Below are 69,111 nucleotides of genomic sequence, written 5' to 3'. Positions count from 1 at the left end.
CCCAAATATCATTTATTCAATCCCTGTAGTGATTTATTGATTCATCATGATTAGTATCAAGGATTTGCTGAAATTGTTCTTCTCTTGCCGAAATAAGGCTGTTTTGGCCACATGCAGTCATGTTTAACACTGTAAGACCCAAATGTCATTTTGATTCTTTTCTTGTGATTTCAGCTCATTTTCAGCAGGAAACATGCGTTTTGACTCATATTCAATCCCTGTAGTGATTTATTGATTCATCATCATTAGTATCAAGGATTTGCTGAAATTGTTCTTCTCTTGCCGAAATAAGGCTGTTTTGGCCACACGCAGTCATGTTTAACACTGTAAGACCCAAATGTCATTTTGATTCTTTTCTTGTGATTTCAGCTCATTTTCAGCAGGAAACATGCGTTTTGACTCATATTCAATCCCTGTAGTGATTTATTGATTCATCATCATTAGTATCAAGGATTTGCTGAAATTGTTCTTCTCTTGCCGAAATAAGGCTGTTTTGGCCACACGCAGTCATGTTTAACACTGTAAGACCCAGATGTCATGTTGATTCTTTTCTTGTGATTTCAGCTCATTTTCAGCAGGAAACATGCGTTTTGACTCATATTCAATCCCTGTAGTGATTTATTGTTTCATCATGATTAGTATCAAGGATTTGCTGAAATTGTTCTATTCTCGCCGAAATAAGGCTGTTTTGGCCACACGCAGTCATGTTTAACACTGTAAGACCCAAATGTAATTTTGATTCTTTTCTTGTGATTTCAGCTCATTTTCAGCAGGAAACATGCGTTTTGACTCATATTCAATCCCTGTAGTGATTTATTGATTCATCATCATTAGTATCAAGGATTTGCTGAAATTGTTCTTCTCTTGCCGAAATAAGGCTGTTTTGGCCACACGCAGTCATGTTTAACACTGTAAGACCCAAATGTCATTTTGATTCTTTTCTTGTGATTTCAGCTCATTTTCAGCAGGAAACATGCGTTTTGACTCATATTCAATCCCTGTAGTGATTTATTGATTCATCATCATTAGTATCAAGGATTTGCTGAAATTGTTCCTTTCTCGCCGAAATAAGGCTGTTTTTGCCACCAGCAGTCATGTTTTAACACTGTAAGACCCAAATATAATTTTGACTCTTTTCTTGTGATTTCAGCTCATTTTCAGCAGGAAACATGCGTTTTGACTCATATTCAATCCCTGTAGTGATTTATTGATTCATCATGATTAGTATCAAGGATTTGCTGAAATTGTTCTTCTCTTGCCGAAATAAGGCTGTTTTGGCCACACGCAGTCATGTTTAACACTGTAAGACCCAAATGTCATTTTGATTCTTTTCTTGTGATTTCAGCTCATTTTCAGCAGGAAACATGCGTTTTGACTCATATTCAATCCCTGTAGTGATTTATTGATTCATCATCATTAGTATCAAGGATTTGCTGAAATTGTTCTTCTCTTGCCGAAATAAGGCTGTTTTGGCCACACGCAGTCATGTTTAACACTGTAAGACCCAAATGCTGAAATTGTTCTTTTCTCGCCGAAATAAGGCTGTTTTGGCCACCAGCAGTCATGTTTAACACTGTAAGACCCAAATGTCATTTTGATTCTTTTCTTGTGATTTCAGCTCATTTTCAGCAGGAAACATGCGTTTTGACTCATATTCAATCCCTGTAGTGATTTATTGATTCATCATGATTAGTATCAAGGATTTGCTGAAATTGTTCTTCTCTTGCCGAAATAAGGCTGTTTTGGCCACACGCAGTCATGTTTAACACTGTAAGACCCAAATGTCATTTTGATTCTTTTCTTGTGATTTCAGCTCATTTTCAGCAGGAAACATGCGTTTTGACTCATATTCAATCCCTGTAGTGATTTATTGATTCATCATGATTAGTATCAAGGATTTGCTGAAATTGTTCTTCTCTTGCCGAAATAAGGCTGTTTTGGCCACACGCAGTCATGTTTAACACTGTAAGACCCAAATGTCATTTTGATTCTTTTCTTGTGATTTCAGCTCATTTTCAGCAGGAAACATGCGTTTTGACTCATATTCAATCCCTGTAGTGATTTATTGATTCATCATGATTAGTATCAAGGATTTGCTGAAATTGTTCTTCTCTTGCCGAAATCAGGCTGTTTTGGCCACACGCAGTCATGTTTAACACTGTAAGACCCAAATTCTGAAATTGTTCTTTTCTCGCCGAAATAAGGCTGTTTTGGCCACCAGCAGTCATGTTTAACACTGTAAGACCCAAATATCATTTATTCAATCCCTGTAGTGATTTATTGATTCATCATGATTAGTATCAAGGATTTGCTGAAATTGTTCTTCTCTTGCTGAAATAAGGCTGTTTTGGCCACACGCAGTCATGTTTAACACTGTAAGACCCAAATGTCATTTTGATTATTTTCTTGTGATTTCAGCTCATTTTCAGCAGGAAACATGCGTTTTGACTCATATTCAATCCCTGTAGTGATTTATTGATTCATCATCATTAGTATCAAGGATTTGCTGAAATTGTTCTTCTCTCGCCGAAATAAGGCTGTTTTGGCCACCAGCAGTCATGTTTAACACTGTAAGACCCAAATATCATTTTGATTCTTTTCTTGTGATTTCAGCTCATTTTCAGCAGGAAACATGCATTTTGATTCATATTCAATCCCTGTAGTGATTTATTGATTCATCATCATTAGTTTCAAGGATTGGCTGAAATTGTTCTTTTCTCGCCGAAATAAGGCTGTTTTGGCCACCAGCAGTAATGTTTAACACTGTAAGACCCAAATATCATTTTGATTCTTTTCTTGTGATTTCAGCTCATTTTCAGCAGGAAACATGCATTTTGATTCATATTCAATCCCTGTAGTGATTCATTGATTCATCATCATTAGTATCAAGGATTGGGTGAAATTGTTCTTCTCTCGCCGAAATAAGGCTGTTTTGCCCACAAGTAGTCATGTTTTAACACTGTAAGACCCTAATATCATTTTGATTATTTTCTTGTGATTTCAGCTCATTTTCAGCAGGAAACATGCGTTTTGACTGATATTCAATCCCTGTGGTGATTTATTGATTCATCATCATTAGTATCAAGGATTGGCTGAAATTGTTCTTTTCTCGCCGAAATAAGGCTGTTTTGGCCACCAGCAGTCATGTTTTAACACTGTAAGACCCAAATATAATTTTGACTCTTTTCTTGTGATTTCAGCTCATTTTCAGCAGGAAACATGCGTTTTGACTCATATTCAATCCCTGTAGTGATTTATTGATTCATCATCATTAGTATCAAGGATTTGCTGAAATTGTTCTTCTCTCGCCGAAATAAGGCTGTTTTGGCCACCAGCAGTCATGTTTAACACTGTAAGACCCAAATATCATTTTGATTCTTTTCTTGTGATTTCAGCTCATTTTCAGCAGGAAACATGCATTTTGATTCATATTCAATCCCTGTAGTGATTTATTGATTCATCATCATTAGTATCAAGGATTGGCTGAAATTGTTCTTTTCACGCCGAAATAAGGCTCTTTTGGCCACCAGCCAAAACAGCCAAATGTTTTAACACTGTAAGACCCAAATATAATTTTGACTCTTTTCTTGTGATTTCAGCTCATTTTCAGCAGGAAACATGCGTTTTGACTCATATTTAAACCCTGTGGTGATTTATTGATTCATCATCATTAGTATCAAGGATTGGCTGAAATTGTTCTTTTCTCGCCGAAATAAGGCTGTTTTGGCCACCAGCAGTCATGTTTAACACTGTAAGACCCAAATATCATTTTGATTCTTTTCTTGTGATTTCAGCTCATTTTCAGCAGGAAACATGTGTTTTGACTCATATTCAAACCCTGTGGTGATTTATTGATTCATCATCATTAGTATCAAGGATTGGCTGAAATTGTTCTTCTCTCGCCGAAATAAGGCTGTTTTGGCCACCAGCAGTCATGTTTAACACTGTAAGACCCAAATATCATTTTGATTCTTTTCTTGTGATTTCAGCTCATTTTCAGCAGGAAACATGCGTTTTGACTCATATTCAATCCCTGTAGTGATTTATTGATTCATCATCATTAGTATCAAGGATTTGCTGAAATTGTTCTTCTCTCGCCGAAATAAGGCTGTTTTGGCCACCAGCAGTCATGTTTAACACTGTAAGACCCAAATATCATTTTGATTCTTTTCTTGTGATTTCAGCTCATTTTCAGCAGGAAACATGCATTTTGATTCATATTCAATCCCTGTAGTGATTTATTGATTCATCATCATTAGTATCAAGGATTGGCTGAAATTGTTCTTTTCACGCCGAAATAAGGCTCTTTTGGCCACCAGCCAAAACAGCCAAATGTTTTAACACTGTAAGACCCAAATATAATTTTGACTCTTTTCTTGTGATTTCAGCTCATTTTCAGCAGGAAACATGCGTTTTGACTCATATTTAAACCCTGTGGTGATTTATTGATTCATCATCATTAGTATCAAGGATTGGCTGAAATTGTTCTTTTCTCGCCGAAATAAGGCTGTTTTGGCCACCAGCAGTCATGTTTAACACTGTAAGACCCAAATATCATTTTGATTCTTTTCTTGTGATTTCAGCTCATTTTCAGCAGGAAACATGTGTTTTGACTCATATTCAAACCCTGTGGTGATTTATTGATTCATCATCATTAGTATCAAGGATTGGCTGAAATTGTTCTTCTCTCGCCGAAATAAGGCTGTTTTGGCCACCAGCAGTCATGTTTAACACTGTAAGACCCAAATATCATTTTGATTCTTTTCTTGTGATTTCAGCTCATTTTCAGCAGGAAACATGCGTTTTGACTCATATTCAATCCCTGAAGTGATTTATTGATTCATCATCATTAGTATCAAAGATTGGCTGAAATTGTTCTTCTCTCGCCGAAATAAGGCTGTTTTGCCCACAAGCAGTCTTGTTTTAACACTGTAAGACCCTAATATCATTTTGATTCTTTTCTTGTGATTTCAGCTCATTTTCAGCAGGAAACATGCGTTTTGACTCATATTCAATCCCTGTAGTTATTTATTGATTCATCATCATTAGTGTCAAGGATTGGCTGAAATTGTTCTTCTCTCGCCGAAATAAGGCTGTTTTGGCCACCAGCAGTAATGTTTAACACTGTAAGACCCAAATATCATTTTGATTCTTTTCTTGTGATTTCAGCTCATTTTCAGCAGGAAACATGCATTTTGATTCATATTCAATCCCTGTAGTGATTCATTGATTCATCATCATTAGTATCAAGGATTGGGTGAAATTGTTCTTCTCTCGCCGAAATAAGGCTGTTTTGCCCACAAGTAGTCATGTTTTAACACTGTAAGACCCTAATATCATTTTGATTATTTTCTTGTGATTTCAGCTCATTTTCAGCAGGAAACATGCGTTTTGACTGATATTCAATCCCTGTGGTGATTTATTGATTCATCATCATTAGTATCAAGGATTGGCTGAAATTGTTCTTTTCTCGCCGAAATAAGGCTGTTTTGGCCACCAGCAGTCATGTTTTAACACTGTAAGACCCAAATATAATTTTGACTCTTTTCTTGTGATTTCAGCTCATTTTCAGCAGGAAACATGCGTTTTGACTCATATTCAATCCCTGTAGTGATTTATTGATTCATCATCATTAGTATCAAGGATTTGCTGAAATTGTTCTTCTCTCGCCGAAATAAGGCTGTTTTGGCCACCAGCAGTCATGTTTAACACTGTAAGACCCAAATATCATTTTGATTCTTTTCTTGTGATTTCAGCTCATTTTCAGCAGGAAACATGCATTTTGATTCATATTCAATCCCTGTAGTGATTTATTGATTCATCATCATTAGTATCAAGGATTGGCTGAAATTGTTCTTTTCACGCCGAAATAAGGCTCTTTTGGCCACCAGCCAAAACAGCCAAATGTTTTAACACTGTAAGACCCAAATATAATTTTGACTCTTTTCTTGTGATTTCAGCTCATTTTCAGCAGGAAACATGCGTTTTGACTCATATTTAAACCCTGTGGTGATTTATTGATTCATCATCATTAGTATCAAGGATTGGCTGAAATTGTTCTTTTCTCGCCGAAATAAGGCTGTTTTGGCCACCAGCAGTCATGTTTAACACTGTAAGACCCAAATATCATTTTGATTCTTTTCTTGTGATTTCAGCTCATTTTCAGCAGGAAACATGTGTTTTGACTCATATTCAAACCCTGTGGTGATTTATTGATTCATCATCATTAGTATCAAGGATTGGCTGAAATTGTTCTTCTCTCGCCGAAATAAGGCTGTTTTGGCCACCAGCAGTCATGTTTAACACTGTAAGACCCAAATATCATTTTGATTCTTTTCTTGTGATTTCAGCTCATTTTCAGCAGGAAACATGCGTTTTGACTCATATTCAATCCCTGAAGTGATTTATTGATTCATCATCATTAGTATCAAAGATTGGCTGAAATTGTTCTTCTCTCGCCGAAATAAGGCTGTTTTGCCCACAAGCAGTCTTGTTTTAACACTGTAAGACCCTAATATCATTTTGATTCTTTTCTTGTGATTTCAGCTCATTTTCAGCAGTAAACATGCATTTTGATTCATATTCAATCCCTGTAGTGATTTATTGATTCATCATCATTAGTATCAAGGATTTGCTGAAATTGTTCTTCTCTCGCCGAAATAAGGCTGTTTTGGCCACCAGCAGTCACGTTTTAACACGGTAAGACCCAAATATCATTTTGACTCTTTTCTTGTGATTTCAGCTCATTTTCAGCAGGAAACATGCATTTTGATTCATATTCAATCCCTGTAGTGATGAAAAGAGTCAAAATGATATTTGGGTCTTACAGTGTTAAAACATGACTGCTGGTGGCCAAAACAGCCTTATTTCGGCGAGAGAAGAACAATTTCAGCCAATCCTTGATACTAATGATGATGAATCAATAAATCACTAGGCTATTTGACAGAACTTAACATTTACGTTTTTATAGAAAGTACTATTGATAGGTAATTACCATTGTATTTTCCTATTTAAAGTCGACTCCTTAAAGTTACATTTTTGCGTCATGAAAACTAGCTATAGATAGCTAGTTGGGATAGCGCTAACGTCTTCCCTACCTCAGGGACAAGGGGTCGACATTTAGCTGATGTAAATTTCACCTCAGCAGGTTCCTTTTTTATGGCAGGAGGAGGTATTTCTCTTTCCTTACTCTTAGATGAACTCAGGCAGGAGATTCATTTTGCCATCTTTTCAAAATATCTGCATTTGCCATCTTTTCAAAACAGGTTCATTTGTCATTTTCCAAAAAGGTCCTTTCTAATATATTTAATATATTGTGCATTAATGTTTCTTGGTTAATGAGAATGTTAAGGTATTAATCTGAAAGGTAAAACCAGCGTAATTTAACCAAACGGCCTTTATGCCCTGTCATGTGGCCTTTGTGCCCTTAAAATAAGTGTGAACAGGAAGGCCAAATGGCCTTGTCCCTAAAATGACGAAATTCCAAGCCTGGTGGGGGCAATTGCTCTGTCACTAGTTTGGAGTTTAAAACTGTGTTAAAGTCCAAACTTGTGACAGAGCAGAGTGGATGATACACACATAGCAGCCAATAAAATCTATTGTTATTAGGCCTATCTGACTGCTTGTATTGCCTCATGACTGACGAAAAATGTCCCTTGTTGTGTGCAGTATAATTGTGATGCATCGCAATGCATCTTAGAATCGAATTGAATCGAATCGTTTCCTGGTGAATCGTAATCGTAATCGAATCAAATTGTGAGGGCAGTGCCAAATGCACACCCCGGCGTGTGACTATGAGCTAAGAAAACCAAGATAAAACATATCTATTTGATCAAATAATGATTCCTTGACCCACCAAATCTATATTTTATTATTTGACACCAAGATTGACCTTCTGAGTGGCTTGGAAGATATATTGGTTCTCATAGATTTTATATGGTTGCCATCTCCGATCCGCAATCTTGGTGAAGTGGCTCCTACCAAAAATTGAAACCTATAGTGATAGTGAGCATGTGGAAAAAATTTGGTGCTTTTGTCTGGCATGTCCCCTTTATTTAGCTCAGCCTCTGACTATTTGTATGCATGTTTCTAAAGTATCTTCCAGCTTAGTCTCAAGAGAAGTAACTAGTATGAAAAATAAAAATGTTTCATCATTAAGTGAAAATCATATTTATTTGCGGGTAGATGTGGCAAATGAATACAAGGTCTTTTAAAATAAAAAAAAACAAGCAAATAAGCACTAAAGCAAGCAATGCAGTATGGTATGTTTCCATGTATACAAAAATAGACATATCAAAACACATTTACACAAATGGGTAGTATGTACAGAGCACAAAAACAACACAAGATGACACAAGACTAATCATGAGTTGTGATTTCAGCCTGACACTCTTTAGCTTTACGAGCATGTTGTTCAAGCACATCAGGAGAGTGGAACTACAGAAGGACATGCAGCAGAGTGTGAGCATCCACAGGTCAAATCTCTGATCTGAGCGGGAAAACTGGGACTCACAAGTCGGGTGCCCTGTTTCATTGTAACATTGTGCTGAAATTGTCTTCCCTAAACAAATGATCATTATGAAGAGAATCCGTAATTACGTTGTGGTGTCTTGGTTAAGATTTTTGCAACAATTCAGTTTTTGAATTTTGTAAGCCTACACCGTAAAACTTTTCAGTGTAAACTTACAGTAATCATCTGGCAGCAGCTTTGCCTGCAGTAATGTATTTTTATTTTACAGAAATACATTTTCAGTTTATTACTATACTCGGTAACACTTTAAAATAACCATCATTTATAAATGGTAAACAGATAGTTTATTAATGTTTAACCATCATTTATAAACCGTATATAGGCCATTTAGAATACATAATTTATTAATGTTTAATTACCTACATCATTTAGAAATGGCAAATAGGTGGTATTTTAATGTAAGTGCCTAGTTAATTTACCATTAACAAACAATTAAATTATAATTAATAGTTTATTAAAAGTTTTAGTTGCACTCATTAAAATTTTTAACACCATATTATTTATGTTAATGATTTTAAAATGATTCATATACCTTTATGAAATTGGTTGAAAACCTTTAACGATTAAATATGTATAGTACTTTGTAAATGGTTAATAATTGGTTTATAAACCATCTATAAGCATTACTTAGTATTGTGTTGTAAATTTACAAGAATATAGGGTAACACTTTACAATAACAACTGTTTACAGTTTTGTCAGTAAATTACTTAATATTTACTGTACATTGTAAAACATTTCAGTGTAAATTTACAGTAAATTCCTGTAAATAATGGCATTGTCTTGCTGTAATCACATAATTTCTCCAAGACTGCATTGCAATATACAGTACGAGAATGTATGGCATCAATACAGGAGAAAGCTGTTCAGATTTCACTGTAAATTTACATCTAAGGTTTGCAGTGTACATTTGTGCTTTATCATTTTTGAAAGGTATATAAAAAATTTAAAAGGTTTACCCATGTAAACCTGTGAACAGATTTCAGTACCGGAAAGTTGTGGTTATTTTTGGTATTTTGCATGTTTTAATACTTTTAAAAATCTAAAAAGGTTATATGAAAAGTCTGAATTGTAAAGTGCTCACATTGTAAAGAATATTGTTTATAGCCCATCTTTTATATGTGTGGTATTTTGTCCATTTCAATATGTTCTTATACATGATGCTTTTATGGTTATGTTCTGCTAAATGTTTTCTTATGATGGTTATAGCTGGATATGTTTGCAGCCTTGGCAAACATATCTTCTTTGAGTGCAAATAAATCTATATATTAAGCCAGACAGTGACTATGAAGTGCTGAGTGTTAAAGGAAAATACTGACAGAAAATAAACATCCTGACATAACATATTAGTGGCACATTCTTCTCTACAACACATTATTTCAGCAGAAACAGATACACCAAACATCAGCAGCAGCAAAGTTCAAGTCAATCACAGGAACAAGCAAAACACACTATAGTGAACAGAACAAAAACATGCATATACATCCTCTGTGTAAGACCTTAAGATTTGGCATAGTATTTATTCACATCAAATAATAATAATATTAAATACTATTACAGGACCTATATATATCAGCCCACAGGGGGGAATTAGAGCGCACCCGAGTAGTAAAGCTATTTATTCAATCTAAATATCTTCAAGAATTTGCATATATTTGAATATCACCACGCAAATCACATGATCAGAGATAACATGTTTTGCCACTATTAGCTAGCTGACACAAAAATGGATCAAGATAACTTACAGGAATTATTACAGAAATTTACTGTAAATTTACAATGAAAACTTTTACAGTGTTCTGTAAATATTCAGTAATTTACTGACTGAACTGTGTAGTATTGTTTATTTATTAAATACAAGACTACAGTAATATACTCTAAATTTACTTTGAGTATTACACTGTATTTCTAAAATACAAGCTTACCAGCAAATACAAGCATTACATCCAGCATTAATATTATATTATTTCTAAAATACAGTAAGTTGTAAAAAAAAAAAAAAAAAATACAGCAATTTGCAGGTAAAGCAGATTGAGAGTCTTGTTCTACAGGAAAGAGTGACTCCACTTCTAAATAAAAACGAAATATTATGTTCTGTCAGATACCTCCGGTGTATGAGGAAGGCGAAGGTTTATTCAAGCTCTGTGATCCTGATGTGTACGAATAAAGAGGCAGGAGGTATACTGGTTCCATCTCTGGACAACAGGTGAATGTGACGATAGCCTGAGAAAAAACAACCAAAGCAGAGGGATTAAAAAAAAAACAATTTATGTTTCCATTAAAGTCAAAGCGAATTTGAAGCGAAATTTTGAAAGGTCGCATTTAAAAAAAAAAGTGAATTAGGGACTTTTCCATCAATCAGGTAAGAGCAAATAAATAAAGCTGCATGAACGTACTTTGGTCAGAAGATGCTGTAGGCTAATCCGTCAGTACAATGTCATTTAGCAGACGCTTTTATCCAAAGCGTCGTACAAATGAGAGTTAATACAACACAAGCAAGGATGAACTCAAGAAACATAGCAAGAGTGGTGTGGGTTAAGTTTGAGTTCAGTGCTTTTAGGTCGTGCGAGCGGCCAGTGCGATACTTATCGTAGTCATCTGTGTAGATCAAGAGCAAAGGTGTTCAGTAAAGAGTTGGTCTTCAGTCTCTTCTTAAGACGGGAGGGTTTGTGGACCTGAACAAAGGAGTTCAGATAAGCAGGGGCTGTGCCCATTGCTATTTTGTAGGCAAGAGACCAGGCTTTGACCGGGAGCCAGGGCAGAGAGATGAGTGACGTGTGCTCTCCTGGGCTGGTTGAAGACCAGACGTGCAGCTGCGTTCTGGATCATCTGCAGAGGCTTGGTGGTGCATGCAGGAAGACCTGCCAGAAGAGAGTTGCAGTAGTCTAAACGCGAAAACACAAGGGTTGGCACAAGTTGCATGGATCCAAGCTGAAGATAGGCTGATATAGGGTGGGACGGGGTAGGATGACGAGGAGCTCCATTTTTAAGAGGTTGAGCTGAAGATGATGTTCTGTCATCCATGTGGAGATGTCGACAAGACAAACAGAGATGCGGGCCGAGACTGTTGGGTCGTTTGGTGGGAAGGAAAGGAACAGCTTGGTATCATCAGCATAACAATGGCGTGAGAAGCCATGATTGTGCCAAGTGAGGTGGTGTAAATTGAGAAGAGAAGGGGGCCTAGCACTGATCCTTGAGGCACCCCAGTGGAAAGGTTTTGTAGTTTGGACACTCATGTCAGGAGTTAGGGTGAAAAGAGGAGGGGGTGGTGGATAGAGGACCAAGTTGAAAGCAAAGAAAAATTTTTCGAGCATCAGTGGCTTTGCCGATCTTGTCCTGATAATATATGGTTTCAACTGATTTGATGATAGGGGTGAAAGAAGTTAGGAGATATTGGTAGTTGCTGAGGTTAGAGGTGTTCCTGGATTTGCGCCATTTTCTTTCTGCCTCTCTGAGCCCTGCCCTATGTTCTCTGATGACTTCAGTGAGCCAAGGGCTGGGGGGGAGACACAAGCGGGTTTGGATGTTAAAGGACAGAGGTTGTTAAGAGATGAGGCAAGAGAGGAACAGAGAGTGTCTGTAGCCTCGTTAACAGCAAGTGATGAAAATTCCTTGTGCGGAGGCAGGCTGGTCAAGACCTCATTTGCTGAGCTGAGTTGATGTAAGGGTCCGAAGGTTTTGACGAAAAGAGACCAACTTTATAGGAACTTGAGTGTTCTCCAGCAGAGAGCGTGAATTGAATAAAGAAGTGGTCAGAAAGGTGTAGGGGTGTGACTGTTGTAACTACGCAACGGGGCGTCAACTATGTTGGGGTATCTGGTTACAGATACCAATTGCCTTCATCAAGGATCACCAAAAATTTTGGGAATTAAGGATGGCTCTTTTATGAATAAATGATGACCTTGCACAGGGCGTCAAATATATTAATAAAAGGGCCTTATCATAAATGCTATCCCTCCCATAAGGATACCAAATATGTAGGGATGAACCTGAGCAACACTTGTGTGGATCTCACGGTTCAAAAGTGTGGTTAGATGGCTATAAGAATTATTAATAATTATCATAAATAATTATTAATTATAAGAAATTATATGACTTGATTTTCTCTAAGTCATAGCTCGTAGGGGCACCACTCCGTAAAACAGAGAAAATATAGCCAATTCACCTAAATCAGTCTCATAAAGTTATTAAACTATCAATTTGGAACACTGATTATTAATTATGAATATAATTATAATCAAATTACCATATTAATATTATTAAATATTAATATGGTTGAAGGAATCGTGAATTCTTGACACAGCAGAGGCCAGCATATCGTTCATAATATACAACATTAAATAGACAGCATTTGTAATCAAAAGTTATTTATTTTAAACAAGTAAAGCAAATAGTAAAAAAAAAAGGACATTAGTAAGTGTGTGTGTGTGTGTGTGTGTGTGTGTGTGTGTGTGTGTGTGTGTGTGTGTGAGGGAGGGATTGAAGCTCCTCACACAATGAGTCGTAAAAATTCCAGGTGACTAGGCTTTGCCCTGGTCATGTGAACTGTTACAAACTGTGTTTAGTTCCAGTTAATTTAAAATATATCATGTGAAAATCAGTGTATGAGCAGGTCAAAGGTTAGTAAGTTTTGTAAGTTTCCTTGATGAGTTTAACTGGAGATGTAAACCTCACTGCACGGTGTTCAAAGAAAGAGATGTTGCTGAGCAGAGACAGCTTGGTGAATTTCCAGCTTTTGCAAATGAGGGCACCAGTGCCGCCTCTGCGTCTGACAGATCTTGGCGTGTGGGAGAAGCTTGAGTCAGCAGGGAGTGCTGCTGGAGTGGTAGTGTGTTCTGGGCGGATCCAGGTTTCAGTCAGAGCTAGCACTTGTAAGTTTGATAGAGCGCTTGGATGAATTTAGTCTTGTTTACAGCTGATTGGAAGTTCCATAAGCCGAAGGTGAAAGAAGAGTGAGTGGGTGAGGCTTTCCTGAGAGTGGAAAGGTTCTCAGGGCTGCGTCGTCTGCGACAGATTCTGTATTTCCGGTAGCCATGAATCTTGTCATAGCACATGTTGCTTGAGTGAGTAGGAAAGGAGGCGAAAGCGATTTACAGTCCATGTCCTCACTCAGTCTCCACACAATGAGGGCTGCCGCTTCCGCACGATACAGCGAAGCAGTGTCTACATATACCAGGGCGGTCCACTGCTGAACCCGCCCCTTTGCGTAACTCAATCGAGTAAGCCAATCGCTGACTAGCAAGCGCCTCATCACTTCCTTGCTACGCAATATCTACAATTTGCCCTTACGGCAACAAAACCTAGTCAAACTCGAACGAAAAAAAAAGGCCTTACTGACCTGTCTCTTACATTCAACACAGTGCTTGTTCTTCAGTAAACAGTAGAAGACGAAGAGATTGCACAAGAAGGAAACAACAACAAAAAAGAGGTTGCTAATTATACAACTTTGGCCACTAAAAAACAGCTTCTTCTTCTCTTTTTCTTCTTCTTTTGGGAGATGGATACATTTCACCCGATTTACTCCCGATGTAGGAAACATATCACTGACATGACTGATCAGCTGTTTCAGCTCTGAGATGAAAGAACAATTATAAGTTCCCCGATTGAATCCAAATCCTGAAAACAAGACATTTTCTCTCATGGGTGAGTTGTCCATTGTCGATTCCATCTATTTATTGTTTTTTCTCTCTAGTCCCTTCCCCTGTTTACAGACGGATTAGCCTACAGCAATACATTACACTGCCATCAAATGACCAAAGTACGTTTATGCAGCTTAATTTTCATTTTCTTTAATGCGACATTTCAAAATTCCGCTTCAAAATTCGAGACTTTAATGGAAAAACAGCTTGTGTCTGCCGTTTAACAAGCAAAGTTAGAGACTAGACTAGACTAATTTTCTCATGATCAAATTTCATTATTTTGTCTTCTAAATACACTAAATGCAGGTGTAGAATGCAACAGGTTTATATAAAACTAAGATATTAAACTGATGTATAATATCAACCATACCTTGCTGCAAGCAGCTCAGAGGTAGCGTATACTGCCCCACAAAGTCATTTTTAGTTGTCTTGTCATAGTCCTCCACTACAAAGCGCACCATTGCCAGCTCAGGGGTGTGGATGGTGAAGCGCAGAGTGTCATACCACACAGGGTTGAACCCTGTACAAAGGACAAATCATCCAGATGAGTTCTAATTCTGTGTGGAACTGAGCAAAATCTGACATATTAAAAGTCACCGTGAATCCATTCATTCCCTTCTACACTATATGGACAAAAGTACTCGGACGCCTGACCATTATACCAACAGGGACTGCAATGACATTGTATTCAAATACATAAACATTAATATGGAGTTTGTCCTCCTTTTGCACCTATGACAGCCACCCATCCAATCTTCCTGGAAGGCTTTCCACAAGATATCAGAGTGTTTCTCTGGGGATGTGTGCCCATTCATTCTGTAGAGCAGTTATGAGGTAATGGCAACAATGTTGGACAAGAAGGCCTGGCTCACATACTCCGTTCCAGTTCATCCCAAAGGTGCTTGATGGGGTTGAGGTCAGGGCTCTGTGCGGGCCAATTAAGTTCTTCATCACCGAACTCATCAAACCATGCCTTTATGGACTTTGCTTTGTGTGTTAGGGCACATTCATGTTGGAACAGAATAGGGCCTTCCCCAAACAAAGTTGGAAGCATAGCATTGTCCAAAATGTCTTGTTTTGCCAACATAGCCCTTCACTGGAGAAAAGGGGCCTTGCGCAAACCATGAAAAACAGCCCCATAGCATTATCCCTCCTCCACCAAACCTCACAGTTGGCACATAGCAGTCAGGCAGGTAATGTTCTCCCAGCATCCATCAAACCCAGACTCGACCATCTGAATGCCAAACAGAGAAGCATGATTCGTCACTCCACAGAACTTCAACTTCTTCACAATGACAATGACCATCACAACTGTCCACTCCATCCTGCGCTTGTCATTGGACTTGGTGATGTAAAGATTGCATGCAGCTGCTTGGCCATGGAAAACCCTTGCATGAAGCTACCGCCACACAGTTTTTGTGCTTACATTAATGCCAGGGGAAGTTCCGAACTGCTCAGCTATGGAATCAGCAGATCGTTATTGACTTTTACGCACCATGAGCCTAAAGTCTGATTTCCACCAGGTGCGTAGAGGCCGCGCCATTTGAGCCATTGCTAAACCTCGTAAATCTCAACAGAGCAGATCACACCAGACAGGACATCCGACTCAGAATCAACGTAATACACTTCCGCCCCTGTTGTTTTTTACTTTATACACACAGTTTATCACGGGATCTGGCGGTCTCCCTTATGTTCAGGATTATCGCGTGTTCTTGTTATCTCACAGCTGGCTCGCTACACTGCCGTTCCACGCCCGGTGTTAATTGACGCCGGGTAGAAGACGGAGCAAAACCACAACGGAGCCGTTCCGCGCCCGATGGAAATCCCCAGTTAGCAGTCGTTAATCCTGCTCTGTGATTTTACATGGTCTTCTGCTTCATGGCTGAGATGCTTTTGTTCCTTAACGCTTCCACTTTCTAATAATATCACTTACAGTTGACCGTGGAATATCCAGCAGGGATGAAATTTCCAAAAACGTCTTATTGCAGAGGTAGCATCCTATCACACTACCAACCTCGAAGTCACTGAGCTCTACAGAACGACCCATTTTGCATCACAAATGTTTGCAAATGGAGACTACATGGCTAAGTGACTGACTTTATACACCTGTGGCAAAGGGTCTGATTGAAACAACTGAATTCAGTAATTAACAGGTGTGGCCAAATACTTTTGTCCATATAGAGTAAGAGCGTACCATTGTTCTCTATGTATCTGGTTTCCTGCTTGGCCTGGTCCAGAGGAACACCATGGATCTCCACTCTGACCAGAGGATCCACTATAGAATGCTCTTTGATGTTGACTTTGGGCAGCTGCTGACCACTGATCACCTTCAACAAATAAAACACAGTTCTCAATAAAGCAAAGATTATAACAGCTAATTAAACTGTAGGGATCCATGTCTTCTTCTTGTTTTGATGGTTTGTACCTGTATGGTGAGGACCACAGGCTGGTAGTCATCTTGTTTTTGGGGTGTCTCAGGGTCAAATCTTTTCCCAGCCTCTCTCATGAAGCTGGGCTTTAGGATATAGCCACAGCTGCCATTCTGACTGAACAGTCCGTCGTTCAGATCCATCCCCTCCCCCGCAGTCTGGAAATTCAATGCAACTGTATGAAAAGGAAAAGAAAGATGGATTTGTTGAAAATGTTATGAAAGCTGCACAGGGAAATTTTACACACTGTCAATTCAGATTTGAACTTCAGTAAAAACATGACTTTTTCAGTTGTTCTTGGGTTGTACACCCGACAATACAGAGTGGAAAAGGGACATGAAAGATGAATTTGGCTTTTATCCAGAGTGACTAAGAGTAAATGAATTTGAGCCACTTTGAAGCAAGAGCAAGACATCATCCAAAACTAGCAGTGTATCCCTTTACAAACAACTCATAAAAGCATGTTCAATGCTCCACTAGAGTTTAAAAGAATTACTTAGCGTTTTATAGAGGATTGGGGGTTGTGGGAGTGGATTTTTAGTGGGAGATAGCACGGAGACAATGAATGTCTTTTCGACCAAGCCAATTCCTGGCCAGTGCCCAATCGCAAACTCGTTCTTTGCTTTTCGACTGACAAAGGAACGGCTCTCGGTCAGGAAAATTGGTTCCATAGCAGCACCAACTATTTACAGGTCTAAAACTGCGAACCGCTTATGTCAGGGTTTGGGGGCGGGGTTATCGTGACCAACAAGACCAACTTGTGCTGTTAAGAGAGACCAACTAAAACGTGTATCATTCATTTGATTTGTTTAACTGCAATGTGATTAATACGCGCTGGCGGGCTAGCAATAGCTTACAACAAAGTCCAACATTAACATCTTATGTTCAGTGTTATGAATGTAATTGCTGTCCATAGCAAGGTGAGCAGCACAAATGTTGTACATGTCGTGTTTGGATGCCAATGTGGAAATGGGCAGAGAGAAACGAATTTGGCTGTCTCAGCTGAGTACACTAACAGCTCATACAAGCTATGACAGTCAGTAAAGCTTTTAATAACTTCAGATCCCAAAGGCCTTCTCATGGTACTGACCAACTTTGAAGTCAATCAAGTTAAATCTGTAAGAGGAGTTTGTGAAAGTAGGCAATGTGGTCAGTTTATGAAAATATGGCCCCGCCCTTATTCTTTATAGCATAAGGGCGGGGCCATATAAAATATTGCTCTGGAGACGTGTTCAGGGCGGGCTTAAAGCATGAGAAGTTTGGACCAGATCGGACAAAGTATGGCAAATTTATAACAATCCTGCTTTTATGCTGAAACTCCATAATTTGCCGCTATGCCACGCCCACATATTGTGATGGCCTGCAAAGCTTTTAATTACTTTTGATCCCAAAGGCCTTATAATGGTACTCACCAAGTTTGAAGTCGATCGGGATAAATCTGTGGGAGGAGTTAGTTAAAATATGTGACGTGGAAATGGCGAAAACCAGAAGAAAACGCCATTTTCAAATCAAGATGGCCTACTTCCTGTTTGTTTTCGGGCATGGCTTCTTGTGACTTTTTGGTGCATCTTCCCATTATACACGTACGTACCAAATCATGAGTTTTGGACATGCCTGTGTGAGGGGTCCAATTTTCTTGACTTTTTAGGGGGCGCTAGTGAGTCATTTTGCCATGCCCATTCCCGGCGGCAGATTGATGAATATTGCAAGTTTGGTGAGTTTTGGAATATGATAAAGCCTCCAAATTAGCAGTCGATTACGGAGAAAAATAGTAATAAAAGACGGACCAATTTCAATAGGGTCCTTACACCATCGGTGCTTGGCCCCTAATAATAATCTGTTTTTCAGTTGTAATCACCAATTTGGCACCCAGCATTCCACATTTCCTGAGGATTGAAATTGGAGGAGTCCGTTCGGAAGCCACTGGGGTAAACCCTGGTCAGCTGCCGTGAGTTATGGTGCACAAACTCAGCCCCTGCAATGTAAATAATGTCATAAGTTTAGTCAATGTCGACATGTAGGGTGAGACTGTAACCCTTCATACATGTTATTGTGTGTTGATCATAAACACAGCATGTACCATGAACCTTAGATTTAAATTTACAGTGAAATCTGAAATGTGGACAGTGTGAGAATGACTTATTTTTCTTTTAATTTGAAATTTTCAAATTCTTTACTTTATCCAAAATATATTACAGCTGCTAATGTGTAAAGCAGCGAGGAACAATGAGGCGGGACTCACCAGCCTCTCTCAGGTGTTTGCGGGCCTTGGACTCTGTGAAAGACGCCACCTCGTAGAACTTGGAGTGGATGCGAGAGTGTTTGAAGTTACTGAAGTGGACACTTTTGCAGTAAACCACACAGTCTGACAGCTCCTTGGACAGACGCTGCTTTGACTTCTATGGATACAGAAAGACATAAAAAAAGTTACACAGTGATAAAAAAAACAACTCAAATCGCTAGTTTCTATCATGCTATCAAGACCTTCATAAAAGGCCCGGTTATGATATGACTGGTTTTCTTTGGACTGAATCTTCTGCTCAAATCAAGATAAGACATCTGGTTTCACTTGCACCCCACCCACAGTGCTCCTCTCCATTTTTACAACCGTTGGTGCTTTGTCATCAAAACAACCACCACACGGCCTGCATTGATGGCGTACTTTCCTTTTAAGTCCTTGTCGGGGATGCATCAGCATTTACACTACAAACTACATATGGTCAAATGCGTTATAGACCACCTCAGCGGTTGTGTGTTTGAGTGATCCAATCACAATGTGTCAACGTGTCCTGAGGCCCCCTTGATACAATCTTATCCTGATACTTGAGTCACAATACATTATTGTGATTTTAAGCATTTTGCGAATCAATATATTGCGATTTAACTATTTAACTGCATTCTGTCTCCACAAAATTAAATTCAACAATTGTTTTGTCAAATAAGAGAAAATTTGCACTCTATTCAACTCACTTCAGTCTTTTTATTTCTCCACAATGAGAGTCAAACCCACATACTGACCAACAAATTATTCAGTAAAATGGAACTCAATTGATATCAAACTTGTATGGACAACAACAATTGCAGCATTTCCTCAAACTTTAAGCTTCACTGCTCTGAAAAAGCTTTGCAGTGTTATTTCTACATCTTCCCGACATATTATCGTGACCCACAGTGCCTATATATTCCTTATATCTTCTAGTTTCATGTAATACCAGTGTCTCCAGTATATTCCTTAAAGTGAGCCCGCTATGCACTCCGGAAAAAAACAAAAACGAAAATACTGATGCTAAATAAACACTAAATATCGTTACTTGGCGGCCATGAATCAATATAATATTCCCACACAAAATATCGTAACCCCCATCTCTAGTTTACACTTGTAATTGTGTAGTAATTAGTATTGGCCACTTGTGATCTGATCGTCCAAGGTGCAATCTAAAACCAAGTGTAAACGGGATCAAAAGTTATTTAATTTAGTAATTTAAACATGTTTGGGTCATTAACCCTCTGGGGTCTGAGCCTATTTTTTTGCCCTTCATGTACCACATAAAAAAATGTTTACTATTTCGTATCCAATTTTCTCACTTTAACCTACTTTATCAACATATTGAGTTGAAAAAGTATACTATTTACTACAATAAAAAATATAGACGTATAAAAAAGTAAAATTTAAATGTAATAAAACTATATACAAAAAAAGTCCCATAAAAACATGTATACTTATAGGCTTTTTTTCCCTTGTTAGCTGTGCAAAATTACACCTACGCTAAAATATATCATATCATATCTTTGGTTTTACATTACCTAGGAATGTCAAACAAAAATTGGGAGAAAGTTTCAAGTCTGTACTTTGGAATTACGTTGATAGCAGCGCTCCATGTGACCTAGTTTTTTTGGTAAACGTCACGTGATCTGATCATTATGGCACAATCATAGACCCCAGAGAGTTAACACATTGAATTCACATGTGGATCCATGAGGTCTCCCATGAACTAGTAACTCTGTGTTACCGTCTCTAGCATGTGATTGGGTGAACCCCTTGTGATACTAAGGAAGCCCCGGGCACATGGAATCTTTAGACACCCCCCTCTTGAATTTTGTAAGCGATACTCGACCAAGATGCCAAGTAAAAGCAGGTGTGCTGCCAGGGACTCTTCCATCACTGTGGACAGTAAAGGTGTGGCAGGCCCAAACAGCACAATGACTGTAACCTGCATGCACGCCTGCCTGCTTCCACTTGAAAGCCGATCTTGCTGGTCTACCCCACGCCCACCACCACCTTCACCCGTCTGCCAGACAGCAAGACAGCCATCCCTTCAGACACCTACACCATCAGCAGGGGCACCGCTGAGCTCACATCTCTACCAAACTTGCTGCTGGCCTCACCTCTGGTGACCGTAATGACAGAAGCCCCAGTGTGGCGTTTCATGCTTCTCGGATGCTTATCAATAAACATGACTAAGTGCCCAATGATGCCTTTTGTTTACTTTGTTTGCTGGGGAAGAACATTCAACATAGGGGTGTGCCATATCATATCGTTAACGATTATAGCGGTATAATTTTTTTATGAGTGAAAAAATGCATATCATGATATTTGCAACATTCCCTATTTCTTGCTGTAGTGGTGTAGGGGTTTCCTATTAATTACCTAGACCGTGGCGGCCCGCCAGAGTCTCATGTGCTGCGCTAACGTCACATTTCAAGCTACTGAAGGTATATTTACATTTATTTATTTATAGATGGTTTTTATTTATTTATTATTTGCTACTACTCAAGAGTCAATAGTATTATTTTTAGTTTAATTTATTTATACAGACTAAAAAATCATATTTTCTTTATATTTTCCAGTATTTTTTAATATCGTCAATAATATCGTTATCGCAAAAATACCCTGAAATATCATGAAAATCTTTCAGGGCCAAATCACCCACCCCTAATTCAACACCAAACAGTGTACTCTGTTGTTGCATGTGCACCCTGCTACAACATAAAATTCATCAAAGCGTGCAATGCCTGTTGGGGCAGGTGCAACGTGCAGTTTTGTGCAAGAGTGCTCAGCCAAACCACTTCACGTGTGACATTGTGCATCCTTGGGCCTTGAACAATACACCTGCCATGACATACACTGCAAAAACCAACTGACAAAAAAAATAAATAAATAGAATTAAGCAAATACATACTTGAAACAAGTAAAATTATCTGCCAGTGCAGTAAGTAAAATTTTCTTTGTAAGAATTATTTAAAAAAGGAAAAATATCTCTGCACTGGAAAACCAATGATGTCTTGAAATAAATCCAAATATTCTTATTTTGAGCAATCGTGGCTTGACTGTAGTAACATTAAAATAAACCAACAATACTTGAAACGAGCACGTTTTGGTGGTAAAAAATGCTTTTGAAATAGCGTTCAAACTACATGCAACTAAAAATCTCAACTGGAACCAATCATCATATTCAACAGTTGAATAGCTTGAAAAGCAGGAAAAAGCGCACAACTTCATCCTTAAAAGAAGTCTTTCAACAATAAGATAAGTACATAATAATAATAATGATAATAATAATAATTATTATTATTATTATAAAATAAGCACATAAAGCTATGATCAGTAGATAAATTATACTCAAAACAAGATAATTAAGATTTACTATTGCTATTTACTATTGATAGATATAAGAAGAAAATACTTGTTAAGCTAAATGTTTTTTGAGTGTAGTTGTCTCTTCTTGGACTCCTTCCTATAGTTGTTGTCCATTAAATGGTAGCAACGTTTGTCTGAACGCGTTAGCATCTTCTATCTGCACTCGAGAACTTCACTTATGAATCTTAAATATGTTTCACTGTACAGTACATTAGGCACACAGAGTTCACATGAATGCAGCATAATCTCGGAGAAAAAATATGTGCATACTGCACTTTAAAAGAATGCTATTATTCACAGGAATTCTTTTAGGAAACACTGTTTAAACTGGGTTGCCCAATGATTAATATATGCAACAGTTGATACTTGATATTACATTCTCGCTCTTCTAAGAGACTCTACATCTCAGTATTTAGCAACAGAGGTGATTACTGACTGCAGTCAGCGCTGTTCAGACTATCAAATGTCCCATTTTAGAGGACACCGTCCAACCTTCACCTTGCCGAACTTAGCCTGGTTTGGCCTAGTCTGGCACGACACAGCTTAGTCTGGTTTGACATGACAGAAGCGGACAGCTACATCCTTGTCCTTTGTATTTATCTGTATATGTGACATGCACAGTGGTGGAATATGTGGAAGAGCTGATGTGTTTCGAAGTGAGTTGGATACAGTTCACTTGAGACCTGGAAGGGTGCAGTGTCATGAGTGCTTGACAGTGTTTCTCCCTGTCCCTGCATGCCTTTGTGTCTTTCTCTGCTATCACAGTGTAAACAGATCACCTTATCTAACACCCAGTGTCTGCTCCCTGCCCTTCAATCCTTTCTATTTTTCATGAGGGATGACAGAAGTTTATGCAATCCTTTTCCGCTGGATGAATAGGTGACAGATGTCTGGGCCTGTCCGAGTGGCTAACTATCAAACACAGCAAACACACCAAGGAAGGACATCTCTTTGTCTTCTAGTTCACTCTAATGTGATGTACTACAAACAAAGGGCCTCATTCACCAATATTTTCTCAAGAATCTTCTTAGATTCTTTCTTAAGTCCTTCTTAAGAAGATTTCTAAGAAGACACTACGTCAGATTCATCAACATGTTCTTAACCTGCTGAATTGTTCGCAGCCGTGTTCTTAAATTGATGAATGCCATCTCCTCGTAAATTGAGCTAATTGAGTCTAATTCACATAGGATTAGCATAGGTAACCGACCATTAATGCCCATAAAAGGGCCCATAAAAAGGACTGCAGGGCCGTGTGTAGACGCCACACAGAGGAAACAGCAACAGAATGCCTAAAGCAAAGCAAAGCGTAAATCCGTTGGAGCACAGGTAAAAAGAAAAAAAAACTTTAGCAATTCAGAACTAGAAGTTCTTCTGCAGGAGGAAGAAGAAAATTATATTTAGCAGCCTTAGTGCAGGTTGCACCAACACAAAAAAAAGGAGGCCTGGGAGGCAGTTAAGCGTGCAGTGGATGCATTAAAATGAACAAGAAATTGAAGAAAACAATGTTCTAATTTTTTCCATGACTGTATATACACTGCTCAAATAAATCAAGGGGACACTTAAACAACACAATGTACAGTAACTCCAAGTCAGTCACACTTCTGTGAAATCAAACTGTCCTTGAATGTGTGGTATCACTAATTGACGGCATGATTTCTAATTTACTTGATTCATGTTAAATCGTTGGCACATTTAATTTACCGTACTTTCCGCACTATAAGGCGCACCGGAGTATAAGCCGCAGCAGCTTAATTGAATGATGTGTACATATATAAGCCGCACTGGACTATAAGTTGCAGGTGTTTTAATGTTTAATTACCATATGTAAGGGTTCGTGCACAGAGGGGATTGTCGGGAAAGAGATGGCTGCTTGAGGAAGCTTCTTTTACAGCCAGATTGACTGTCTTTAACTTAAAAGCTGCATCATATGCATTTCTACGTTTGTTTTCCATAATGACGGTTTGTGCATGAAAACTTCCTTTGCACAAACTATCTCTCTCTCGTTATGTCGGTCTTGCTCTCGTTCTGTCTCGTTCTGTCTCTCGTACCACGCTCGGTTTCACTTTTACTTTTGCGCGCTACCTGTTTCACTCTTTTCCGGCACCCTGCCAGATTGGCTCGGGGTCCTTCGTCTGCCGCTGATTACGGAACGGCGACTCCGACAAACTAAGTAGCTTTCGACACAAATACACACAGACAAGTGAAAAATAGCTTAAAAGTATATGAAGGACCCTGAGCCGATCTGGTACGTACACCTGCCTCCAGCTTTTCCTGCTGGAGCCCGTCGCTCCTCGCGGACCGGTCATAGAGCCCATAGAGTTAAAGTTGGTGGACTGTAACCTGTAAAATCCATAGATTTAGGAGGTAACCTAGTGGCCGTTAGCTGTAAAAATCCATAGATTAGCCGCACCGTTATATAAGCCGCAGAATCGAAAAATGGGGAAAAAGGCACGGCTTATAGTTCGAAAATTACGGTAATTAAAATTAAAATTGAAAAAAAAAAAGGAAATGAATAAATAAATCTTCGTAAAATCTTCGTAAGTAGGACTTACAAACAAATTTGTTCTTAAGAACGGTTCGTGAATGAGGCCCATTGTCTTGGAGTATTGTATAATATAACAACTTAATACAAAAGTAAAGGCAACTGGTTGTATGTTAACAGCTCAAAAGTTCAAAGAACCTGACTGAGAACACATATTGGAGAAACCTAGGAAAACCTGAACAACATGAGATACACACAAGACTCAGCTGTCACCAAGCTTGTTTGTTTCAATTATGGTACAAAAAGAATAAACTGTGTTGAGTGTGGATAAGTTAATTCCAATCATGAAATTGAACCATGATCGTGTTTCCATTAAAGTCAAAGCTAAGGAAGAGGAAAGTCATTAATGTCTTTACTTTGATGGCCTCAGAATGCTTGAGGTTTCAAACAGGCAACCTACCAACACACAACTACCAACTGCAATTAACAAGATGCATTTAATCAAAAGGAGAGCCTTCATTTTGGGTTTATCAGCTTAATCTATTAAGTGCTTTATTCATACATTAAAATGTGCCAGGCTGTATCAGGCTGGATCATCAGACTGTGTATAATATGCTTTCAGGATCTCAGGCCAAAAAGGTGAACCACTGCGTACTTAACATCCTGGCCTACCTTGATCCTGTGACGGACACTCTCGCGGTGGTGGTTATCTTCATCCATTTCAGGCACCTCGTCCTCATCACTGACCTCGCCGGTCTGAGAGTCCTCCGCTATCCCATTGAAACTCTCCTCCAGACCACCAATTTTCTTCGCCTTCAGCAGAATCTTCCCCTTAAGATCCTGGCAGGAAGTTGAAATAAAACCTGATTCATATTTGAAATAAGTTCAGATGGTAGAACTCTTAAAACTGAAATGCCTGGTGGACCATTTGAAAGGGAAAAAATATTTTATTGTCCAACACTGCAAGAGGGGAAACATATTGTGGTACTAAATAATTGATGATGCCAGTGTTGCATGTAGACTCAGATCATATGGCTCAGAAGGCTCTGACAGGCTTTGGAGTGAAAGTGAAGGTGCCCTCTATATCCCTGTGAGGGATCAGGCTGCTGAACCAGCAGAAGGAAGAATCAATAACTACTATTTTATAAGTTGCTCAACATAAGGGGACAAAAGTGGATACAGACGTTTACAGACATCAGCAGGAAGAAAATTGTGACTGAGTAAATAATGCCTAACGTTACGTAAGCAGCACATGTTGCCACTATGTCAAACGTCCAAATGTAACTTTCAGGTAGGGCTGCACGATTATGGCCAAAAGGTTAGGAATCGGGCTTGTAACTGGAGAGTCGCCGGAATCCCAGTACTAACAGGTCAAGGACTGAAGTGCCCTTGAGCAAACAATAGGAACAGTTTTTAGGGTGTGCGGTGCTTGTTGTAAACAAACAGAGATCACTTAGTGAACACCTGCAGCTGCAGCACATACACACTATACTGCTACAGAGCTAACTGTTAGCCTGTAAGCAATTTGCAGGCTGGACGCTAAGGGGTTAACATCCCCGAGCCAATAACATAGACTTGTTCTTAACGAGCCCCAGCGGCCACCGTGATCACGATTAAAATTCGATTAATTGTGCAGCCCTACTTTCAGGATAACTATATTTCTCTAATTTAAGTTAAAGCAGTGGGGCGGGACCACTGGGGGGGCTCAGAGTTATTAAAAGGGGGCATGGAAAGGCTAAATAAAAGTCATGCATAGTTCTGCACTGCTAGCAAAAGAAGTTTATACAAATATTTCTGTTAAATTTTGGGGTCTTTGTTTTTATCCTTGTGGTATCGAAAATGGTATTGAGTTGAAAATTTAGTATCGTGACAACCCTAGATGCTGTGTTCCCAATTCCCAATGGTGGCAGGAGGCAGCATTTAGGGGAGCCTCTGCCACCAGTATGAATGTGTGTGCAAATGGGTGAATGAGCAGTTTGTACTCTGAAGTGTGAAGTGCTTTGAGTGGTCGCAAAGCAACTATAAAAGTGCTACATAAGTGCAGGTCCATTTACCTTTTCCACCAAGGCAACTCTACGGCCGGTTTGGAGCCGGTGCCTAATCTTGAACTAGATCTTAGCGTTTCAACAGCCAAAGAACCTCTGAGCCAGGGAAACTGGTTCCAGAGCGGCTCCAACTATTTGCTGCTCTCAAACCACGAACTGCTTACGTCAGGGGCTGGGGGTGGGATTATTGTGACCAACAAGACCAACTATAACGTGTATCATTCCCTTCCATTTGATTTGTTTAACTGCAATGTGATGATGGTTAGGGGCTAGCGTTAGTTTACAACAAAGGCTAACATTAACTCTAACTAAACTAGAAAGTAATTGCCATCCATAGCATTCAAGTCTAGCAGCACAAATGTGTTGTACCAGTCGTGTTTGGATGCTCGCAAAGCCTACATTGGCACACCCTTATTTTCTCCTCTAGTAGGCGTGTTTTCTGAGTATGGCGCTCTGCCTCTAGGCTAGTGTGCTGACAATAGGACAGTGATTGTTAGTGGACAACATAATATGCTAAACTAGGTTACAAGTTAATGTTATGTAATGAACCAAATTTTGACTTTTGAAAAAAAAAGGATATGTTCCAATTAAAGAAGAGAAATTAACTGCATTTTAATTAGAAGACTCTGTACAGCCACAGTGTTTTGTATTAGGTTAGTATTAGGACTACAGTCTGCACTGCTCACCTCGGGAGACGGCAGCCCGATGGGGGCCCTGCCATCTAATGTGCTTTTCAGCAGCTTGTCACCCAGGATGTGGTTGAGGTGTTGGGCCATGACTTTCTGTTGCTCAACACTGCAGTGGTTCTCGATGGACAGGATGACTGGATATTCCGATACCTAGATGGGGGCGAGGAGGAGGTGGAAGGATGAAGCGAGTGAGTTTGTAATTTAACACTGGAGAGCATTATCATAGGGGAAAGATAATATGCCTGTGGGTTGTGGCTGGCTGGTTGAGAGACAAGCAGAGGCCACAATATTCAGTTGTGGACAGATGTTTATACATAACAGGCTGTGTCATGCAGGTGAAGCTGGATGCTGTTCACCCTGGCAGATCCCTGGCTAGCTGACTTTGTAGGGCTTTCAGATTATGTATTGGATATCATTGCACAGTTGTTCTCCCTGATAAATGTGCAATTAGTTACTGAAGGATTTGTTGATACAGCTTTAGTCGACAATATAGGCAAAAACTATTGTAATGTCAGCATGAGGGGATTACAGAACATATTGAAAAACGCATTTGGACTGATGGGGTCATCTCTACAATCAGGATGAGAGTGTACAACCTGGAGGGGAGAACTTCCTGACCACTTTTGGTCAAAAATGAAAAAAATAGAAGTAGAAGTGCTGTATGGTCACATTTCGCTTATGAAGCAGACGTCCAGATAAGCCTATTTGCAAGGAATGCTACAAAGTGGTGGCAACCAATTGTACTAGCACAAGAAACTTGGCTAAATACTTGAAAGACAGACACCCTGGTCATTATGGGGAATTTCGAGAGGTCAGTAAAGTTTACATTTCAACAACAGTATTAGGCCCCATTTACACGAGGTCGCTTGCGGGTAAAAACGACAAAGTATTTTATCAGAAGTGCCTTTCGTTTAGACGTTGACATCGTTTTTGGGGCTTAAAAACGCAAAAATCTGAAACCACCCTCGAGAGTGGAATACTTGAATACGCTCTGCCGTAGCATGTCGATGCTCACATCGCGTCTGTGTTTACGTCACATACATGCGCCAGTACAGGGAAATAAACAAACATGTTTGAACTACCTCAGAGTCAGACAGCCTTTTTATTTTTTTTCACTACCTTATTATACATATTTATATATTTTTGTTTTACCATTCAGTAATGTTACTGTCTTTTCTTTACCATGACTATGTTGTCACTGATGTTATTCTAATGTTTATTTTAAAATTTCCTGCAGTATGGAAATTTTATCAAGTATTTTCTTGGGTATCAGTATTGAGCTTGAAATACTAGTATCGTAACAACTTAGTGAAACGTTAAAAAAAATAAAAAAGTCCTTAACCCAACAGTCCTCAGACAGAAGAATGATTAAGTTTAACACATGATCAACTGAAGTAAATCAAAATGCCTCCAAACTAAATAATTATGGGTCTTTCTTTTTGAATTACTAAGCTCACAGCGTCACCGTAAAACTTTTAGTGTAAGATTGAACTGCAGTATACAGTCTAACACTGTATGACAAAAATACAAAATTATACTGTTCAGATTTCACTGTAAATTTACGTCTATGGTTTACGGTGTAGATGTCTTGTAGATTCAAGGGATTGTTTTGCATTAATTTCTGCACTGGCAGCAATGAATAATAATAATAACTAGAAAATTTCCCCTGGGGAAATTCTGAAAGGGCCACGGGGGCTACTGCTGGTGTGTGTACACTATGATGATATTCTTCAGAGATTTCAAACTATGCCCTTTAACCTCAAAATGTGTGTCTGTGTGTGTGTGTGTGTGTGTGTGTGTGTGTGTGTGTGTAATTAAAATCGCATAAAGTTACCTGTGTGTGTGTGTGTGTGTGTGTGTGTGTATCTGTAACTGTAATCACATCAAAGATCAAAGGCAATCAGATCAAAGCAATCAACAGAATTAACTGGCACCTGTTCCGGCATGGTGACAGCAGAGGTGGACAGACTGAAACTTCTGGCCTCGAACAGAAAGCATTTTTGGCAAAACCATAATACCTATTATTGATCCGACTTCACTTTGAGCGTCCTGAGTTCTTCCTGAACGTCTACATATGTTTTTTTTTTAAGAAAAATGAAAAAATAGCTTTGTTAGAGCGATCTACAAATACTGTTAAATGTCCCTTTTTCTGAAATCTTCCTGCGTTTTTAATATTGGAGCCAATGAGGCTGTCGGTGCGTGTTGGTGGCGCATCTGTGCGTCCTACGCCCAAACTATAACTCTGACAGCTTTACCAGAGGATTGTTAGTGAGAAGACAAATTTTCCTACGTTTCTATGTATAAATCATCTCTGTAGAGTGAAATTTGCGGCCTGGAGGGCAGTTTTCAAATTTATTTTTTGACAATTTTTTCTCTCCCTCTACACTCTGCCGATGATGTCACACACTGTGACACGAACATTCCGTGCAATACACACCCATTATAATCTCAGAATTTCTCCAAAAATTATCATGGTCATTGAACAGGGATTGATAAAAAACTATATGACCTATCGAAACGTGGATTAATACACCGATACACAAGACTTGTGTCTACTGTTTAAAGTTTAAATGGAGTCTCTAGATGAAATTATGCCGGAGCAGTAGACGTTTAAAAATCTCCAATTATTGTTCTTTTTCGCTAATTTTTTTTCGGCCGTCCCATTCATTTCAATGCCAAATTTTGGGCAGTTTTTTGCGACTTACGTCGCGAAAAATTCATATTCTGTAGACAAAAGTAATAGCACACAATCCCGATCAAACCGCACGTTTTGATAAATAATTTGTCCTGCAACTCTTCAAGTTGTAAGACTAGTAGCGGGACGAAATTGCGTCCGGAAGAGGAAGAAGAAAAAATCCACAGTATAACAGTAGTGCTCGGGGCTTTGCCTGGTCCCTATAGCTATTGCTGTAGGGACCAGTGCTCGGTGCGATTGCCCCGAGGCCCTAATGAATAAAGTGATACAAGCAGAAAAGTGGTGCTACCTTGAAGGCATAGTTTCCCACTGCATTGACCACGTCTTTGAAGAGTATCTTGGAGGTGAAAGTGTGTCCATGATAGACGATGGGCTCTCCGTTGGCACCATCCCAGCAGTCCACTTCCACACAACGACAGCCTCGACTCAGAGCCCTGAACAGCACAACAAATTCAATCTTTCGTTCATTCATTAATGAGGGTACAACATTCACTAGCCATGTGTTCAAGTCATTGAATTAATCACTTCAAAATAATTTGACGTCAGTAATCCCAGGTAATTCTATGAATGAATTTTGTAAAACGAATGACTGGTGGAAGATTAATGCAGAGCCACAGTGAGGCTCAACACCAAACAATGGAGCACAGCAGAGAATACATTAGCAAAGGGATTTGTGCTGATGTAAATCCTGAACTCTATGTTTCAGAGAGATGATAAGCCTACTTTTTCTTTGTTTTTCCTGCAGATTTATGGCTGTTCATGTGTTTTTCGAGAACCAAAGATAGAACTATCTCTGTAAAGTGTACATCTGAGCATCTTATAAGAATGAGGTTTCCTTGTTTTGGTCATTTAAACATCACAAAGATATGTCCAGAAGAGCCAAATGATCACACCTGTCTAATCCTACAACAGAAAGGTCAGCCAGCAGCATTACCTGATATATCCCTCCACACTGCTATGTCCTCGAAGCTGGTCCTCCATCAGGTAGGTGTTGTGGGAAGAGGAGATGAAGTAATGGCACAGCGGCTGGCTCATGTCCTGGAAGATGCTCCGCCACTGTGGGTTGAAGATGGATCCCTCAGCTGAGCCGAGGTACATCAAGAAGCCATCAAATGTCATGGCATTCAGCATCTTGGCTGGAAACACAGCAGGATGGTGTCAGAACCTTCACACAAAGGGCTGGCAGCCAACCTTTAATGGTACAATATCCAGTGCCAAGAGGCACAGGGTAGGACTTTCCTACACCAAGTATCCAAGAGACAGTCCATGTACCTGTGTCAGAGGGCTCATAGCGCTCAATGAGCTGCTTGGCATACTGCTGGATGTCGCCCCCCTCCAGCTGCTCATCTCTCAGGAAGTCCTCCAAGTCGCTTTGGGATAATTTCTGCCCATCAACTGAGTACTCCTGAAAAACCCTCAGGACGTCCTCCCGCTGGGTCAACATCTTGTAGAAGAGCACAAATTCGTCATCCTCCAGTGTACCTGACTGGGACTTATCAGCCATCTAAGAAAAGACAAAGGAACATGCCAAAAATAGTATGTTGAATGCTAGAATCATCAAAATGTCCATAGATGAAGTCGTTAACTCGAATGCTCTCACTGTGAAGAGACGATGAGTGTGGTGCTCATTCATGTCCACATTCATCATCTTCAGTAAATCTTGAACTTCCTTAAAGTTCATCCGGCCGTCATTGTTCTTGTCTGCCTTCCTGAACCAGTCACCGATCCATCTGGGTACATCACTTAAAGAAAGTTGCACATTCAATAGTGACTAAAACGCTGAACTGTGCTCCTTAGACCTTTGGAAGAGACACTCGACAAGGACTAACAAGATGACTGGTCAGGTACACCGCAAGAGAAACTAAACTAACTAATGAGCCTCAAGTCAAACCAAAGAGAAATATCAAAAGAAAAAGCTTTTGATTTGTTAGACAGTTTGATAGGATACTGGTCAAGTCTCTCCCTCTCCCCCATGTTCTCCAGGTTCTCAATCAGCTTCTTCATGCCTCTGATCCAGGACTGTGCTTCCTCGGCTGACTCGGCAACCAGGTCCAGGTTGCCCCTGCGGCCGCGGAACACCAGTGTGAAGCATCGGTCAGCGGGGAACTCATCAGCGATGCTGAGCAGCACTTCAGACTGGTGGCCCTCTCGTATTGCCTCCACATCACCCACTGAAACTGGGCACAGAGGAAAAGCGATTACAGTAAAACACCCAAATGCACTGTAAACCTCAGATGTAAATTTACAGTGAAATCAGAATAGAAGGCATTGCATGCAATGCCTTCTATTCTATAGTGTATAGTGGGAATACAATTGGCAAGCACAGAACCTTGTGGAACACTATCCAAAATGCAGCTGCATCGATTGTTAAATGGTAAATGGGGTGCACTTATATAGTGCTTTTATCCGAAGCACTTTACACTACACTCTACGCTCATTCACCCATTCACACACACATACATACTGGTGGCCGAGGCTACCAGGGCACACTGGTACCACCTGCCACCATTGGGGAATTCATTCACACACTGATGAACGCAGCATCGGGAGCACTTTGGGGTTCAGTATCTTGCTCAAGGATACTTGGACATGTAGCTGCCACGGTCGGGGATCGAACCACCCTTCCGGTTGCTGGATGAAGTGTCTACCAACTGAGCCACAGTCTTCAATCTTCCCAAATTTTCACACACAACACCCCTCCTCCGTCCCCCTTCACTGGTTACCAGTGGCTGCGCAGATACACTTCAAGACTCTAGCTCTGGAATACTCAGCTGCTAATGTTCAGGTCCTACTTACATCCAGGACCTTGTCAAACCCTACACCCCTGCTCGCCCTCGCCGATCTGCATCAGCCAAACAGCTGGCAACCCCGTGGGTCAACTCTCCTCGAAACCACTTCCAGACTTTTCTCTGTCCTGGCACCCAAATGGTGGAACGATCTCCCCAACAACATCAGGACCTCAGACAGCCTGTACATCTTCCACCGCAGGCTGAAATCCTACCTCTTCCAACAATACCTCGGTTAAGTCATGGTCACCTAATATTGAAAAAAAAAAAATGCTTCTTCTTTTCTTCTTCAACGTAAAGCACTCCTGTAGTGATTACAGTTGGCTCTTAAAGTTCTGTACTTACTTGATTCCTGTGGTCTAAGTCTAGCATCCTCAGGTTGAATGAACTTATTCTAAGTCGCTTTGGACAAAATCGTCAGCTAAATGACATGTAATGTAATGCAACACCATGATGAACATTACCATACATTGTCTTACTATATATTTCAGTGCAATCTTTGAGAAATATGTGATCACAGGAGTACTGCATACACGTGAATATTTGTTACAAGAACTTCATATATTTGGTCAGGTCACATCAGTAAGTCTTGTGTTCTTACATGTAGAATGGGTGTTGCCCGCCTTTTTGGACTTGTACCAGATGGTCATGCAGTCATCCTGCAGTCTGAAGTAGCGCTGCTTCTTCCAGGAACGAGACTTGATTTTTCTCATGACCGTCCCCACCAGCATGGACTGGAGGTTGTCATCCCCCTGGATGCCTGGACGGACATGGACAGAGTGGATAGTGTGAGAGAGTATGATCACATGGTACTTCAGGGTTAGGGTTAGGATTTCCTCTAATATATGGAAATCAAACTGCAGAGATTGCATTTTGAATCTCTTTTTATTTTTAAGTTTGAAAAGAATTGCACATGCAATTTCCTTAAAACGTTGCCAGTGTTTTGGTTAAGAATACACTGTATATACAGTATATACTGTACAAATAGTGTAACAGGCTCTATAATTAGTGTACTATTATACATGATACAATGATTTAATTTAAGCTATGGATCTTACTTTCACCCAATATTTAAAAAAACAAGTGTATGCTATACCTACTACTTATTGTATTATATGTGCCTTACTGTGCTGTTCTGTATTGTTTATCAAATGAACAAAATCCATAATAAATTTTTTTTAATTAAATTTGCATGTTTTCATTTTTTCTAATGTCTCTGAAGACATGTGAGATTACTGACTAGAATAAATCTTAGTGTTAGCAACCTGGCCAGTATCATCTAGATATTGTTTTAATAGTAAAAGGAACATTGACAACACAGGCAGCCATTCCTTCTCAATTCAGTGAACTAGTTTATCATTCACACTTACGGAGACCACTCCCTGTGGAAGCCATTCGTTGTTGTCTCACACTTGTGCCATCTGAAGAAAAGAAGCAAATTAGTTAACAGTGCGGTTACAGACGTTGATGTCATCAGCATAACTAATTTTCAATAACTTGTATTCGACAGTCAACAATTGCAAAAACTCGCCATTTAACACAATGGAGGCCATCTGTTTATTTTTTAATTGCCATCCAGAATTAAGAAATTGAATTCACCTAATGATAAGCGTTTCTGTAAGATGTTCTGAATGATGTCCCCTGATTAGGGGGATTGGGTGCCATAGTATAATCCCTTTTTCTGTCCAAACGAAAATACGAAAAAACAAAAACAGTGCCACCTTTTCCTTTTTTTCGTTGTGAACCAAAAACGGAAAAACGGATTTTGCTATCAGCATCAAAAAACGAAATAACCAAAAAACCAAAATGAAATAACGGCCGTTATTTGGTTTTTGCAAATTCCTTTTTTCATTTTTTTGTTTCTTATTTATTGATATGACGTCAGACACATCGGAAGCGGGAAAATAAAAGTCTCGTCAAAATAAAAGTCCATTATCAAGCATCAAAAGAAAAAAAAAATATCATCATACACTAGTATAGGCTACTGTTCTCTGAACCATGCATGGTTCACATTTATTAACATAATTATTATTGATTATTAATTAATGCCGTAATGACGTTTTGGAAGGCTATCTGACCACATGTAATAACTGCGCCGGGTATCTCCGGTGCTGCTGTCCACTTCTGAAGTACTTTAACGTTGTTTATCTTATCACCATGGCAACGCGTGGTCACTGGCAACTTGTCAGCATAGTGACGAACGGGCAGCAGCTGCAGCGGCAACCTCACACACATTATAAACATAATAATCATTGAAAATAGGTGAAAATAGGCCATAGGCGGCTCACCCGCCGCCTATGGCTGTAATTAAACGATATGACAATGTTCTGAGTGTGCTATAGCCTATCTAATCAAAGGGAATCTTTTAATGTCCTACTTCATTTATCTTGGGAAAAAAAATGTTAAGTAAACTTAAACTCTTTCATAGCGAAAGCTTTCATTTATGGCGTTAGGCCTGGCATTAGTTATAATTATAATTAATAATCAATAATAATTATGTTAATAAATGTGAACCATGCATGGTTCAGAGAACAGTAGCCTATACTAGTGTATGATGATACTTTTTTAGGTGTGAATGAGAGCGTGATAGTCTGTCTGTCTGTGTCTGCCCTGCGATAGTCTGGCGACCTGTCCAGGGTATACTCGGATCATCTCTAGACTCCCGCGACCTGAGCTGAGCTGTTAAGGATAATGAATAAATAATTTCATATGAAATTGTACCTATGATGCTGGGTAATTTATGAATTTAATAAACCTTTATATAAACCCAACTATAATCCAAGCTAGACTCATGCTGGCTGACTGCCTAAAATCTAAATTACTGGTATTAGCTTAAACTATTCTACAACAACAACAACAACAGCAACAATAACAGCAGCAACTATCCATGCTGCCCCTGTTATCCGGCCCCGGATAAGCGGATGCAAATGGATGAATAGATGGATATTCTTAAACAGTGCAAGTTGTGCTCTTTTGAAAATAACTAGTGAATGTTTGTTTATTTATTCAGACAATTTTAGTTAACTTGTGACAGTTATAATTAGAGAGAAGAGAAAAAAATGCAAATAAACAATATGTCAAGGGCCCCCCTCCCCACTGGGTCTCTTTTTGCCCCACTATGACGCCCTGGTAGGAAGTAATGAATAGATCTCAATGAAACAATGTGGTGGATTTATACACCCACAATGTTATCACTGGGGATTTCCACCGGACGCGTTACAGCAGCAGCACGTCTCCACAGCGTTTTTGCTGCGTCTGTCAATTCACACCGGGCGCGTTACAGCAGCAGCACGTCAGCTTAGCGAGCCGGCCGTATACACGCGAGATAACGAGATCACGCGATAATCCTGACCATACGGGAGACCGCAAAATCCGTGATAAACTTTAAACTCTATTTATACAGTCTATGGATAAACTGTGTGTATAAAGTTAACAACAACACCAAAAACCAACTTACTTTGCTTCTCTGAGGTGAAAGATATGTTGATCTGACCACCTATCCTTATAAAAACAATATGTTATGTCATAAATGATTGTATGATGTACCACTTCAACAATCAGTCTCTTGTCGTCCGTGTCGCCGATCCTCTGAGACCCTTTCATTGATTGATTGCTGATCTGGTGCCCCGGTCATAACATAATGTTGATGTGAAGTAGTTTTAGGCTGCATGAACTGCGTATTGTGTTTTATTTTGAAAGGGGCGGAAGCGTTTTACGCTGATTCTGAGTCGGACTTCCTGTCTGGTGCGATCTGCTCTGTTGAGATTCACGCGATTTGGCAGCGTCTCGCGGAGAAATAGAAGTCCTACCTATTGCTCGTGTAGAGACGCTGACGTGACGTTGCTGTAACGTTACGCTACGCGCCCGGTGGAAATGCTCTCATTGATTAGAGTGTTACCTATTTGCAACGGCATACGCGACGCTGACGTAACGCTGCAGTAACGCGCCCGGTGGAAATCAGGCTTTAACAGAACCTTTGGTTGCACTGTAATGACACCTTATAAACCTTATTAGATTAATATGCTGCTCAGATAGTTCTCTGTAGACCAATATATGTCCTTTATATTCATGTTGTTCTATATATACAGAGGAAATAAGTAAAATGTTTAAGCAGCAATAGAGGAAATATCCGACTGCTGTGAGTAGTGTCGCCTGCCAGCAGCTTACTAAGCTGATCTGGATGTTCTTTTGCTGCTCTGATGTTTCTCCGTTGTCCTAAACTTTTTGTTCTGTCTCTGTGTCGCCCTGACTAAGCCAGCTAATCTCCTCAAATCCCTGTCATGGTCTCCACATTCCTTTCACTTATGAACTGAACTAAATGTTCTCAGCTGGTAGAGTTCATGCTCAAAGTTCACTTTTAGGCAAACCTTACCTCAGCCTGCTGTTAAGTGGTTATGATAAGCTACTGGATCGATAATAAATTAAGGTCAAAATAATATTAATCACTACAATAAATGCATTATTAAAAAAAAAAAAATACATATTGACAAAGTTAAATAATGTTAGATTGAATGAACGAGACACACAGTACACAAAAACACAACATAAAATTGATCAAAAAGTCTATGGGTTTAATTTATTTTTGATATGGCCTACCCCCGTGGTTCTTGTCGTTATGGTTGTTTTTGTCAGCTCTGTTTGTTTGTTTTTGTGGCTGTCTATGCTTTTTTGTGTGATGTATATTTGGCTACTCATAATGACATGCTGTATATATGCAAAGGAGAAGAAACTGCACGCCTTTATTTTTTTAAATACATGACATAACCTTCCATTCATGTTTCTCCAGCCGATTGCTTTAAATTTGAATTTATCTTTATTTTATTTTTTTGTTGTTTTTTTTAAATGAAAAACTCAACAGATATTGAACACAAAAAAGTCTATGGGGCTTTGAATTGATATTGTGCAATTAACCACTCTTGTGTTGAATATTCCCAGGATTCCCTCACACATACTGAAGCTCCAACTATTACTGCAAACACATGGAAGTGTCAAACTGTTCTTGTTTTTCAACACAAACATCCCTTATAGCTCTTTATAATAAGAGTCAAATAAGTCAAAAGAAGAACAAGCAGCATTAGTTATCAAATTGCTTGTGTCTGAAGAAGTCTTACCTGTTGCAGGATCATCCCTGAGTCCCAGTCGCTGCTGCTGGCTGTTCCAGAGCTGGAACAGTTGTTGTGGTCCAGGAGTCGCTGCTGTCCCTCTGCATGCCACGCTGTAGTGATGAGAGCCAGAAACAACTGAAGCCAGTCAACTCTTGTGACGCTCCCCTGCCCCTCCTCCCCATCCCTCTCTCTCCGGATCCTTTTTCTCCTGTTGCTTGATCACCTGTTTGGCCCTGTTTAGCGTTTCTTAAACTGCCGTGAGAGTTGTCACATGTAGAACCTGATAATGTAATAAATTCCCGATTATGTAATAACCCCGATAATGTAATAAAAATCTGCACTTGAGTCCATTGAAAATGTAATAAAACCTGATAATGTAATAACTGCCCGATAATGTAATAAAGTGCATTTCCCAATAATGTAATAAAGTATTACATTAATGGGAGGTTACTACATTATCAGGTTAGCCTTTGCAAGTCCTGATAATGTAATAATTCCCCAATATTGTAATAATTTAACAGCAGACCACCCATTACTTGGGTTCAAGTGGTGATACTGTGTAGGCAACACTAGCTCAAGAGCTCTAGCGCCACCAACAGGTCAAAGTTGAATGTTTATTAACTTTTGACCAGTTCATCCATTTTTCACAAAGGATGTATGACTGGAACCCTTGGGCCAATCCGAGCTCAATGCATCCTCCATGGGTTTTTTCGGCCATATTGGATTTTCCACCATCTTTGATTTGATCAAAAACCTTCCATTAATGTTATACTTTATTACATTATTGGTAAAAAAAAAGTGTATTACATTATTGGGAAATGCACTTTATTACATTATCGGGAAGGTATTACATTATCAGGTTTCATTACATTTTCAATGGACTCAAGTGCAGTTTTTTATTACATTATCGGGGTTATTACATTATCTGGAATTTATTACATTATCAGGTTATACAGTCACATTCCTTGAATAAAAAGAGGAGTGCAGCTTAGACTAAACACACTGATGATAGAAGGGACTATTGTGTGGGCTGTTTTGGATAATTGTGTGAGAAAAAAAATTATGTGACACGTGTAGAGGAAAAAATAAAACGATTCGACAAAGTCTTTTTTGCAACTTATTGTGATGTGAAATGTATTGCAAAAAGCTGTCATCTGACAGGCTTTAGTTACATTTCCTGCATAAGATGAAGCATCTAAAATCAAAAGAACATTTTGGTTGTAGAACAATTCTCAAATATTCATTTATTTACTAAACATTGTGCCTAATTTTAGTGAAACCCAGTAACTAAATTACTGAACTTGTAATTAATTAATTGAAAGACTTAGAGCATCTAATTTTAAGAGCCTCCATGTCCACGTCATTGACCAAGTTAAATTGGTGTTTTCCACAACAGAGTCTGGCACCCAGCCTGCTGTCAAACAAGACACCCATTAACAATACAATCAATTACAACAACTACAACAAAATTCTGCCCTGGACCACCTGTATCCCATGATGCAGGTGCAGGAGCGGCAGAGCTAGAGCACACAGAGCTGCGGTGTTTCTGCCCCGTGTAATGTTACTAAGCTCCGCTCATCAAATTTTGATCAGGTCAGTTTAACTGCAGGACACCAGGACAGTAGACCAGAGACAGATTCACTGTTGAATGAACATAGTGGCCCCAGATTACCTCTGCACTCATTACTGACATGCACCTGAGAGCTCACACACAGAAGTTTGTAAGTTTTGAATACTAATATTATCTCTGTGGTCTTCATTTGTGCTCTCTGCTCAGGTTCTGAGGCATTAATAATCCACAGCATACAGATCAGATTCCAGCTCAAATTACACTAGCTGAGCCAAGACTCAAATGGAGGGGCTCCCTCACAATGACCTCCTCCTATGAAGGGGAATGGGAAGAACAAGAGAGCAAGAAGTGATCCTTCGCTTCCTGTTTGCACTATGTTAGCTTAAGATTCTTTTACTGGTTTATAAATCTCTTAATGGTCTTAGTCCAGCCTATTTATCTGATTTACTTTTATCCTATGAACCCTGGAGGACGCTCAGGTCTTCTGGGAGTAGCCTTTTAATAATACCAAAAGTAAGAACTTAAACCCATGGTGAGGCGTTGTTTTTTCACTGTGGTCCACGTTTGTGGAAGACCTGAGGCCATCAGAGACAGTTCATACTTTTAAGAGCAAACTTAAGACTTATCTTTTTAATTTTGGCTTTTACTTGAACCATTTTTAGAGATTTTTCTGCTCATGCATCTTAGTGTTATAACATATTCTCTTTTATTTATTTGCTATTTGTCTATTTTATAAATATATATTTTATCATGCTCTACTTAATTATTTATTTATTGTTTTATCTTTATCTAGCTTTATTTTTTTTAAATAACTTTTTTTTTTTTTTTTTTTTAAATCTTATTTTATTTTATCTTACCATACTTTGTTTTTATTTAATTAGTTTCTAAGCTGCCTCCAGTGTTTCCTCACTGCTCCATGCTGAGATGGAGCTTCCTCAGTTTGTGCTTTGTTTTATAATGGGATGGGTGGATGGAGGGTCAGGGGCGGAGGGTGTTTGCTTGTTTCTATGTTTTGTTATTTTTATTGTATGGAAAGTCATATACAAATAAAGTCTGATTGATTGATTGATTGATTGATTGATTGATAACATTACAAATCCATTAATTTTAATTTCATTTTGCATTGAAAACGTATGTTTACATCGTCCCAGTGCTGTGTGGGACTCTGCAGACCATATCCTTGATTGTAGGACATTGGGCCCAAGAAATGACTCGGGATCATAAAATGTCCCAGTGAGTATTTGATAGCCAGTTCCTGAGAAAAAAAGAAAATCAAAATCACGTCATCAAAAGTCAGAATCACGAAAAAAATCAAAATAACCACAAAATGGTCAAAATAAAAAAAAAGTCAAATTGAGAAGAAAAAAAGTCGAAGGCAAGAGAAAAATGTCAAAATGAGAAGACAAAAAGGAAAAACACGAAAAAAAATCAAAATAATGACAAGCAAGTCAAAATAGCGAGAATAAAAGCTGAAGTAAAGACAAAAAAGTCAAAATCAGGAAAAAAAAAAGGTGAAATCACAAAAATAAGTCAAAATAAGGAAAAAGTTGAGGTCAAGAGAAAAAAGTCAAAATCGGAAAGGAAAGTCGAAATCTTGAAAAAAGTCAAAAAAAGAAAGAAAAAAGTCAAAGGCAATGGAAAAAAAGTCAAAATGAGAAGAAAAAGTTGAGGTCAAGAGAAAAAAGTCAAAATCGGAAAGGAAAGTCGAAATCATGAAAAAAAAAGTCAAAAAAGTTAAGAAAAAAGTCAAAGGCAAGGGAAAAAAAGTCAAAATGAGAAGAAAAAGTTGAAGTCATAAGAAAAAAGTAAAAATGAGAAGATAGTTCTTGGAAAATCTGCCAAAATTCAGTACAGTAAATATATCAACAAATTACTGCTGCACAATGAATATGCTGAAGCTGTTATTTGTTGAGCACCAATTTATTGTAGATGTGTAAGTCAGTTGCAGAAAACATTGAGAGGCAACAAATGGGTGGTTGACGTGACGCTCAATTTTTGTGTTCCCAGTGACAAATATTACAAAAATTTGATAATATTTCATTAAAATTAATGTTTTAATATGCAGTTCATTCTTCTACATCTAATCCATCTGCAAACAATGAGTATCGTTCTTCAACTATGCAAATATTCTGTTTTGAACATGACATTTGTCCACCGGTGCAACTGTACTAGGTAGCATTACTTATCTTAAAACAACTGTAATTTAATGAAAAATGAATCTAAATACATTAAAATACTTGAATGCATGTCATACGAGTGTTTACTTAATGAATCTAGAGGATATAAGTGTTAAGGTCCCTATGTAGAGTTATTATGACACATTACATTTTGTCCGCAAAACTGGTGTCCTCCTGGAGCAACGCCATTATGTCGATATAAAACGGGCATTAATGTGACCACCCCATTACTGAGAGGGGTCCTTCCAGAATCAGGAAGGACAGAAGACATCTCTGGAGCAGGTGGACTGCACACAAGATCACTTCTGTCTCAAATATTTTCATAATATTACTATTTCCGTGCAGTGTTGGAACTGGTCGTCTTAAGGTAGTCCTTTGGTACAACGCAGTTTAAGTATTGATCTGAATATTTTTATCAATTTACATTGATTGATAATTGAAAATAATGTAAACCTTAACACTGTTACTCAGGATGAAGAATGTCTCTCATATAGCTAGGCCGCAAACTAGCATTGATTTCGAAAATGTCCACTGGTGAAACGCACTGTCCTATAGTACAACATGAAGTCAGTTTCACTTATTTTTTTCCTTTACTTCTATCATAATGAAAATTAACATAGTGAAAGCAAACATGTAAACAAACATTTTTTGTATTACAAGTTTTATTGAAAAATTAGTTTAAATATGCAAAAGAGATATAATCCGAGTCTAAAAAATGAATGGAGGTTAATGGACGGATGCATTTGGATGGCGGGAGCTTCTCTGTCCTGCTTGGGGATTTCTTCTCCTCTGGTGCCCCCCTCACCTGTGGGGTCCCTCAGGGCTCTATACTAGGTCCCATCCTCTTCCTATTATATATTTTACCCCTAGGGGACATCCTAGTCAAACATAACATCTCCTTCCACTGCTTTGCAGAAGATGTCCAGCTATATCTGCCTCTTAATGTTGATGGGCAGGCTGCACTCCAGCCATTGCTTGATTGTCTGGCTGACATCAGATCATGGATGGGTGCAAACTTCCTCAACCTTAACGAGAGCAACTTTTAATGACTAATTTAAGTAGCTTTTTTTCTCTTAACCTCAGAATTTGAGGACAACACAACTCAAACCTTCCTTCCCTGTTTTGTTAAAGCTAGTTTGATTTCCATGTTGAAAGTGAGAGGCTGAGATGACCACCAAGGAAAGGTCTAGGAAGTTTAGGGAGAGGCTGAATGAAGATCCTGAGAGGAAAGAGAACTTCCTGAGAGAGAGACGCAGAAAGTAAATTTGACAATGTTTGATAATTAATTTGACTTTGTACACGACATGGGCATACTAGTACTCTGTTGTCCAATGGTGCAACGGAATGTCCTGTGTGTGCAACAAATTGAATTGTGAGTGGAAAAGGTATTTTAATGAAAAATGTATGTAAAAAGTGTGGGATAGTACAATAATGTTATCATCACTATGCAGCTATAAGGATGAAATGAAGATTCCTTGGGTTTTATACCAATTATAATGAACGTAACCCAGGCATTTGGGTGAAGTCTCTATGTGTACATCTTATAGTATATAAATAACATAATTCTGAATTTTTTGGGGGTATGTTTGATGTGGAAATATAATTGGGACCAACTAATATGCCTTTGGCTTATCTATCTTATCTGTCCAACATTCTCTGAATTAAATAATGACATTCTTTATTGTGTTGCACCGGTGGACACATTTTAGGACTACCACACCAAAAAGTGAATAATATGTGAAGAATTAGAAATGGACACATTCAGTTTTGAATTATTCACATATAAGGGAATATAATTATATATCATTTGACATATATTTTTGAATTATTATTTTTTTCACTTTGAATTTGAGTTCACGTCAACCACCCAAATGTAAATGTCTCTGTGGGAACGGAGTTGAATCTGCACATAAAAAATAATAAGGAGCCTTTCCTGTCAAAGTCTTTGATAAAAACAGTGTCATGTGCATGTCTAGGACTGAAGGCTCGTCAGATAGGCAGTTTGCTGGTGTTCCTTGGCGGGGCGAGGAGCGGGGACTGTCACTGTGGAGGCAGAGGGATGCCCCGGGGGTCACTCACCTGACCCTCTTGCAGGTTCTTCACCAGCTGGGCCAGCCAGCGCTTGGTGGTGGTGTCGTCCTTCAGGACCTGAGCAAAGGTGGTGTCTTTAAGCTGGTCAGGGAGGCACTGGTGCAGAGCTTCTCTGGCTCTGCATGGGAACCAAAGAAACACGCTTTACACTGCTGAATCATACACAGTTCCCTCCATAACTATTGGAACAGTGAGGTAGGGCTGGGCGATATGGCCCTTAACCCATTTAGGCCTAAAACGCCTGGAAAAAATGCCTGGAAAACCTCTGGGCGATTTTGAAAGAACCCCCTAAAACCTGAAGTTTTTCTGGAAATTCAACAGAAGACTTTTCAGCCTCTGTAGCAGATAGAAATGAAATTCAAAAAGTATTTAAGAGCTTATACCCGTTGCTTTCATGAGAAGTTGAGTTTATTTGTCCAAACCTTCAATAAAGTTTTTTTTTTAAAATCAACAAACTCAACAAATGTTACATTTGACTGAATAAAAATCCTATGCATAATACTAATACATGCCCATTAGCAAGATGCAAACATGATATGACCATTGGAAGAAATAGACATAGTTCTCATTAGCCTACTGTAAAAAAAAAAAAATCATCATCATCATAATAATAATAATAAATAACAATAATACATTTTATCTATATTGCACTTTTCAGGGTAGTCAACGACGCATAAAGTAATATAAGACAAACAGTCATGATTTCTTATATCATCATCACAATCAATTATTATTATTATTGTTATTATCTTCAGATGGCCACAAATCTGTCTGTTCTTCAATGAAAATATGTCGTCTAAAACATATTCCTCATCCATAAATCCCGGTCGATTGGTTCCGAGGGTTCAAAGTCCAGATCAGCAATAAAATCGCAGGTGCTGTTTTCATCAAGATCGCTTCCGTCACTTCTGAGCTCCCTCCGTTATAGCCGTCTTCCGCCATGATTTTAAATGTTCTGGAAAAGTCCAATGTTGCATTGGGACATTCCCGCATGTATTCTGATGCATTTCATTGGCCAAGAGACTGAAAATAGGTGGAAAAAACTACAAATACTACAAAACCAGGTATCCGCTTTCCCGGCCTTAATGATCAAATAACGCAACAGCGCCCCCGGTTTTAATGGTAGAAATGCGGTAATGCTTTACCGGCTTAAATGGGTTAAGATAGATAGATAGATAGATAGATTACTTTATTCATCCCCGAAGGGAAATTCGGTTGTCACAGAATTTCCCACAGAATTAATGAAGCACATTGTCAAAAACAACCTTTGACAATGTGAAAAAATTAGTCACAGCAATCCAAATTAATAAACAGCTGTCAACAAAATATACAGCCTCCCACTGACTCACCCTCTCTCTCTTTGTTATCTTCACACTGCGCCAGTGCACAGGTTAGGAATACATTAACAAGAAGTTACTGCCCATATTCCCGTGACCCCGTTACTGCGATATTTTAAACAAACAAGAACAAAAAGAACAAGCTATAACAACCAAAATAAACCAGATATAAACTACAAAATTATCTATTCACACCTCATATATGTATATATCAAGGTTATTAGGGCCTCGGGGCAATCGCACCGAGCACTACTGTTATACTGTGGATTTTTTCTTCTTCCTCTTCCGGACGCAATTTCGTCCCGCTACTAGTCCTACAACTTGAAGAGTTGCAGGACAAATTATATATCAAAACGTGCGGTTTGATGGGGATCGGTGTGCTATAAATTTTCTCTACAGAATACAAATTTTGTCAAAAACTGCCCAAAAATTTGCATTGAAATGAATGGGACGGCGACAAAAAATGAGCGAAAAAGAATAATAATTGGAGATTTTTAAACATCTACTTCTCCGGCATAGTTTCACCTAGAGACTCCATTTAAACTTTAAACAGTAGACACAAGTCTTGTGTATTGGTGTATTAATCCACGTTTCGATAGGTCATATAGTTTTTTATCAATCCCTGTTCAATGACCATGATCATTTTTGGAGAAATTCTGAGATTATAATGGGTGTGTATTGCACGGAATGTTCGTGTCACAGTGTGTGACATCATCACCAGAGTGTAGAGGGAGAGAAAAAATTGTCAAAAAATTAATTTGTTAACTGCACTCCAGGCCGCAAATTCCACTCTACAGAAATAATTTATACATAGAAATGTAGGAAAATTTGTCTTCTCACTCACAATCCTCTGGTAAAGCTGTCAGAGTTATAGTTTGGGCATACGATGCCACCAAAACCACCAACAGCCTCATTGGCTCCCATATTAAAAACGTAGGGAGATTTCGGAAAAAAGGAAGATGGAACAGTATTTTTAGATCGCTCTAACAAAGCTACTTAAAAAAATCATATGTAGACGTTCAGGAAGAACTCGGGACGCTCAAAGTGAAGTCGGATCAATGATAGGTATTATGGTTTTGCCAAAAATGCTTTCTGTTCAAGACCAGAAATTCCAGTCCACCTCTGGCTGCTGTCACTCTTTCATTAACAGGTGTCAGTTAATTCTGTTGATTGCTTTGATCTGATTGCCTTTGATCTTTGATGTGATTACAGTTACAGATACACACACACACATGCGCGTAAGCACGCACACTGCTTTGTGGGCTTCCGGGAGAAGCGCGAGTGAAATTACTGTAATGACACCATATTGGCTGTAAAGAGCAATTTCTCTGCTTTCAGAAAACCGTAGCGCAAACCGTTTAGTTATTATGGTAATCCGAAGTGTGAGGATGCGTTGAGCTCGGATTGGCCCAAGGGTTCCAGTGATACCTCGTTTTGTGAAAAACGGATGAACGGGTCAAAAGTTCATAAACATTCAACTTTGACCTGTTGGTGGCGCTAGAGCTCTTGAGCTAGAGTTGCCTACACAGTATCACCACTTGAACCCAAATAATGGGTGGTCTGCTGTTGAATTTTTACAATATTGGGGAATTATTACATTATCAGGACTTGCGAAATGAAGGCTAACCTGATAATGTAATAACCTCCCATTAATGTTATACTTTATTACATTATTGGTAAAAAAAAAAAAAAAAGTGTATTACATTATTGGGAAATGCACTTTATTACATTATCGGGAAGTTATTACATTATCAGGTTTTATTACATTTTCAATGGACTCAAGTGCAGATTTTTATTACATTATAGAGGTTATTATATTATCGGAAATGTATTACATTATCAGTTTCTACAACGCATGACAAGAATATAACCTGCACGGTGATGGTGAGGGAGGTAGCGGAATATAGGATAACCTTACTGACTGACGTTGAGAACGTGGAGTCACGGTAAGAAATAATAATAAGCAAAAAGAACCATTTCTTTGGAGGTTTGCATCAGCTGTGTTGAGCTCCTCTGGCCAAGGAATTAAATGATGTTGATGTGGAATTATTTGGGTTTTAAGACAGGTGTTTTTTTTTTAATTATTATTGTGGTTACTTTTTACTTTTCGTCATTTCAGACCAATCCTGAGCTGCAGATATGTTCATCTTTAGGCTCAGAGTAGTGAGGGTATTTATGAGGGCTGCTGTTTGAGGTGAAAGGTGTGTTTAATAAGAGGCTCACAGAGGGACAGAGTCAGAGAGCTACATTTTAAATGATTGTGTTTGTGTATACGGTTTGTTTTCGAGTATGGAACTAGTTGATGACTTAATACCTGCTGACTTAACTTTACCTGTCTCCCTGCCTGTCTGTCACTACAGTGGATTGATGCTGCTGTACTAGGGTTGTCACGATACTAACATTTTTTACTCAATACCGATACTCAGGAAAATATTCGATACCATTTTCGATACAACCAGGATAAAAACAGACCCCAAAATTGAACAGAAATATTTGTATTAACAAGAAAAATGCAACATGTAAAAATTAAGAGAACCACAGGTTAAATATTTATAATAAAAAACGACACTGCAACTATGATAACAAGCTTCAGGTCTGAGGTAGTGCAAACAATAAATAAATACAATAAGCATAACAATTAGAACAACATTTTGAGGTTGTATGCTGTGCACAATATTAGGCAAGCTTGATAAAAAAAACAACAATAACGTAAGTGTTCCTTCCTTGGCTATGCCTTACACACATAACAATAAACTATCGATACTTTTGAAAATGAGTATCGTATCCGTATACAACATTTTAGTATTGATACTTTTGACAACCCTACACTGTACTGTCAAAGTGTTGTGTGCTCAGTAGAGCTCCAGTTATAACAGCAGTGAAATGTAAAACACTCCAGCGTCTGTAATCAACATTTTCTGGAGGAAGATTTCATAGAGCAGAAGAGCCTGGAGCTGCTCTGAGTGTTTTTAAGTTTACCACCAGTCAGCGCAGCAGTACTGATCTCCGTTTCAGCCGAAGTTTGTGAAAATGGACTATTTTGTCCTCGGCTTTCACTTAGTAAAACTCATTTTACACCCCAGAGTAATACAGTAGTGTCCCCCCTTCTGTCTTCTCATCTCCTTTGGCTCACCAGTGTCCATCATTCCCTCTGTTGTCTCTCTCTGTAATGCCGACTCGGGGACTCTCCTCAGGACCGTGAAGCCAACCAACCCCGTGACGTCACAGCATATCGTACAGCAAGTGGCGGTGCCCTTGCCACGAAATATAAAACGGCACTGCGTTTTTCTTAAATATGTTTGTATTTTTCATGTTTGTTGTATAACTATTGATAAGAATAGGACTCAATCTAGTAAATAATGTTAACTTGGTTGACTGCTTCATTTCCACTTTAAGTTGCTGTTGCACTTAGGGTTGTCAAAAGTATCGATACTCAAAAAAGTATCGATGCTAAAACGTTGTGTCCGGATACGATACTCATTTTAAAAATTATCGATACCCCCCCTCCTCCCAACGCTGATCCTTCTCTCTCTCTGCCTGCACACACACACAGCAGCAGGCCCCTCCCCCTCACCGTGACGTGCACAAGCAGTACTTCAAACTTGGCGAAACATCTTAAGGACCGATACCCTTTACAGCCTTTACAGTGAATTTGACAGGTTAGTGTCTTTCGTTTCAAACTGACCTATTACTGATGTTATCGTGGCCGGTGGCTCGCATTAATGTTGCCCGTGTTATTATTAGCCATTATCCGCAGCTAGCAATTCAAGGCTGACGTCAGGTTAATGATTATAAACAACGTAAATAAATAAATAAATAAATCAGGCACGTAGTATGCCCATATTACTTTAATTGACACAGTGTCAGTATACATAAGCATAGAGTTAATAAGTTTACATAAATGTTGGTGACTGAAAAGTGTTATTTTCTCTCTTGAAGTCCCAGAATGAAGCAGAGAAAAGTTGACCTGCAACCAACCAGCAACACACACAGCCGACTCTACCTCTTTATTATCAAGCTTTCCTAATATTGTGCACAGCATACAACTTCAAAATATTGTTCTAATTGTTATTGCTTATTGTATTTATTTATTGTTTGCACTACCTCAGACCTGAAGCTTGTTATCATAGTTGCAGTTTCTTTTTGCACAACTGTTTTTTATTATAAATATTTAACCTGTGGTTTTGTTAATTTTAACATGTTGCATTTTTCTTGTTAATAAAAATATTTCTGTTAAATTTTGGAGTCTTTGTTTTTATCCTGGTGGTATCAAAAATGGTATCGAGTATCGAATATTTTCCTGAGTATCGGTATCGAGTTGAACATTTTAGTATCGTGACAACCCTAATCGGAACATCTCTTCCCAGTATGCAGAAATATTCAAATACAGTAGGCAAAAAATGGATGAGAATAACTTTTTGTGGTTTTATTTTGGAGGATATTGCAAGAAAATTAAGGTGTTTGAGGCCCAGCATTGGCAGTGTCCATGTGGGCATGATTCCAGCACATGTAACCCAAGAGCTGTGGAAAAAGCTGCCCTGGCCGACTCACCTGTAGTAGAGCAGCGATGGTGCCGCATGAGTGCCACAGCATGGGAGCAAGGTCAGGGACTGACTCCCTTTTCTTGCTGAGCTCCAGCAGGGCGTTCTCCCTGGTCTCTGGACTGGACAGCTCATTGATCCACTGGTAGATCTTCTCTCTGTCCACTTGTGCCAGCGCTGAGGTAACAGCCTGAAAGACAGAGGAAGTACTTAAGTAGTGCAGTAAAATATTAGTTATTCTATCTAATATTTTTGGTTTATCATTACTAATGTGTATGTTGTATTTTAACTACTTTATATCATGTTGTGTTAAATAAACAGCATCATTTTCTATAAAATCAGAATATGTGTAGCATGGCTGTCCTGTGAGAACTATATCTCACAAAAAAAAAGACACAAAATGAACCAAAAAGACACAAAATGAACAAAAAAAGATACAACATGAACAAAAAAGGACACATAGTGACCAAAACCCCCCACAAAATGACCAAAAAAATACACAAAAAGACCAAAAAGACAAAAACACGCCAAACCCCCCCCCCCCCCCCCCCCCCAATGTTACCCTATGGAGAGGCTAGAGTGATGACATCATCCAAAAAAAAGACACAAAATGAACAAAAAAAGACACAAAAAGACCTTACAGACAAAAACTCGCCAAAAAAGCCCCCCAATGTTACCCTATGGAGATGCTAGAGTGATGACATCATCCAAAAAAGACACAAAATGAACATAAAAAGACACAAAATGACCAAAAACATGAAATCTTAAAAGTGCTGTGTAAAAATGTACAAAATTACTTCCTGAAATTATTGTTGGTCTGCTGTTCTTACACTGAAGAAATCACAGTAAGTGGTTATTTTTTATTTGCTTCAAACCTTTTGTATTCCTATACTGTTATACATGCATTTGAGCATGAAATATGTTAAGTTACTGCACTGTAAACATATTTAAAATTGCAGTTTCATCATATCTGGTTAAGTGCAAAGTCCTATTACATATACATTTACATATTCTAGAGCAGGGATGGGCAACTTAAATGCTGGAGGGGGCCACAGTTTTTCATTGACACTGCCACAGGGCCACCCTGTGGCAGTGTCAATGAAAAACTGTGGCCCCCTCCAGCATTTAAGTTGCCCATCCCTGCTCTAGAATATGTAAAACAGCTGTTTTCAGTTTTGCATGGCTTTTAATCCAAATAAAATATTAACCCTCAAGGCACCATAGGGACCAAACGTGTACATTCAGCTAATTTTATGTTTTTGATTCTCAATATATCGGTCAGTTTAAAGGCTAATTATATGAAACTTGGCCAGGCTTTGTTTTTATTATAATTTTAAAAAATCAAAAATTCCTCTTTTGCAAGGTTTATAGAACAGGAGATACACATAACACTCACACTTTGACCCTTAAGGCCCGTTTTGGTCCCATGAACTCCCATTATGAACACATATTTTTGATACACTGTAATCCTAACATAATATAATGCATTTCCCATGAATACCTAATAAATCTAAGCCTCTCCCTTCAGAATCAAGGGAAAATAGGCTTTAGGTCGGATGCAGAGCTAAGTCACATACAGTTCCAATGGTTCTCTTACCTTGCAAAATGCATGGCAATGAAAAGCTTAACACCATAAAAATGGTCTTGGTGTGTCGGGATTGATGTAAAGGAGTTAACCATTATTGACTTAGTCAAGGCTGTTATAACCTCACCCCAAATATTCCACTCTGTACCTTATTTTTGAAAATATTGCATTTGTTGTGTTTTTTTTTTATATCTATGGTTAAGTCAGAAGCTGCTAAAAGGTTTGAGGTGGTGAAAGTGAAAAAAAAAAATATATATATATATATCACATTTTTATGACACTTGTATGAGAAGGACCATTTATGGTCCCGAAGGGTCTAAGTGTGAGTTTTTCGAATAAACTTGCATAGCTCCAAAAATAATGATGCATAAAAATCAATATTGTTAGCAATTATCGACCTAATCAAGGCTGTAATAACCTCACCCCAAATATTCCACTTTGCACCTTATTTTTGAAAATATTTTGTGTTTTTGGCCTTGAGAAAATCAAGGTTTCTTATGTCAAAAAGGGCATAAAAACATAAAAAAATGGAAGAAAAAAAAAAATTTTTCATCCATGGTTAGGTCGGAAGCTGCTTAAAGGTTTGATGTGGTGAAAGTGAAAAAAAATATTTATATATCACATTTTTATGACACTTGTGTGAGAGCGTTTAGGGACCTTAAGGTGTAAAGACACAAAAAAAAGAAACAAAAAGACACAAAATTACCAAAAAAAGACACAAAAAGACACATTATTACAAAAAAAGACACAAAATTACCAAAAAGACACAAAACAACTAAAAAAGACAACAAAAGACAAAAAAAGACAACAAAAGACAAAAAAAGACAGAAAATTACTAAAAAAAAGAGAGAAAATGACTAAAAAAAAGACACAAGATGACCAAAATAAAATACAAAATAACTAAAAAAGACACAAACTTACCAAAAAAAGACACAAAATGACCAAAATTGTTACACTATACACACGACACAAATAAAACAAAGTCACACTAGAATAAAAACCAGAGTTGGATGACAGGATCACACACAATCACAAGATCACATTTATGTTGGTTTTTCTTTGTTTCTTTTTGGTTCAAAATGTTGACCCAGTAAGTCAGAATAAAAATCAAGAAGTCAATTATTATAATATATCAATTATTATCAGGTCATATAGGTGAGGTTGTGCTGAAAAACAATATACCAACATGGCATTTAAACATTTTTAAGTGGCGTATACTGGCAGGATTAAAAGGATTCAAACATGTGTAAGACGATTTTAAAGAGGCCTCGAGGGTTAATAGGAATCAACTAGTGGTGCTAACTTGTACCACTGATTTCTAGTCTAGCTCAGGTTAGCTAACACTAGCTAGCTCATTTAGAAAGTTAATGTGTGTACTTACTGCTCCTGTAGCCAGCATTGTGTGGAGCGACGGGATTAAATCCAGGCAGGCCTTTTAAAGAGCTCCAACACGAACGATAATGCTCCGCAGCTCTTCCAGTGCAGTAAACAGAGTTATTCTGCTCAAACAAACAGTTAATTCAGGCAATTTTGGCTTTCATCTTCTGCTACCTGACACAGCTCCGGAGCTTCCGGTTTTTCAAAGTAAAAGCACAATTAATGCAAAGAAGTGTTTTTTAATTAATTTTTTAAATCATGTTTAAAATATATAGTGCCGTTTTTACACGCAGTATCAATATCGTTTTACACTACATATCATTTTTGATTCGCGTCCAAAAAATGGATGTATACAATGCAAGGTTATAATAGATTTTGATTTTTCATTAGTTTTATTTTTAATTTCGATGTGATTTTTTTGTTTTCAAATTCAGTTAGTTTAAGTCACTTTTAGAGTGACTTTGCTAGTTTTAATTAGTTTTTATTTTTTGGAAAATGCTTAGTTTTAGGGATGAAAACTTTCAGGATGAAAAGGATTAAAAATGGACAGTAGCCCAAAACTCCATAGAGTTAAAGTGTATGTCAGCCTTACTGGTATTATTGATAGTGATGGTGTGGTTGTAAAAGCAATGAGAGCCCAACAGGGGGTGCCAGAGGTCAGCCTGTATGGTCAGTCACAGGCAGTGAAATATTTTTAAAATTGACTATTATAATCTAGAGCTATACAGGTCTATGACTCCATGGACAACATTTTTATTTCAGAGGTGGTGGTGGTCCTCCTTCAGTTCTCTGTGTTTTCTAGAAGTTCTTCTAGTTTTCTACTTAAATTCCTTTTAAGTTTACTGTTCCCTTTTTTGGTTTGAGCTTTTTGACCTCCATCTCCTCCAGCTTCTTCTCCTCCATCTCCTCCAGCCTCTCCTCCTCCATCTCCTCCAGCCTCTTCTCCTCCATCTCCTCCTCCTCCATCTCCTCCAGCCTCTCCTCCTCCATCTCCTCCAGTTTCTCCTCCTCTACCTCCTCCAGCCTCTCCTCCTCCATCTCCTCCAGCCTCTTCTCCTCCATCTCCTCCAGCCTCTCCTCCTCCATCGCCTCCAGTCTGTCCTGCTCTACTTCCTCCAGCCTCTCCTCCTCCATCTCCTCCAGCCTCTCCTCCTCTACCTCCTCCAGCCTCTCCTCCTCCATCTCCTCTTGCCTCTCCACCTCTACCTCCTCCAGCTTCTCCTCCTCTACCTCCTCCAGCCTCTCTTCCTCCATCTCCTCCAGTCTCTTCTCCATCTCCTCCAGCCTCCCCTCCTCCAGCCTCTCCTCCTCCATCTCCTCCAGTCTCTTCTCCTCCATCTCCTCCAGCCTCTCCTGCTCTACCTCCTCCAGCTTCTCCTCCTCTACCACCTCCAGCCTCTCAGCCTTACTGGTATAATTGATAGTGATGGTGTGGTTGTAAAAGCAATGAGAGCCCAACAGGGGGCGCCAGAGGTCAGCCTGTATGGTCAGTCACAGGCAGTGAAATATTTTTAAAATTGACTATTATAATCTAGAGCTATACAGGTCTATGACTCCATGGACAACATTTTTATTTCAGAGGTGGTGGTGGTCCTCCTTCAGTTCTCTGTGTTTTCTAGAAGTTCTTCTAGTTTTCTATTGTTGTTCCTTTTAAGTTTACTGTTCCCTTTTTTGGTTTGAGCTTTTTGACCTCCATCTCCTCCAGCTTCTTCTCCTCCATCTCCTCCAGCCTCTCCTCCTCCATCTCCTCCAGCCTCTTCTCCTCCATCTCCTCCTCCTCCATCTCCTCCAGCCTCTCCTCCTCCATCTCCTCCAGTTTCTCCTCCTCTACCTCCTCCAGTCTCTCCTCCTCCATCTCCTCCAGCCTCTCCTCCTCCATCTCCTCCAGCCTCTTCTCCTCCATCTCCTCCAGCTTCTCCTCCTCCATCTCCTCCAGCCTCTCCTCCTCCATCTCCTCCAGTTTCTCCTCCTCTACCTCCTCCAGCCTCTCCTCCTCCATCTCCTCCAGCCTCTCCTCCTCCATCTCCTCCAGCCTCTCCTCCTCTACCTCCTCCAGCCTCTCCTCCTGTATGTCCTACTGCATCTCTACTATCCGTCACCTGACAAAAATATGTTGATCCATGACATGAACAGTGTTACAATTTGCGGTGTAACAGTCATCAATTTTGATGATACGGTGATAGAGGGAAAAAAAACTTAGTTTCACAATTATTATGAGTATTTTAAATCACATTTGCAATCTGAGCTTTTATTGTACTTTACCCTAAATCTTTCTTTTTTGGTGTTTTTTAAGCAGTTCCTTTCATCACGCATTAAAAAAATAATGAATAAAAATAATCAAAAGTGTATCCCTTTGGCATGTCCACTTTCAAAAACGGCCTTTTGAGAAAGTGCAGGGGACATGTCCCCTGTGTCCCCCCCAAAAATTACGTCCGTGCCCACAGCTCGTGAAGGCGACATGTGGTGCTGTTGAGATTTAAAGCCTGGAACAGGAGCGGTGCACACACACACTAAGCTGTGTCTCTCTTCAACTTTTTACGGTGAGAACAATTTTTGTTTCAGCTTGTTTTATCCTCTGAACTTCATTATAAAAAAAACATCAATTTAGGTTCTCTTAGCTACAGTTATATGTTATATATAAAATATATATGTAATAGCATGTTGTTGCCTGTAATACATTAACTTGAGTGCATTTTGTAGCACTTAGTTTGTAAATATGTTTATGTTTAGTTAAATTTACAATAAATAACTGGCAGCTGCTTCACATGCAAAGTACTGTATTTATCTATTTTTCTTTTTACACTTATATACTATTAATTTGTATGGATGACAGATGCTAAAATTAAACATTGGCATTAATTGGATAAATGTGACATAAATAAATTAATATATTTTAATTTTCTTATTTATTCGTCTTCTTTGTATTAATTCACCTATTTATTTACTTTATTTATTCATTTTTACTTTTTTATTTAAATATTATATTTTTAAACATAGTTGTTAATTTTTTCACTAATGTGTTTATATTTGCAAATATTGTTTTTAGTTTTCATGTATTTATTTATTTTAATATTTATGTTGGTATTTTTGCAAATATTGTTTATATTTTTACATATTTTTATTTATCGTCTCTATTCAACTTTTTCCGATGAGAACAATTTTTGTTTCAGCTTGTTTTATCCTCTGAACTTCATTTAAAAAAATATCAATTTAAGGTTCTCTTAGCTACAGTTATATGTAACATATAAAAATGTATGTAATAGCATGTTGTTGCCTGTAATACATTAACTTGAGTGCATTTTGTAGCACTTCGGACCTAGTTTGTAAATATGTTTATGTTTATTTGTTAAATTTACAATAATTAACTGGCGGCAGCTTCACATGCAAAGTGCTGTATTTATTTATTTTTTTTATTTTTACACTTTTTTTTTTTACTGTATTTTAGAAATATTGTTTATTTTTAGAAATTAATTTGAAACATTGTCAGTAAATTAGTAGATATTTACATTTCACTGTTCTCTTAAAGGGCTTTAGTCACATATTTTATCTCCCAGATAGCATTGCAATATACATCATGACCAGTGGCGGACTCAGGGGGTTACTTATGACGATGTGCCCTCTAGTGCAAAAAAAAATTGATAATGTGCCTTAATGAGTGTCCTTCTAGTGCCCTTCTGCCCTTCTGGTGCCATGGTGCCTCTCTTTGGTAGCTGACAAACAGGGAACTTGAAAGAGGCATTGCTTTCATGTGGCGTTGCTATGATGAACAGCTACATCGAGTGGTACTAAAATCCGCAATGGATAACAAAGCAAAAAGCGGATTAATAGTCTGCCTGTACCCGTAGTAGAAAAGCTATTATAATATATTAATAATAATTAGGGCCGGGACTCGATTAACAAAATGAATCTAATTAATTAGAGGCTTTGTAATTAGTTCATCGCATTTTAATCGCATATAAATATTTGACCTGAGTCAGGTATACCATTGAATAATGACTGAATACATAAGCTAAAGCAACAAAAATACTGTTTATTTTTGTTCAAGTCCAACAGACCAGTGCAATTTTTGCCATTTAGTGTAGCAATAGCATATTTAGAAATATAGTAAATTTTATAAATTCAGGTAGGTAGACCTTCTGTAAACTATAATACTGTTGTTTTTGAAGTAAAACACAATCCACGCTAGCTACCACACTAGCCGCTAGCTGCTATATGTTTTGCATTGAGGTGATACTTGAGGCTGGATGTGCTGCGGTGATATGTGAATTCCTTGTTGCATAGCAACACAACCATGCTCTTATCGACGCTTCCATCCGTTGTTTTTTTGTAACAAAATGTCCCATCATCCACGGGGCCAACCAAAGCGTCTCATCAGCTTCTTCCTTCATGTTCACTGTGGTTTGTTGTTGTCTGAACTCATGAATGCTAGTTGGTGCTCCAGTATAATCGGTCCGCCTGAAACTCATCCAGTGAGAAACGTTCCGCGGTGCAAAAATAAGTGTGATTAAAATGCGTAAATGTTTTTAACGCGTTAATTTTTGTGTAATTAATTAATCTTAATAAACGTGTTAAAGTCCCGGCCCGAATAATAATAATGTATAATAATAATAATACAGTATCACCGAACTGTGAACAATGTTATGTGAGGTGTTTGCTCTCATTTAGCTCCCAAAGTGCACAAGATTGATGCATTTTACTTTAAAATTTACAAATTTTGTCCAGATGGTTCGGTTCGATGGTTTTAATTGTCAATACCATATAATTTATTACTTTGATCTGGACCTCCTTTAACTTAATGCTAATCAGGATGAGGACTATTTCATCATACAGGATGCATCAGAGCTTTTTGCGTGCTGGTGGGGCTCCATGTTGTGCAAAATGTGCCCTTTTTATTTCTTCGCCCCTGCCCTTCTAACAGTCTGAGTACGCCACTGATTATGACACATCAATACAGTGGAATATTGTTCAGATTGCACTGTAAATTTACATCTAAGGTTCATGTTGTAAAGGTTAAAAAATTAGTCTAGTACTGAACTGGATCCTGAATGTGATTTTTCTGCCTCAGCACTGTGGGAGGGGGGGACAACATGTCTCCTCTGTGGACGTCTCTGATGCTGCTGTGTCTGCACTGTGGACAACTCTGCAGTGGTGAGTCTGTTCACAAAGATAGTTTTTTTTTAAGAAGCCCCACATGCCATGATGGTTCATGACATAATTTCAAAATCAGACTCCCAAACACCATGTGCACATTAATATGTTTTGTATAGAGGTGACTTAACTCTGGGTACTGGTATACCACATAATATTTACTATACCCATGTTTGGTATTTGGTATTTCCTTAGCACAACTTCAGCATGATCTGACAATTATTTTTTCAATTTAACCCACTTTATTAACCCTTTGGAGTTTGGGGTTATTTTAATGGGTTTTGACTATTTTGCATTCTGCCTGTACGACTTAAAAATTGTTGGTATCATTTTTGTCAACACAACCTCACCTGATTATTATTTTATTCATTTTGACTTACTGGATCAACATTTTGAACACAAAAAACACACAAAAAAACAAACAAACAAAAAAAACATAAAACACACACAAAAAATACAGAAAAACACACACAAAAAAACAAAAAAACAAACACAATTTTTTTTTTTTTTTTACAAAAAACATACATTAAAAACACATAAAAAATAAAAATAAAAATGCACAAAAAATGACAACAAACAGGAAAACACAAAAAATACACAAAAATCACACGAAAAATATTAAGCACAAAAGATTGCATTAAAAATGTTGAATGCACACTGCAAAATTCAATAAAATCTCTGCAAAAACTTCAGTAATATCATGTTACACCTGGTTAAGGTGGTTTTTACCTTTGCTGAGAAAGAGTTGATGTGCTAAATGGGACATGGAAACTTCTGGAAAAGCCAAAACTTTAGGGCAAAGCTGACAGCAGGCGCTTTCATGGACTCCAGAGGGTTAAAGTAATTCAAGACATATCATTTAATTTAATTAATCACAACACTGTAAAAAATGTCTGTCGCTTTTACAGTGAAAAACTGCTAAACCATGACAGTAAAAGACCGTAAAATGATAAATTGGTTAATTCAGTTTCAGTAACGATGTTACGAATGTATATATCAGTCAAAACAGTATTTTTTCCTCTTTTTAAAAAAAAATACATTAATCCACTGTAAAATCCACTTGCAGTATATTGTTTACATATATATACTTTATATATATATATAAGCCATCAGTGTAATTTTTGCATTTAGTTTTTTTCTCACTGTTAAATGTAATAAACACCATATCTCTAACAAAAATATACTGTAATATTTAATGGTAAAATCTTTAATTTATGTGGCATTTATAAAGTATTTTCTTGTCAATTATATGGCAGAACAGCGTTTCTTTTGATGGAAAAACTTTTTTTTACAGTAACATATGGAATAAAATGACAATCTTAAACGTGAAATCAACAGTGCTAATATCATTTTACCGTAATATTAGAAAAAGTTCCACCGTATTTATGCCGTTTTTTTTACTGTAAAAACAACTTTTTTTTTTTACAGTGTATTTATGATAAGTATTAATAATTCTGATCTTAACACACTTTAAACCATGAGACCCACATAGGTGGAGATCATATGTAAACCACAACATATATGCCCAATATGATTTAATATAACATGATATTATAAATGAAATTAGGGCCGGGACTTTAACGCGTTATTTGAAAATTGACGCATTTTAATCACACTTATTTTTGCACTGCGGAATGTTTCTCACTGGATGAGTTTCAGGTGGACCGATTATACTGGAGCACAAACTAGCATTCATGAGTTCAGACAACAACAAACCACAGTGAACATGAAGGAAGAAGCTGATGAGACGCTTTGGTTGGCCCCATGGATGATGGGACATTTAGTTACAAAAAACCAACGGATGAAAGCGTCGATAAGAGCATGGTTGTGTTGCTATGCAACACAGCAGCACATCCAGCCTCAAGTGGATGCAATGCAAAACATATAGCAGCTAGCGGCTAGTGTGGTAGCTAGCATGGATTGTGTTTTACTTCAAAAACCAAAGTATTATAGTTTACAGAAGGTCTAACTACCTATAGGCTACCTGAATTTCTGAAATGTACTATATTTCTAAATATGCTATTACTACACTTATGTTTTCAGTCATTATTCAATGGTATACTAAAAATCCATGTGAAAAGAATTACTTTTCACTGTTCTCGGGTCAAATATTTATATGCGATTAAAATGCGACTAATTTCGATTAATTAATTTCAAAGCCTCTATTAAATTAATTAGATTAATTTTTTAATCGAGTCCCTAAATAAAATATAACATATATTAATTTGTAAGGAAGACTCTTTTGCTCTCCTTCTGCATCCTTTTCTTTCTCTTTTGCCATCACTGTTTCTTTACTCCCATAACTCATTTGACTTAAAATCCCTTCTTCCTCCTACTGTCCCAACATTTCCACCGATCTCTTTTCTTTCTCTTGTACCGCCTTCTTTTTTTCCCGCTCCACTCCCCTTTGTCCAGCCCTTCGTGCAGTGCAGATGCAGAACCTTGAGGTGGAGTATGGAGAGTCAGCCGTCTTGCCCTGTAACGGCTCAGCCTACAGAGAGAAGGAGGGCAGCGTCCTGTGGGAGGCCATGGGGGAGGATGTGGCACTTCTAAGGAGAGGGGAGCTAAAACAGGGGGACAAATTTCAGGTTAGTTTGATCTTTCTGTTGTAAGCATTTGTATAGTGAAGTTTATTTATAAAATATTTTCTAATGTTTTTAGTTTAGAAAGTAATGGTAAAATGGTAAATGGACCTGCACTTATATAGCGCTCTTCTAGTCACTTTGCGACCACTCAAAGCACTTTACACTACAGCCTGCGCTCATTTACCCATTCACACACACATTCATACTGGCGGCAGAGGCTACCCTAATTGGTGCACCTCCCACCATTGGGAATTTATTCACACACCGATGAACGCAGTATCGGGAGCAATTTGAGGTTCAGTATCTTGCTCAACGATACTTCGACATGTAGACTGCGATGGTCAGGGATCGGTTGGGGGGCAACCCGCTCTACCAACTGAGCCACAACCGCCCAAGTTCTCTCTTCCATACCTGTCAAGTTTTGGATTTGAAAATAACAGAAATTTTCCGGCGCCCGCGACGACCAGTCCCACCACCCCAACCAAGCTCCAGTATCCCTTACATTTTAAGACAGGTGTACAAGAAAGCTAAAATCACCACTTGTCAACCACTTATAAACTACAATTGGCTTTTCCTGAACTTCAGCCAGCTCCTTTGTTTCCTGTCTGCCATTATTGGACAAACTAATTAATCCAGGTGTGCCTGAGCTCAGTTGTCACAACAACAATAATCAGACACACCTGGATTAATCAGTTAATCATGCTGCGTTCAATTGCACTTGGAACTCGGAGAGATACGAGTTGGAAATTCCAACTTCCGAGGTAAATGCGTTTCATTGCTCAACCTCGGAAAACATGGCCGGCCACAGCAAATTGATGTTTGTTTGGATGTCTTTCGAGCATTTAAAAATTATTCTGGGGAAGTATATCAGCTACATCAGCTATGAGTAACACAAATGCTTAATTAAACGACACATAACATAAACATAAATGTTGAAGATAAGATACTGTTTACCTCTCACGGTGTGTGGCGCCATTTTGCTTTGACGTTTTCCACGTATTTCCGACCTACTCGGGCTGCTTGGATCCTACCCCACTTCCCGAGTCGGAATCCCGAGTTCAAGGGCTGTTCTATTGCACTTTTCCGACTCGGATGTCGGATCTTTCCGAGTTCCGAGTGCAATTGAACGCAGCATTAGAACCCTATGGGTTACTACGTCCATTATTTATTCATTTAACAGATAATTTGTGGGCATTTTATAGCTTTAATGATAGATTTTCAGAGTGAAAGGGGAAGACAGAGGGAAAGTGCTCCAAGCTGGATTTGAACCCGTGCCACCTGCTCATGAGGTGGCAGTTATCGCGAGGCCAGTGACAGAGCTCAGACTGGGAATGTTTTTTTGTTGTTTTTTTTTACTCCGCCCGGGCCCGGTTAAAATACAGAGATTTATGGGAAAATACTAATACGGGAGGGTAAAATACGGGACTTTCCTGGCCAAAACAGGATACTTGACAGGTATGCTCTCCAGATTTAGAATCAGTACTGATTCTGCAATACCGCAATAAAAACTACAGTCTTTTTTTATATAGTATTTGCCATTTCATTGTATGTGTACAGCGAAAATAAATATATCTTGTCTTATCTTATGTGTCCTCAACCATTCTTCCATTTAGACCATCCATTCTAGCTTTTGCTGAGTAGTGAAGAACTGTATCATCTGCATACATGTTGTGCTTTGTCATCTGTGAAAGAAGCTCATTCATATTGTCTGTGTTGGAGATATTTAGTTCTTGTTAATATGTAGTTGTCTGTTTAGTTTATTAATACTAATGGGTATCGTTTGATTATTCTAGACGTTTATTTTGAGAATATTTTGTTTTGCTAGTTAATTGTTTAGTTTAATCATTCAATCATCATCATTACTGTTTAGCATATTTAGTTTCCATATTACTTTAGTGTTTTATGGAATTTGGGTTGGCACTGTGGGCGCCCGATGTTATACAGGTAGGCAGCAGGAGCCATGTTTCTTTGTTCTCTTTGTTTGCTCGCTAGCAATGGATAAAATAAACCTTGGGAACTATCAACCATGCATGGTCTTCAGCTTCTTTGCCTGCGTACACCACACGCCCATGGTGCATCAGTGGCATTTTGATTACGTTTGTTTCAAGTTTAATTTTGTTATTTTTTCGAACAAAAATGCCACTACACTCTGTATGAAGAGTAGTAAATGTCCAAGTACACACCTAAAAAAAGAGCCCTTTAACCCTTTATCGGGCGAAGAACTATATTTGGTAACTTCAGTGGATATCTAAATGGGTCCCAATGTCTCTCTGTGAGGTCGTAGAACCACATGGATTTCTTCCAGCTAATCAGCAAAGATCAGGCTACATTACAGACAGTGACACCGTGACATCTGACCAATCAGTATAATAATATTAACTTTATTGACCTTGATCTCCAATGTAAAAATGAAAAATTTAGCAAAAAAATCTGCAAGAAACAGTCGTACAAACAGAGTTATTCTTCAGTGACTTGTACGAGGAGAACTTGACTATGACTGCATATTAGGGCAAAATTTAGAGAAAAAAGTTGCAAATTTACTAGATTAAAGTGGCAAATCTATAAGAAAAGAAGTTGCCGCTTTAAGAGATTTAATGTGGCAAATCAGCGCAAAAAAGTCGCAGATTTACGAGAAAAAAGTGGGGGGAAAAACAACTTTTTTCTCGCAGATTAACCACTTTAAATCTCATAAATCTGCGCATTTTTTTCTCTTAGATTTGCTACTTTAATCTCGGTATGTTTTTTTTAAACACATTCTGGCAGTATGTAATATCCTCCAATATTCTCTAGTGTTGAAATTTGGAATTTGCAAGTATTTCAATGAGTGCCCTATTAAGGGTTAATGAGTATTTCTGCATTATTTTATATATTCAGATTGTGTCAGTTGATGCAACTAAACTACAATCACACAGTGATGCATGAACTTTAGATTTCTCGCTTAGTCTGTAATAAGGAGGAAAAAAAATATTCTTTGCTGTCCCATAATTCCTTGCAGGACCGGGTCCAGTTGCCTTCAGAAGAGCAGCTCAGGGAAGGAGACTGGTCTGTGGTCCTTCAGCCCACAATGCTCAGTGACACTAACATGTACGAGTGCATCTGGCAGGGGAGAGAAACCATATCAACAGTATGGCTCACTGTCATCAGTGAGTTTCTTTCTTTCCTTCCTTCTGTCTGTCTTTCCTTCTTTCTTTCTTTTCTTTCCTTCTTTCTTTTTTCATTCTTTCCTTCTTTCTTTCTTTTCATTCTTTCGTTCTTTCTTTCTTTCTTTCTTTCTTTCTTTTCTTCTGTCTGTCTTTCTTTCTTTCTTTCTTTCTCAAAATTCTCACAAAATGATCTCTCTTTTTCTTCTCCCCATCTGCTATTCACTCTCTGGACTTCTCCCACAAGTGCCCCATGATCACTCCATAGTGGTGTCTGCAGGTGACACAGTGGATCTAGTCTGCTATATTCACATTTCCCAAAGCATGTCCATTGAGGATGTGCAAGTCTGGTGGACCAGGAACAGCAGCACAATAGTGGAGGTACTATATGCTGCTGATGGCTAATCATACATAGGTTGTTATTGTTGTTTTGTTTTTTAAAGATCCCAGTTCTTATTACGTTAAAGTGAAGTAAGTACTTACCACCTGTCCCTCTGGAGTCCACGAAAGCGCCGGAGCATGACTTCTTCATGACGTCATGATGTAAAAAAAATAAAACAAAAAAAATTCTTAAAGCTCTGGCTTTTCCAGAGGTTTCCATGTCTTATTTAGTGTTTCAACTCTTTTTCAGCAAAAGCAAAAATCACCACGACCAAGTGTGACATGATTTTACCTTTATTTCGATTTTTCAAATTTTACAGTGTGCGTTTCAACATTTTTAATGCAATCTTTTGTGTTTACTTTTTAGTATTTTTTTATTTTGTGTGTTTTAAGTATTTTTGTGGGGTTTTTTTGTTAAAAAAGAAATTTCCTGTGTGTTTTTTTTGTTTGTGTATTTCTTTGTGTTGAAATGAAATGATGAATGAAAAATCCAAAACTATTATAACCTTGTTCCTAACCACTGTCTCAAATCACACACAGGGTCTAACTACAAGCAGAACATTAGTAGTAAATTATGAAAAAGTGAAATGAGCCAAATATGTCTCCTGTAACATCTGATTATCTCTTTTTGTTTTCAGGATTTGGACACTGAGAAAAATAACCGGTTTGCTCAGTGGTTTGACACAACAGAAGGAGCATTTCATCTTTCAATGAGCCCAACAGTAATGAGTGACAGCGGAGAATACAACTGTTTGTACAAAACCAGGTATGTTCTATGGACTGCTTTATCTGCAAAATTAAGAGTTGGTTATTTTTATGGCGACAAATTATAGGCTGTAGTATCCAAGCCAGAGTAATCTCAATGATAACTAACTAAAACTGTATTTTGTGGTTACACAACTAACTAAAATTAAAGTAAATATGTGCTTAGTTTTCATCTTTGTCAGCTTTTTTCATACAAAAACCTTTTTGGTTTATATGAAATTTATTTTATCTATCTGGTTTTATGACTTAATAAACTTATTGGGGCTGAGATAGATCAGACAAAGGAAATAAAGGCAACATGATTGAACCTTGCACCCAACAAATACCCCATTACAAAACAACTACAACTAGTAAAAACTTAACTAAAACTAAGCATTTTCCAAAAAATAAAAACTAATTAAAACTAGCAAAGACACTCTAAAAACGAATTAAAACTAACTGAATTTGAAAACAAAAAATCACAACGAAATTAAAACTAAAACTGATGAAAAATCCCAAACTATTATAACCTTGGTTCACATAGAAACCCATTCAAAAGGCATTAATAAATTAGGCTTTGTACTACAAATACTACCACTAACAACACTAACAATATTAATGATATTTTCAGCGATTCTTCTGATTACAGACCTGGGACACCGGAGAATATCACATTGACTGTGCTGGAAACAAACCCTACAGAGATTACAGGTCTATTTGCATGTGTTTCCAGGTTCATCAGATCTGTGGCATTAAATGGCATGCCATTTAATGTTCATTGTATGATGTTTTTATAGGAATTACTGAGGCACAGCCAATGGAAGCCACTGAAAAAACAGTCGAGTTGTTCCCAGATGAAGGTGAGCAGCTGTGTACTTCTTTTTTAAAGCTGTCACAAAACACAAAACACAATGAAATTGCAAAAAAAACACATAAAAACACACATATAACATTAAACACAAAAGACTGCATTAAAATGCATTGAAATGCTGAATGCACACTGCAAAATTAAAAAAAAATCTCTTCAAAAACTTCAGTAAAATCATGTTAGACTTGGTCAAGGTAGTTTTAACCTTTGCTGAAAAAAAATTGATGCAATAATGGCACATGGAAACTTCTAGAAAAGCCAAAACTTTAGAGGGAAGCTGACAGCAGGGCTCTCCAGTGCTTTTGTGGACTCCAGAGGGTTAAGGAAACCTTTAAAATTAAATTATCTGACTCCAACAGAAAAACCCATCAGTGAGTTTCTTTCTTTCCTTCCTTCTGTCTGTCTTTCCTTCTTTCTTTCTTTTCTTTCCTTCTTTCTTTTTTCATTCTTTTCTGTGGCATTAAATGGCATGCCATTTAATGTTCATTGTATGATGTTTTCATAGGAATTACTGAGGCACAGCCAATGGAAGCCACTGAAAAAACAGCCGAGTTGTTCCCAGATGAAGGTGAGCAGCTGTGTACTTCTTTTTTAAAGCTGTCAGAGGAAGATTGATGACAAGACTCATTGGTCCTCATTTATCAAACGAGCGTAGAAACCAGCGATCTGAGCTTATATTTTGTTTTATGACAGGTGTTGAAAAATGCATTAAGCCTTTGGAGTCTGGGGCTATTCTGTTGGTTTTGGAATCCTTTTCATCCTGGCTGTATAAACCACTTAAAAAGTGTTCACCATGCCCCGTTGGTATCATTGTTTTCAGTACAACCTCACCTATATGACCAGATTATTATTTTTTCATTTTGACGTACTGGATCAACATTTTAAACAAAGAAACACACAAAAAAAAATAATACAAAAAACACAATGAAATTGCAAGAAAAACACATAAAAACACACATATAACATTAAACACAAAAGACTGCATTAAAATTCATTGAAATGCTGAATGCACACTGCAAAATTAAAAAAAAATCTCTTCAAAAACTTCAGTAAAATCATGTTAGACTTGGTCAAGGTAGTTTTAACCTTTGCTGAAAAAAGATTGATGCAATAATGGCACATGGAAACTTCTAGAAAAGCCAAAACTTTAGAGGGAAGCTGACAGCAGGGCTCTCCAGTGCTTTTGTGGACTCCAGAGGGTTAAGGAAACCTTTAAAATTAAATTATCTGACTCCAACAGAAAAACCCTCTCATCTATTGCTCTGCGCAGATTGTTTGATGGGGAATGATGAGCAGCAGACGGTAAAGTTCTGGCAACCACAGCTGCTGTTTTTTTACCGTAAAAAAAACTACAGTTTTTTTTTTTTTTTTTTTACAGTGTACGCTCGTTTGATAAATGACCGCCAATGTGTACCATTACTGTCAAAACTTTACTGTCCAGTGCTGATAATTTGACAGATGACATGCACCCAGTTTTTATTGTTTTTATTGCAGGAGTATGAAGACCGCAACATTGCATGTGCAAAGATGATATATTGTAGCTTTAATGTGTCCTCTCCATTCAGCTCCACCACCTACCTATCAAGATGTCCCAGAGACATCACCCGAGTCTCTCCAGTGGGACACTCTCCCATGGATCCGGATTGGACTCATCACTGGAGTGCTGCTGGTCACAGTGGTGGTAGTGTGCGTTCTTAAATCTCTGCATAAAATCTAAAAAATGAAGAAGATAGATGAGTCTCACTTCTGCCTTCAGCTGACCAACGTACTCAATAATGTGGGGAAAGTGCTGAATGGTCGGGCTCACAGCACAGGATCTGGGTTTGAAACAAGACTGTGAATGTGGACAGAACACAAGATATTAACGAGTATATATTTAGGAACTTCAGATTTCTCAGCTTGTTGGAGAAACAGTTTGCAGACCAAATGTTCATCCTTCAGACTGTTAGTGTAAAAATACTGATGATGACCCAAGTTCAGCAGAACGCCACGTTGATGTCTTGTATCATAGCTCTGTTGCTTGTCCATAAATGTGGTCATGTTACTTTTATCATGTGGAACAGCAAATAAAAAGATCGGGATGCAAATGTGACAACTTTAAGATTCCTCATTACCTCCACCAAGGACGTCATGTTTTCAGTTAGTTTTTTCCCGTTATGGCCACCCAAGAGAGAAAATGGAGAGACGTCGTCAGAATTGCATTCAATTGGGCAACTTATAAATGTCCTTTCACGGCAGCTAATCTTGTTATGCGAGTTAAATTTTTCGCTAATGTCAGAACTTATTTGGAAAATGCATTTCCATCTCCAGTTTAGCACATTAACTTCACATTCATTTTTTTAATCAAATTTTGGTGTTTCCATCAAACTTTTCTCATTTAAATCTTCAGAATACTAAGTCTTGGTTTCACATGGGACACCAACACCGATCTCATACAAATCTTCATTTAAATGAGCTGATATTGATTCTTAAAATCCATATAAGGCTGAGAGTGTAGCCACCAATGAAGCAGGTGAGTAGACAGGAGCTTGACATGGTATCCAGGAGTGAACAGAACAAAGCACACAGGTGGACTCGCTTAGTGCCATTGAGGCAGGGGAACGGCAAAGGTACAGGAAGACAGAAACCAGGAGGAGCAGAGGCAAAACTTTTGGTTGGAGACAGAACGCTGAGGCGTTTAGCGAGGAATCGACATAGCAGGAGAGTCAGAGACAGGAAGGGTTGGCAACAGGAAATCAGTCCAAAAAGAATCACTGGATAGTCAGGCATGAATGTGTCATGAACCGGCTCATAGATCATGACAAAAACAAGGGAGACCACACATTTATTCAAGTTATGAGAAAATAATGTTTATTTAATTAATTGAAAACACAAAGAAACTTAATTATGTGAGTCAGCATATCAGTGGTGAGGTGTGTGCATGCGTGCAATGTGGTAACTAACAAACTAGACCAAACCAACTAAAACAAACCAAGGTGGTGGCCGTGGAGGAGAGAGAGAGCTGAGGCCTCAGCTCCTCTATATAGCCTCAGTGATTGAGACTGGATTCAGGTGTGCTTCTCCAGTCTCCTCCAGCCTCTGCAGACTGGAGGAGTGGCCTGACCTGTGGTCCCTCCTACAAAGGAAGAGAGAAAGCATGCCACAACACCCAGAGGGGGAGGGGGTCATCACAAATGCTATGAAGGATTTGGCTAAAGCCTCGTTCAGACTGCCAGCCAAAATCCGATTTTTAGCCCATCCAGATTGGAACTGGATGGCTCTTTTGAAGTCTGAACAGTCACAAATCACATGAAATCCGATTTTTGCAAACCGGATCGAAACCACCTTCGGGAGGTAGTTTCAGATCGCATTACGGGCTCATACGGGCCCAACGGGGGCGTCCATCCGCCCAGTTTCTCCCCTAGTGCGTCTGAGATGTTCAGCACCTCTACTAGACAGTGATAAGGCCAACATACTGAGGTGACCTGCCACCATCATGTTTGTTGTTGTTGTTGTTGTTCTTGTCGCAATTATATGACGTCTGACGCCGTT

General features: G+C 38.5%; 2 protein-coding genes across 3 annotated transcripts; both read right to left on the bottom strand.

The window, feature by feature from the left end:
* Positions 1-9,067: 9,067 nt before the first annotated feature.
* On the bottom strand, positions 9,068-38,140 carry LOC131962816 (1-phosphatidylinositol 4,5-bisphosphate phosphodiesterase delta-4-like). Its single transcript, XM_059327902.1, has 16 exons — positions 38,043-38,140; positions 34,302-34,352; positions 33,533-33,691; positions 32,094-32,322; positions 31,746-31,875; positions 31,418-31,649; positions 31,080-31,281; positions 30,435-30,579; positions 27,448-27,600; positions 25,389-25,556; positions 18,839-18,995; positions 18,455-18,571; positions 16,593-16,771; positions 16,362-16,494; positions 14,538-14,687; positions 9,068-10,751 (listed from the first exon to the last, which is right to left on the bottom strand). Exons 2-16 carry the CDS (start codon positions 34,324-34,326, stop codon positions 10,660-10,662), a joined length of 2,271 nt encoding a protein of 756 aa, XP_059183885.1. The 5' UTR covers positions 34,327-34,352; positions 38,043-38,140; the 3' UTR covers positions 9,068-10,659.
* On the bottom strand, positions 38,043-52,886 carry LOC131962817 (CCR4-NOT transcription complex subunit 9-like). 2 transcript variants are annotated; one of them, XR_009389966.1, is made up of 4 exons: positions 52,719-52,886; positions 49,763-49,942; positions 43,863-43,992; positions 38,043-38,146 (listed from the first exon to the last, which is right to left on the bottom strand). XR_009389966.1 is itself a non-coding variant. In XM_059327903.1 (3 exons), the coding sequence occupies exons 1-3, from the start codon at positions 52,734-52,736 to the stop codon at positions 43,960-43,962; spliced, it is 231 nt and encodes a 76-aa protein (XP_059183886.1). In that variant the 5' UTR covers positions 52,737-52,886; the 3' UTR covers positions 43,659-43,959. The 2 variants fall into 2 exon arrangements, 1 of the variants encoding a protein (XP_059183886.1); XM_059327903.1 differs by lacking the exon at positions 38,043-38,146 and having other exon boundaries at positions 43,659-43,992.
* Between the last annotated feature and the right edge of the window lie 16,225 nt (positions 52,887-69,111).

The sequence above is a fragment of the Centropristis striata genome, chromosome 24 (genome assembly GCF_030273125.1).
Source record: "Centropristis striata isolate RG_2023a ecotype Rhode Island chromosome 24, C.striata_1.0, whole genome shotgun sequence".
Taxonomy (NCBI): domain Eukaryota; kingdom Metazoa; phylum Chordata; class Actinopteri; order Perciformes; family Serranidae; genus Centropristis; species Centropristis striata.
The sequence above is the reverse complement of the archived record's forward strand: the minus strand, read 5'-3'. Positions and strand labels throughout refer to the sequence as shown.

Bases quoted from the DNA above. Each gene is read 5' to 3' on its own strand.
- LOC131962816 (XM_059327902.1), bottom strand. From the start codon at position 34,326: ATGGCTTCCACAGGGAGTGGTCTCC. The intron at 33,692-34,301 runs GTAAGTGTGAAT...ATGTCCGTCCAG, and splicing joins TTCCACAGGGAGTGGTCTCC to GCATCCAGGGGGATGACAAC. The intron at 18,996-25,388 runs GTAGGCCAGGAT...CTGTATCCATAG, and splicing joins GTGTCCGTCACAGGATCAAG to AAGTCAAAGCAGCGTCTGTC.
- LOC131962817 (XM_059327903.1), bottom strand. The intron at 43,993-49,762 runs GTGAGTCGGCCA...GTTCCCATGCAG, and splicing joins CCATCGCTGCTCTACTACAG to AGCCAGAGAAGCTCTGCACC.